This window comes from Zea mays, chromosome 4, assembly GCF_902167145.1.
Source record: "Zea mays cultivar B73 chromosome 4, Zm-B73-REFERENCE-NAM-5.0, whole genome shotgun sequence".
In the NCBI taxonomy this organism is placed as follows: domain Eukaryota; kingdom Viridiplantae; phylum Streptophyta; class Magnoliopsida; order Poales; family Poaceae; genus Zea; species Zea mays.
In genome coordinates, this window is record NC_050099.1 from 207,256,356 (window position 1) to 207,328,285 (window position 71,930).

Here is a 71,930-nt window from a genome sequence, read left to right on the forward strand (position 1 = left end):
AGGCAATGGAAGAAAATAAGGAGCCCATTCCAACCAAAAGGCTCCTAATTGATGACTCCAAGCTTGACAACGAGGAGATGGATCTTTTCATTAAGAGCTTCTAGCAAATTTTCAAGCAAAGGAAACGGAAGGAGTACAAACCCCGCTCCAAGAGGGTTTGCTATCGATGTGGTAAGTCTGGTCATTATATTGCTAAATGTCCATATGCAAGTGATAGTGATAGGGTCGATGATAAGAAAGGGGGGAAAAGATGGAGAAGAAGAAGTACTATAACAAGAAGGGTGGCGAAACGCACATGGGAAGGGAGTGGGACTGTCGGGGAGGAAATCTCCCCGGCCGGGTGGCGGATTGCACCCGCCCTAAATCCTAAAGAGAGGAGGGGCCTAAGCGTTTTGCTTGCTACGAGACTGGTGGATCAACACACGAGAGCACGCGAGGATTTAGAGTGGTTCGGGCCGCCGGAGCGTAATACCCTACTCCACTGTGTGATGTATTGTTTGAGAGCTTGTATGAACTTGAGAGTGTCTGCCTAGAGTTGGGTTTGGGTCTTGTAACGTCGCATGCCTCCCCTTTTACAGCTGAAGGGGGCATGCACAAAGGCACTGAGCCCCGACATGTGGGCCCAGGGACATAGAGAATATAACACTTGGAACTATAAATATTTGCTGCCGGGGCAATCCCCTTGTGTCCTGTCGTCCGAGATCTGTGTATCTTCGGCGTGCAGGGCAAGCTTCTTGTAGAAGGGATAACACAGTGTGCTGCTTGGCACAGGCGCACTGTTTTCCAGCAGACCCAGCAGGCGCGCCGCCTGCTGGATGACCTTGACGCCGCCTGCCAGCGGATGGGACGGGACACATTAAATGCTGAGAGGGCACGTCACCCGTCAGCGCAGTGGCAGGCGGCGCGTCCTCTCCTCAATAAATGCAGGGGCTACACGGCTTTACGTCAGGCTCGACCCGATGGCTTATGTTATGGGCCACAAGTAGCGAGCCTTCGCCTGTGCAGGGAGCGAAGATCAAAGCATGCACACGTGTCAGCACCGGACCCCTGCATACCCTAAGGTCCTCCTTGTTCCGGGATCCTGCCGGGGTTCGGACCTACCCCGGGGCTCCGGACCTGTATGTATACAGGGGCCCGGTGACCTTCTGTGGAGGTCCGGTCTTACTGAGGCATGGTGACTTTCCTCGCCACGTGGCGCCCTTTGGCCTGCCCATCCGGTGGAGCTAGGCGTAGTCCTCCGTGCGGCCAGAAGGCGTCGCATGGATGCGATGCCTTTATGCTATAGGAGAGGGTACCCCTGATTTAGGGTACCGACAGTGGCCCCCGGTCCTACCTCAGGGGAGGATGCGAGCCTGCAGGTGGGACCAGAGTCTGTTTGGTGGTTGGACCGCTGCTTCCGTGCGCCTGTTGCTGCAATTACTGTCGGCCCGCTTATGACCACGCCACTTGCCGTGCCTATCCTTACGGCTGGCTAACCCGTGACCGTCGTACTTAACGGCATTGCTTGGCCATGCGCGGGGCTGCCTCGAGTCGCTGCACTGGTTCTGAAAAATTTGCCTTTTCAGAATCCGTGAGAGTCCCGAGAAGACAAGGCATTCGCGCAGGCGGCGGTGTGGCTTCTTTGCACACGGTAACCGGCGCGCCGATTACATGACGTGTGGGCTTGGGCCCCTGAGTTGGACCGCCAGTTGTGGCGGAACTGAGGGGCCACTCAGTCGTGGGGCGTTTGCATGCTGCTCGCGCGACGGTTCGCCTCTTTGACCGCTGGTTACTGCGAAGGTGAAGGGGCGCTTGATCATGGGGCGGTTGCATGCCCCTTGCGCGGCGGTTCGCCTTCCTGACCACTGGTTGCTCCGGAAATGGAGGGGCGCGTAACCGCGGGGCAGTCGCACGCTCCTCCTTTAGGGTGGTCTTTATGACATGCGGGGCCTGGCCCCCAGCCGTGTCATAAGGTGAGATCCCTGGTGCATGCCGGGGGGAGACTTCACTCGTGACGCTTCAGGGGCGCGAGTAGGGGTGATCTGCCTTTAAAAAGGGGTCGATCCCCTGGGCAGTAGGCATGCCTCGCTCCTCTTGCGACCACCACGCCCTTCCGCCTTTCGGGCCTCCAGATGGGGTGTGCCGGTGGTGGTGTCGCCGATCTTGTCTTCTTCCTGCCGCCATTGGAGGAGTGCAACCCCATGGGGGTTGGCATCCTTTCGCCGCCCTTCGGCTTCAAGGATTTTCATCATGCAGCCCGGCTGCAGCCCCCTGTCGGCGGCCATCCAGGAGGATGACCACCAGCCTTGTGGTGGGGGAAGCAAGTCGGGTTGCGGCCTCTCTCCCACCCTCAGCTTCAAGGATGTTCATCATCCTCGCTGGGGCGGAAGGTGCGTCGAGCCGGGGTTCTGCCTCCCGCGTGGGCCAGCGGCCCGCTTCTTCCTCCAGCATTCGCGGGAGGAGAGGGGTTCACCAGCCACGCAAAGGAGGCGAACTTCAGCTACGCGGGGCCGGCCAGGTGCAGGCGCTGACAGCTGCCGCGTGCCTGGCTCTTGGCCTGGGTGGCCCTGCCGCCGCCTCCGACACTGCCTCCTGCCGTTTGGTCGGGGCGTGGTTGTCTGTCCACCATACGAGCGACGGTCGCGCCGTGCGCGGGTCCGCCACATCCACAGCTTCTCCCGCGCCACCGGCCGTACGGGGGGACCGTCCAAGACGACGTACGCTGCGGGAGTGGCGGCGGCGTTCTTGGATGGTCTTGTCCTCACTCCGTGGGAGGACGGGAGCGAGGACCTCTTGTGCGGAGACGGCCACGGTCGTTGGTGCTGAGGTGGTGGTTGCCGCTGGTGAGGCTGCCCCTTGCAGAGGTGGTTGCCTCCGCTGCCGGGACCATCAGGGCCACCTGCCGCTGAGTCCCTCGGCTCTTTGGCTTTAATGGCCTCACTGCTCCCCCTCCGTAGGAGGACGGGGGTGAGGTCCTATTCGTAGCAGCGCTTGCCTTGAGGCGATCGCTGCTGCTCTCTAGCCGCCCGGGGCGGAGGTCGTTGTCGCTGCTGGTGCAGAGGTGGTTGATGTGGCCGGCGATCCGTTGATGCAGAGGTGGTCACCGCCGCTGGTGAGGCAGCCTGGAGCCAGCTTCCAGCGCGACTCTTGTTGGTGCAGCGTAGTCCATTCCTGCAGAGATGGAGCTAGGTCCCGTTTGTAAGGGAATGTAATAACACTTGCTTGAGAGCAAAATGTAAATACATATGTATGCAGGATTTTAGCCTGGGAAACCAAGTTGTGCGTCCAAACCCCCTAGATGGTGGCTTCAAGTACTAAGACACTTGCCGCAGGGCGGTGGAGTATGCAGGCTCACGACACGGGACTAGGCTGAGCGGCTACATGGCTTCCGGACCCCCCCAGGAGACAAGTGCCTGCTCTTCAAAACCGGACCTCTAGTTTGTTGGACGCATAGGACTATAGTTTTAAATACTAGGACACCCGCCGTGGAGTGGTGGAGTGTGCAGGGTTTTGGGTACGGAACCAGGCTAACCGGCCACACAAGCTCCGGACCACCCTATGGAACGGGCATCCGTTCTTTAGAACCGACCCCCAGGCCTTCCCCTGTTTTTTGTAAAGTAATAGATATTATCTATTAAGCAGTATTTAACACTTATCTGTGTGTTGCCCGATCCTGTTGTTAACTTCCCTTGGTACCTGGCCCCCCGCCTGGGGTGCAGGCTCAATGTGTCGAGGCTGGACACCAGCGCGTATAAAAGAGTTGTCAATGGCCTTCGGGAGGCAGTCTCACTAAGACCTGGATCTATACACAGCTTTAGCTAAAGAGCGTTAGTGATACACCCGCAGACCCCGTCATCTGGCATTTTTCATCGTTTGATACATGCTCAGGATTTGCAGTGTTTTGGCTAGGGGAAGCAAGTTGTGTGTCCGGACCCCTTGGATGGTGGTTTTAGATACTAGGATGCCTGTCACAGAGTGATGGAATATGTAGGCCCACGGTACGGGACCAGGCTGAGCGGCTACATGGTTCCGGACCACCCCAGGAGACAAGCGTCTCTTCTCTAGTTCCGGACCCCAAGTTGTTGGACCCACAGGACTTATAGCTCTAAGTACTAGGGTGCTCATCACGGAGTGGTGGAGTGTGCAGGGTTTTGGGTACGGAACCAGGCTAACCGGCCGCACAGGCTCCGGACCACCCCATGACACGAGCACTCGTTCCTCAGAGCTGGCCCCCAGGCTGTCGGGTCCCCCTGCTTTCGCATAAAGGTCCTAAACTGTAACCCTGGCTGTTCAATCCAGATGTCATTATGCCTGGTGGGATGGGAGCTGGGCAGGTGGGCTAGATAAAACACGATCAGAAACTGCAGGGTGAGACCGTGGAGCAGCAGGAAATTGCTATCATAGAGGCATATTTTGAGAGGGTAGTTTTCCTTCATACCTAATCATGCATGGGTGCGGGCCAACAGGCCGGGTTTATGGGGGCAGACCCTACCGGGTTGGCATACCCGTGTGCACTACCTAGTTACAAAAGGGAAAAACTTCGACCCCTCAGACTTGCTCTATAGATAAAACTTACAGAGATATTTCGACATTGGGGGAGGCATTCCTTCGGTCATAGCTAGACAGGTGCCCTTGGGTCGGGGTACCCCCATTACCATGAAGGGTCCTTCCCAGCTGGGGGAGTGTTATGAAGCCCTGATTTGGTCTGGTACCTTTGTAAGATTAGGGCCCGACCCTGGGTTCCCATCTGCATTTGACGAAGGAGGCCCCGCCTTTGGCTGTGGTCATTCCTGGATGAACCTGTCAGAAAGCTGGACCCGTGGGGAATCCAGATGGGTTTCTGGAGGAAGGCAGGCTTCAGCTCCGTAGGCCGGGGGACATGGGATCCCGCCGGTGGTCCGCCTAGTCGTCGTCGTCGGAGTGGGAGTCTTTTGCGAAGACGTCCTTCAGGTCTCCTTCGGGTGACTGATACTCAAGGTCCTGTTCAGCCACAGCCAACTCGCCATCGTCGACCTTTTCTTTGCCAGGACGGCGGCGAGGTGGGGAGCCGTCTCTGGAAGACTGCTCACGTCGCTCGCTGGCGCATTCGCTAACGCGTTTCGCGAGATCAATGATCTCGCGACACTCCACAGCGTTGTGGCGACTGTTGGGATGTACAAGGCACGGGCTGCCGTTACTCCTTTGTGGCCGTGGGCGTTTGTTGCGGTCGCCTCGGCCTCCGGTCGCGGCTACGACGACCAACGCGGTAGACTGCGGCTTCTCGTAGCCGCGGCCCTTCTTTTTCTTTTTGTCGTCCTGGGGGATGGCACCCGAACCTCCCGTCTGGGTGGTCCCGGTTTGTGGGGCCGAGTGCCATGCTCGGCCTTCAGCAACTCTGGCACACTTGTCCGCTAGGGCGAAGAGCGTGGGGACAGTCTCCACATCATGTGTGGCTAGTTTCTCCAACATTTTCTTATCACGTACCCCCTGTCGGAAGGCCGTGATGATGGAGGCTTCAGAAATACGAGGTATCGTACCTCGCACCTTGGTGAAGCGGGAGATGAACTTCCGGAGGGTCTCCCCTGGCTCCTGCCTCACAGCATGGAGGTGGGCCTCCACACCGTGCTGTTGATAAGTACTGGCGAAGTTCGCCACGAACCGCGCACAGAGCTCCTCCCAGGAGTAGATTGATCTTGGGGCGAGGTTCATGAGCCAAGTCCGGGCTGGTCCAGACAGGGCGACATGAAAATATGTCGCCATTACGGCGGTGTTTCCACCCGCCGCCGTGATGGCAGTGACATATACTTGCAGGAACTCCGATGGGTTCGTTGTTCCATCGTATTTTTCTAGCAGGTGTGGCCAGAACTTGGGCGGCCATGACGCCATGCGAAGATGGTCAGTGAGGGCGGCGCAGCCCACGCCGGTCAAGGGGACACCCGTTTGGGACCGGGCGCCCACTGGTGTCTGCGGTGCCTTCGCAGCAAAATCTTGGTCGAGGTTGCGACCCTCGACGTTCTGTCGGCGCTCATGAGCCCTTTCCAAAGAGACCCGGACGTCTTCTCCCGTACGCCTACGGTTGAGCTCCGCCCGGAGGCCGTCGGTCTGTGCACCCCTTACGGAGGGCGAGCGCACAGACGCTGTCGCCTCGCGGTTGCGCCGGGATGACTGAGGCCTCGACCTGGTCGAAGTAGAATGTGCCATGCCGAGCAGTCGGTCGACGTCGTCGCGCCAATGCTCCATGGCCCCTGGTGATGCCGTAGAGCTAGGGGGTGGCGTAGCAACTCTCTAGCCGTAGACAGCGCCGTAGGCGCTGCCCTCGACGGAGTCCGTGACGCTTGCGCTGGCGTGTGCTGCTGCACGGCGTGCACGGCAGCAGTCCCAGAGTCGGGGCGGTCGAGCACTCGTGGCGCGGAGGATGCAACCTCTTGCCCCATCACGAAATCCTCCAAAGTTTCGGCGCGGTGCTCGATGATCCGCACCATCATGCCGAGCGAGGAAACAAGCAAAAACTTGAAGCCTGGCCCCTACCTGGCGCGCCAAATGTCGGGGAGGAAATCTCCCCGGCCGGGTGGCGGATTGCACCCGCCCTAAATCCTAAAGAGAGGAGGGGCCTAAGCGTTTTGCTTGCTACGAGACTGGTGGATCAACACACGAGAGCACACGAGGATTTAGAGTGGTTTGGGCCACCGGAGCGTAATACCCTATTCCACTGTGTGATGTATTGTTTGGGAGCTTGTATGAACTTGAGAGTGTCTGCCTAGAGTTGGGTCTGGGTCTTGTAACGTCGCATGCCTCCCCTTTTATAGTTGAAGGGGGGCATGCACAAAGGCACTGAGCCCCGACATGTGGGCCTAGGGACATAGAGAATATAACACTTGGAACTATAAATATTTGCTGTCGGGGCAATCCCCTTGTGTCCTGTCATCCGAGATCTATGTATCTTCGGCGTGCAGGGCAAGCTTCTTGTAGAAGGGATAACACAATGCGCTGCTTGGCACGGGCGCACTGTTTGCCAGCAGACCCAGCATGGGCGCCGCCTGCTGGATGACCTTGATGCCGCCTGCCAGCGGATGGGACAGGACACATTACATGCTGAGAGGGCACGTCGCCCGTCAGCGCAGTGGCAGGCGGCGCGTCCTCTCCTCAATAAATGCAAGGGCTACACGGCTTTACGTCAGACTCGGCCCGATGGCTTATGTTATGGGCCACACGCAGCGGGCCTTCGCCTGTGCAGTGAGCGAAGATCAAAGCCTGCACACGTGTCAACACCGGACCCCTACATACCCCAAGGTCCTCCTTGTTCCGGGACCCTGCCGGGGTTCAAACCTACCCCGGGGCTCCGGACCTGTATGTATACAGGGGCCCGGTGACCTTCTGTGGAGGTCCGGTCTTACTGAGGCATGGTGCCTTTCCTTGCCATGTGGCGCCCTTTGGCCTGCCCATCTGGTGGAGCTAGACGCGGTCCTCCGCGCGGCCAGAAGGCGTCGCATGGATGCGATGCCTTTATGCTGTAGGAGAGGGTACCCCTGATTTAGGGTACCGACAGGGACTATGACGATAACTCCACCGACTAGGACGCCACCAACATCGCCATCAACAAGGGTCTCCTCTTCCCCAACATCGGCCACAAGTGTCTCATGGACCAGGAGGGCAAAAAGAAGGAGGTATACTCTAGATACACCCTCAACTATACTACTTCAGATGATGAGGGTAGCTCTAATGAAAAGAGTGATGATGTGTCTTCTCTTTTTGCAAACCTTACCATAGAACAAAAAGAGAAAATCAATGAATTGATAAAATCCATTAACGAGAAGGATGAAGTATTGGAATGCCAAGAAGATCTACATGTTAAGGAGAACAAAATTTTTGTTAAGCTAAAAGATTCTTTTGCTCTTGAAGTTGAAAAATGCGAGAACTTGACTAAAGAGCTAAAATAAGCAATGATTCAATTTCTTGTCTTAAAGCTGAAAATGCTAGTTTAATTGCCAAGATTGAGGAATTGAATGCTCGCCATGTCCCTACATCTACCGTTGAGCATGTTACTATTTGCACTAGATGTTGTAGCATCCCAAAAATTCAAATTCTGAAATATTCTCAAACTCGCTCTAAATTCAAAATGAATTTCAAATTTTGTTTCAAAATGTTTGTTTGCAAGTTGATATCAACAAGTAAAATATAGTGGTCTATATTCTCTCTAAAATCCTCCTCAAAATATCCTACAAATATTTCCCCAGTGATCACCCTCAAACTCTTTCAGAAACACTGCCCAAATATTCCACCGATATATCTCCAAGTATTTTCTTCCTAAGAAATACCTTCAGAATCATTTTTCAAGCCCCCACAAATATTTTCTTCATAACTTTCTTCATGCTCATACGTATATGTATGCCTCCGGTGTCATACGGTGAGCTCTACGAGCTAATTACACTCATATAAGACAAATCCATGCTAATCTCCCACTAATCCTCTCATCCTCCCACTAATCCTATCATCCCTCCCCCTAATCCCCCCCACCATGGCTATAAATAGAGGGGCAAGGGCCTCCTCTCATCCCACCCCAAGCCATTTCATGGCAACTCTCCCCCCCCACACCCACACGCCCACTCCCACTCCCACTCCCACTCCACCTCCCACACAAGCACACACTAGCACAAGGATCGTTCGGTCGTTCTTTGATCGTTCGTCCCCCTGTTCTTAGTTGTTCGTTTGTTCGTCCGATCGTTCGATCGTTCGTCCGATCGTTCATGGTTCGTTCGTCCGATCGTTCGTCCGTTCGTTCGTCCAAATAATCTTTTTCCTGCCGTTATGCTGCCGAAATTCCGATTGTTCGTTCGTCCGATCGTTTGATCGTTCATGGTTCGTTCGTCCGTTCGTCCGATCGTTCGTCCGTTCGTTCGTCCAAATAATCTTTTTCCTGTCGTTATGCTGCCAAAATTCTGATCGTTCGTTTGTCCGATCATTTGATCGTTCGTCCGATCGTTCATGGTTCGTTCGTCCGTTCGTCCGATCGTTCGTTCGTTCGTCCAAATAATCCTTTTCCTGCCGTTATGCTGCCAAAATTCCGATCGTTCGTTCGTTCGATCATTAGATCGTTCATCGTTCGTTCAGAGTTCCTATTCATCGTTCGTTCATACGAACTATTCACCATCACTATTTTACCGTTACTATTTACCGTCACTATTTTACCGTTACTATTTACCGTTACTATTTACCATCACTATTTACCGTCACTATTTACGGTCACTATTTACCATCACTATTTTACCGTTACTATTTACCGTCGCTATTTTACCGTCACTATTTTACCGTCACTATTTTACCGTTACTATTTACCATCACTATTTACCGTTACTATTTACCGTTACTATTCATCGTTACTATTCATCGATCATCCGATCACCCCAAATTTCAACTACTCATCCATCATGCTGTCCAGTCCACCTAAGACCAGCCAGACCCATATTCCAGTTATACAAACTCCGGTGACTGTGATTTTCCTTCCAGTGGGAACTTCCCATCTGGTCACCCATCCTAGGTTTCTCCAAGTTGAGCACGCTTAACTTGAGATTCCTTCGAACCAGGCTTCCAAACTCAGATTCCAATAATTCTCGTTTCTAAATTCTTATCAAACTATTCCCTATCCAACCATGTCATCCCTTAAGCATGGTTCATATTCCAGAAAACTCCCAAAATACTCTCATCCCATATTCTGCCTATAACTCTCCTGTTCATACTAAGTCAGACGATTCATTCGTCACTATTCTCACCAACAGTGAACTTCACTGTGCTACACCACATACACCCAGCTGTAAATACACCCAGCTACCCTCTCCCTCTCCACACACACTCAACACCCTCAGCCAAGGAAAACACCCCACCCACTCAGTTACTCCGCTCTGCCGGCTACACGCATAGCGTCGCTTCGCCTCAAGTCCACCCTCCTGTTATCGGAGCATTCGTGTCATCTCGTGGAGGCCTAATCTGCAAGTCTACGCCAGGCAGTGGAGCCAGAAGCCAGTTCCGCGAGCTCTCCTTCCCCCTTCGCCGAATAAGCACGGCAAGCTCACTGGATCCCTTTGATGCATAAATTACCTATGATTTTTCAACCACAACCCTCAGCCTGTTATTTTATGCATAATATGATTTTGAGACAAGTTATTATGGCCACCCAGCTGCTTGCCGCAATCAATCCTTAATATATTTGTTACAAATGATTTGAGAAAAGGTGTGAGTTTTCAAAAGAAAATGCTTTTCAAAATGTGTATGATGAAGGGTTTTCACCCTTATCACCTTTGAGTAGGGATGATCAGGGACTCCCTGGTTTAGGGGAGGGCCTATGGTGAAGGCTCAGCTGGTTTAGGCGTGAGCAGAAGGATTGTCCCCTCATATAAGGACCGGTTTGTCATCTTTCACTACCTGTACTCATGATAAGTACAACCACTCGAGAATGTGTGGGCAGTCACTCAATCTGAACTCGTACAGTCCAACCCTAGGGTTATGAAGGCTGGGGAGCACCGGGAGGATAAGGAGGGGGAAAGTTTTGTCCGGTTTGGACATGGTGGTGGCCTAACTCCTTCCGGTATAACCGTTAAGTTTAGGACGTGCAAGGGAAGAAAGAGATTCGGATTCGGATCTCACTGATCATGAGATCGCAGAGCCGGACTAGTGGGTAAAGTGTACACCTCTGCGCAGAGTTTGAAAACCTATTCGAATAGTCCGTGTCCACAGGAATGGACGAGTCTGGTATGGTATGGCAATTAATGTTTGGTTTTCAAAAAGGGTGCATTTGAGAAAAGTGGTTTTTAAAAGGTTCGGCGGTTGAGCCGTGAGCTATGGTGGACGGGAAGTCCAGTAGCTGTTTTTGAAAAGGAAAACCAGTGGGAAACTGCTGAGATACCTGGATGGTTTAGTCCAGGGGATTTTGTTATAATACTGAAAAACTTCCTGCTCCTTTTGGAGAGGATGCGCTTTGCAAAAATACAAAATGTTTTTTAAAACAACTCTGCATAAAATATTGTTGTTTTTGCAAAATATCCTGAGCTCCACATATTCCATGCATTATATCTGATTTCCCCATTCCGCGGGTGAAGGTGGGCTGCTGAGTACGTTTGTACTCACCCTTGCTTATTTGTTGTTTTTCAGAAAAAGGAGATCGGGTAAGAGTTACAACTGTTCCCAACCTTGCCTGTGGCTGTTGGACCACTGATTTGCTTCACTGCGTATATCGGACTGCTTCAGCCCCACTCTGATGATATGTCCCGAGTTGTGGACCAACTCTTAAAGTTGTTCGCCACCTTTATAGGTTTGTCGTTTAAGCAGATTTGTAATCATCTGATGTATAAATGTGTTTACTAGCCTCCTGGGACTAGTAATTGTATCACATTTGAGTCCCAGAGGATTGGGGACGCTTCAGATGTAGAGATGTTGATGTTAATGCTATGAATGATCACCTTGCTCTGATTAAATAACAAAATGTCACATAGCTAAGTTGAATGCCAAAATTACCGAGCGTGAGCTTGAAAATGAGAAATTTAAATTTTCTCGTAGTATGCTTTATAATGGGAGACACCCTGGCACTAAGGATGGCATTGTCTTCCAACCTGGAAACCAAAACAACATCAAACTCAATGCCCATGGAAACAAGATTTCCAACTTTATTAAGGGCAAGGCTCACATGGTGCAAGATATAGAAGGTTACATTTTATATCTTGAGAACTATCCTGAGTATAAGATTTAAAAAATTTATGCTAAGAAATCTCATCCTGTTATTCATCATGATTATATCTACAGAAATGAGACTTCTAGTTCTAGGCAAACAACTCATGTTAAAATGCCTAAGAAAAAGATTGTTGATGCATCAAATGAACCTAGTCTTTCATTTAAGACATTTGATGCATTCTTTGTTCTCACTAACAAATCAGGCAAAGTAGTTGCCAAATATGTTGGGGACAAGCACAAGAGTCTAAATACTTGTGTTTGGGTACCTAAAGTGCTTGTTTCTATTGTAAAATGACCCAAGACCGTTTGGGTACCTAAGGACATGACCTAAATTTGTGTTGTAGATTTATGCATTCGGTGAAACATGTTGGATAATCGACAACGGGTACTTTTAAGGCAAAGTAGTAGATAGAGAAGGTGGGGCGAGCGACGACGTGAAGAAGGCGTCGCGGGCTAGATCCCTCGCAAAGATGGGCAGGAGCGCGAAAGCATGGGGCGCTTGTGATGAGGAAGAGCGGCAATGACATAGGAAGGTGCAGCGAAAGACGTAGGATATCATAGAAGCAGAAGCTATTTCAAATAATGATCTTTTTATTGACCAATAGTAAGGGTGATAATAGATCACGATCTAAATGTTACTTCACAGTAAGTTAAGGCCCTAATCATTTTTAGTTTAGAAATAAATAGAAACAGAGCCCAATGAAAATCCAATTCGATCCTTAAAATTTATAGTGTAAAGCCTATTACTGCCTCTAAGGCTATCTCCAGTAGACCGTATAAATAGCTATGTAAAGTACTGTTTTTCAATGTTTGTATAGTAAAGTTTGAAATAACTGAAAGGGAAATGTGCCCTTGGGCCATTTCTAAGTATTTTGGTGATTTAGTGTCCAACACAAGTGCCTAAGTGTAAAAAGGTGGACAATGTACAAATCAAGGATAAAGGTATGTTTCTCAGACTTAGTACATTGTTTTATGGACTAATGTATTGTGTCTAAGTGCTGGAAACAGGAAAAATCCAATTGAAAATGCCTTGGCTCGAGCAGCCAAGATATGCTCAGTCTGGGAGCACCGGACTATCCGGTGGTGCACCGGACAGTGTCCGGTGCGCCAGGCTGGCTCTGGCGAAAAGGCTGCTCTCGGGACTTCGACGGCGGTGTACGGCTATAATTCACCGGACTGTCCGGTGGGCCGTTCACAGGCGAACTCGTCGCTCTCGGGAATTCATCGGCGACGTACGGCTATAATTCACCGGACTGTCCGGTGTGCACCGGACTGTCCGGTGAGCCAACGGTCGGCCGCGCGATCTGCGCGGGACACGTGGCCGAGCCAACGGCTAGAAGGGGGCACCGGACTGTCCGGTGTGCACCGGACATGTCCAGTGCGCCAACGGCTCCCAGGCTGCCAACGGTCGACTGCGCCATTTTTGGAAGGAAATCGGGCACCGGACAGTGTCCGGTGTGCACCGGACTGTCCGGTGCGTCAGTCGACAGAAGGCAAGATCAGCCTTCCTAGAATGCTCTCAACGGCTCCTAGCTGCCTTGGGGCTATAAAAGGGACCCCTAGGCGCATGGAGGAGCTAACCAAGCATTCCTACAACATTCCTAAACACCAAGACCTCGATTCCGCGCATTTGTTTCATTGTGATAGCATATAGAGCTCTAGTGGAGTTGTGAACTCATTGGGTTGTGTTGCGAGCTCTTGTTGTGACTTGTGTGCGTGTTGACACTCTGATTCTTGGGTCTTGTGTGCGTTGCTAATCCTCCCTTGCTCTGTGCTTCTTTGTGAACTTAAAGTGTAAGGGCGAGAGGCTCCAAGTTGTGGAGATTCCTCACAAACGGGATTGAGAAAAGCAAGCAAAACACCGTGGTATTCAAGTGGGTCTTTGGACCGCTTGAGAGGGGTTGATTGCAACCCTCATCCGTTGGGACGCCACAACGTGGAGTAGGCAAGCGTTGGTCTTGGCCGAACCATGGGATAACCACCGTGCCATCTCTGTGATTGATTTCTTGTGGTTATTGTGTTTTGTTGAGACTCCTCTCTAGCCACTTGGCATTTACTGTGCTAATGCTTAACCAAGTTTTTGTGGCTTAAGTTTTCAAGTTTTACAGGATCACCTATTCACCCCCCCTCTAGGTGCTCTCAATTGGTATCATAGCCGCTCTCTTCACAAAGGGACTAACCGCCCGAAGAGATGGATCCTAAGGGGAAGGGTATCGTGATCAACGATAAAGAGAAGGAATCTTTCGTCAACGAGCCGAAGGATGACAAGCCTACCGACTCGGGCTCGGGCCATAGACGGAAAGATGGGAAGAAGAAGAAGACGAGGCGCATCATGGAGATCGTCTACTACGGCGACAGCGATGAGTCTACTTCTTCCCAAAAGGACGACGACCACAACGACTACGAGAGAAGAAAATCGGTTAATTCGAACTTTTCTTTTGACTACTCTCGTATTCCGCAAAGTACAAATACCCATTTGCTCTCCATTCCTCTCGGCAAGCCTCCACACTTTGATGGGGAGGACTACGGATTTTGGAGCCACAAAATGCGTAGTCACCTATTCTCTCTCCATCCTAGTATATGGGAGATTGTAGAGAGTGGAATGCACTTTGATAGTACGGATAGTCCCATGTTCATTAATGAGCAAATTCATAAGAATGCACAAGCTACTACTGTTCTTCTAGCTTCATTGTGCAGGGATGAATACCACAAAGTGAGCGGCTTGGATAACGCCAAGCAGATCTGGGACACCCTCAAGATTTCTCATGAGGGGAACGACGTCACCTTGCTCACCAAGATGGAGTTGGTGGAGGGCGAGCTTGGACGGTTCGCAATGATAAGGGGCGAGGAGCCAACCCAAACATACAACCGGCTCAAGACCCTTATCAACAAAATAAGGAGCTACGAAAGCACGCGATGGACGGACCACGACATCGTCCGACTGATGCTAAGGTCCTTTACCGTTCTTGATCCTCATTTGGTGAATAATATTCGTGAGAATCCCAGGTACACCAAAATGTCGCCCGAAGAAGTCCTTGGAAAATTCGTAAGCGGGCGAATGATGATCAAAGAGGCGAGGTACGTGGACGACGCATTGAATGGTCCAATCAACGAGCCTCAACCCCTTGTTCTCAAGGCAACAAGAAGCAAGGAGGCGCTACCTAGCAAGGTGGCACAAATTGAGGAGGTCGGACTTAATGATGAAGAGATGGCCCTCATCATCAAGAGATTCAAGACGGCGCTTAAGGGTCGCAAGGGACAGCCAAGCAAGACCAAGACAAAGGGGAAGCGCTCATGCTTCAAATGTGGTAAGCTTGGTCATTTTATTGCTAACTGTCCCGATAATGATAGTGACCAGGAAAAAGGAAACAAGAGGGAGAAGAAGAAGAATTACAAGAAGGCCAAGGGCGAGGCACATATCGGAAAGGAGTGGGATTCGGATTGCTCCTCCTCCGACTCTGACAATGAAGGACTCGTCGCCACTGCCTTCAACAAGTCATCCCTCTTCCCCAACGAGCATCACACATGCCTCATGGCGAAGGAGAAGAAGGTATGTACTCGAGACAGTATTACTTATGATTCTTCAAGTGATGATGATTCTAGCGATGAGGAAATAGATTACTCTAGCTTGTTCAAGGGATTGGATAGAAATAAAATTGATAAAATCAATGAATTGATTGATGCCTTGAATGATAAGAATAGGCTTTTAGAAAAACAAGAGGACTTGTTGTATGAAGAACATGACAAATTTGTAGAAGCACAAAACTCTCATGCCTTAGAAGTTAAGAGAAATGAAATGCTTTCTTGTGAATTATCTTCTTGCCATGAGACGATTTCTAGCTTAAGGAGCATTAATGATGATTTGAATGCTAAGTTAGAAATAGCTAGTAAATCAACAACTTGTGTAGAAAATGTTGTTATTTGCAATAGATGTAAAGATTTTAATATTGATGCTTGTAATGAACACATAGCTTCTATTGCAAAGTTAAATAATGAAATGGCTAGCCTTAATGCCCAACTTAAGGCTAGCAAAAGTGATTTTGATAAACTGAAATTTGCTAGGGATGCCTACACGGTTGGTAGACACCCCTCAATTAAGGATGGGCTTGGCTTCAAGAGGGAAGCCAAGAACTTAACAAGCCATAAGGCTCCCATCTCCGCCAAGGAGAAAGGGAAGGCCCCTATGGCAAGTAGTACTAAAAAGAACCATGCTTTTATGTACAATGATAGAAGACAGTCTCATAGGAGTTGTAATGCTTTTGATTCACATGCCTATGATTCTTATGCTATGTATGCTTCCAGTTCTTCCTATATGCATGGTAGAGATATGCCTAGGAAAAATATTCATCATGTGCCTAGAAAGAATATTATTCATGTTCCTAGAAAAGTTATGAATGGTCCCTCTGCAATTTATCATGCTTTACATGCTTCCTTTGCTATTTGTAGAAAGGATAGGAAGATAGTTGCTAGGAAATTAGGGGCAAAATGCAAGGGTGATAAAACTTGCATTTGGGTCCCTAAGGCAATTGTAACTAACCTTGTAGGACCCAACAAGAGTTGGGTACCTAAGACCCAAGCCTAAATTTGCCTTGCAGGTTTATGCATCCGGGGGTTCAAGCTGAATTATCGACAACGGATGCACAAACCATATGACGGGGGAAAAGAAGATGTTCACCTCCTACGTCAAGAATAAGGATTCCTAAGATTCAATCATTTTCGGTGATGGGAACCAAGGCAAGGTGAAAGGTTTAGGCAAGATTGCAATATCTAATGAGCACTCTATCTCTAATGTGTTTTTAGTTGAGTCTCTTGGATATAATTTACTATCTGTCAGTCAATTATGTAATATGGGATATAATTGTCTATTTACAAATGTAGATGTGTCTGTCTTTAGAAGATGTGATGGTTCACTAGCTTTTAAGGGTGTACTAGACGGCAAACTTTATTTAGTTGATTTTGCAAAAGAAGAGGTCGGTCTAGATGCATGCTTAATGGCTAAGACTTGCATGGGCTGGTTGTGGCATCGCCGCTTAGCACATGTGGGGATGAAGAACCTCCACAAGCTTCTAAAGGGAGAACACGTGATAGGTCTAACCAATGTACATTTCGAAAAAGATAGACCTTGTGCAGCTTGTCAAGCAGGTAAACAAGTGGGAGGAGCACATCACAGCAAGAATGTGATGACCACTTCAAGACCTCTGGAGCTGATGCATATGGACCTCTTTGGACCCGTCGCCTATCTGAGCATAGGAGGAAGTAAGTATGGTCTAGTTATTGTTGATGACTTTTCCCGCTTCACTTGGGTGTTCTTTTTGCAGGATAAGTCTGAAACCCAAGGGACCCTCAAGCGCTTCCTCAGGAGAGCTCAAAATGAGTTTGAGCTCAAGGTGAAGAAGATAAGGAGCGACAACGGGTCCGAATTCAAGAATCTTCAAGTGGAGGAGTTCTTTAAGGAGGAGGGGATCAAGCACGAGTTCTCCGCTCCCTACACACCTCAACAAAATGGTGTGGTAGAGAGGAAGAACATGACGCTCATCGATATGGCGAGGACTATGCTTGGAGAGTTCAAGACCCCCGAGCGTTTTTGGTCGGAAGCCGTGAACACAGCTTGCCACGCCATCAACAGGGTCTACCTTCACCGTCTCCTCAAGAAGACCTCATATGAGCTGCTGACTGGTAACAAACCCAATGTTTCTTATTTTCGTGTATTTGGGAGCAAGTGTTATATTCTTGTGAAGAAAGGTAGAACCTCTAAATTTGCTCCCAAAGCTGTAGAAGGGTTTTTATTAGGTTACGATTCAAATACAAAGGCGTATAGGGTCTTCAACAAATCATCGGGTTTGGTTGAAGTCTCTAGCGACGTTGTATTTGATGAGACTAATGGCTCTCCAAGAGAGCAAGTTGTTGATCTTGATGATGTAGATGAAGAAGACGTTCCAACGGCCGCGATACGCACCATGGCGATTGGAGATGTACGGCCTCAGGAACAATTGGAGCAAGATCAACCGTCTTCCTCAACTATGGTGCATCCCCCAACCCAAGATGACGAACAGGTACCTCAAGTGGAGGCGCATGATCAAGGGGGAGCACAGGATGTTCAAGTTGAAGAGGAAGAAGCATCTCAGGCACCTCCAACCCAAGTTCGAGCAACGATCCAAAGGGATCATCCCGTCGACCAAATATTGGGTGATATTAGCAAGGGAGTAACTACTCGTTCAAGATTAGTTAATTTCTGTGAGCATTACTCCTTTGTCCCTTCTATTGAGCCTTTCAGGGTAGAAGAGGCCTTGCTAGATCCGGACTGGGTGTTGGCCATGTAGGAGGAACTCAACAACTTCAAGCGCAATGAAGTTTGGACACTGGTGCCTCGTCCCAAGCAAAATGTTGTGGGAACCAAGTGGGTGTTCCGCAACAAACAGGACGAGCACGGGGTGGTGACGAGGAACAAGGCTCGACTTGTGGCAAAAGGTTATGCCCAAGTCGCAGGTTTGGACTTTGAGGAGACTTTTGCTCCTGTGGCTAGGCTAGAATCAATTCGTATCTTGCTAGCATATGCCGCTCACCATTCTTTCAGGTTGTACCAAATGGATGTGAAGAGCGCTTTCCTCAACGGACCGATCAAGGAGGAAGTGTACGTGGAGCAACCCCCTGGCTTCGAGGATGAACGGTACCCCAACCACGTGTGTAAGCTCTCTAAGGCGCTCTATGGACTTAAGCAAGCCCCAAGAGCATGGTATGAATGCCTTAGAGACTTCTTAATCGCTAATGCTTTCAAGGTTGGGAAAGCCGATCCAACGCTTTTTACTAAGACTTGCGATGGTGATCTTTTTGTGTGCCAAATTTATGTCGATGACATAATATTTGGTTCTACTAACCAAAAGTCTTGTGAAGAGTTTAGCAGGGTGATGACGCAGAAATTCGAGATGTCGATGATGGGCGAGTTGAACTACTTCCTTGGGTTCCAAGTGAAGCAACTCAAGGACGGCACTTTCATCTCCCAAACAAAGTACACGCAAGACTTGCTAAAGCGGTTTGGGATGAAGGACGCCAAGCCCGCAAAGACGCCGATGGGAACTGACGGACACACCGATCTCAATAAAGGAGGTAAGTCCGTTGATCAAAAAGCATACCGGTCCATGATAGGTTCTTTGCTTTATTTATGTGCTAGTAGACCGGATATTATGCTTAGCGTATGCATGTGTGCTAGATTTCAATCCGATCCTAAGGAGTGTCACTTAGTGGCTGTGAAGCGAATTCTTCGATATTTAGTCGCTACGCCTTGCTTCGGGATCTGGTATCCAAAGGGGTCTAACTTTGACTTGATTGGGTACTCAGATTCCGACTATGCTGGATGTAAGGTCGATAGGAAGAGTACATCGGGGACGTGCCAATTCTTAGGAAGGTGCCTGGTGTCGTGGAACTCTAAGAAACAAACTTCCGTTGCCCTATCCACCGCTGAGGCCGAGTACGTTGCCGCAGGACAGTGTTGTGCGCAACTACTTTGGATGAGGCAAACCCTCCGGGACTTTGGCTACAATCTGAGCAAAGTCCCACTCCTATGTGACAATGAGAGTGCTATCCGAATAGTGGAAAATCCTGTTGAGCACAGCCGCACAAAGCACATTGACATCCGGCATCACTTTTTGAGAGACCACCAGCAAAAGGGAGATATCGAAGTGTTTCATGTTAGCACCGAGAACCAGCTAGCCGATATCTTCACTAAGCCTTTAGATGAAAAGACCTTTTGCAGGCTGCGTAGTGAGCTAAATGTCCTAGATTCGCGGAACTTGGATTGAATTGTAGCATACATGTGTTTATGCCTTTGATCATGTTCATTCTGCATTTTGTTGCTTATTGTGGTGCTCAAGTTGTACAAACACTCCCTGGACCTCACAAGTCCTTTTGCAAGTGATGCACATATTTAGGGGGAGCTGTGCTACAACTTGACCCTTTGAGACTAACCATGTACTTGAGTTTGGTTGTTTTAGTCTTAAAGGAGGATTGAAAGGGAAAGGTGGACTTGGACCATGCAAGACTTCCACTGCACTCCGATGAAAAGAGTAACTTTTCCAAGTTCATCTTTATACTCTTATTGCCTATTTGCTCTTAGTCGAAGATTTTGGTGAGGCAATAGGGTTAAAGGGCCAAGATTGATCCCGTTTTGGTGCTTGATGCCAAAGGGGGAGAAAATAAAGGCCAAAGCAATAGATGGATCAGCTACCACTTGAGAAATTTTGAAAATAGTAGATTAGAGCTTTTGGTTTGTCAAAACTCTTTTATTGTCTCTTATGTCAAAAGTTGGCCTCTTGTGGGGAGAAGTGTTGATTATGGAAAAAGGGGGAGTTTTTGAAAACCTTGATCAAATTTCGTTGGAATACCTCTCTTTTTGTCTCTACAAGTGGATTTGACTTAGAGATAGGAATTTGAGTTTGATTTGCAAAAACAAACCAAGTGGTGGCATAGAATGATCCATATATGTCAAAATTGAATCAAAACAATTTTGAGTTCTTATTTGAATTGATTTTGTACTTGTTCTACTAGCTTTATGTTGTGTTGGCATAAATCACCAAAAAGGGGGAGATTGAAAGGGAAATGTGCCCTTGGGCCATTTCTAAGTATTTTGGTGATTTAGTGTCCAACACAAGTGCCTAAGTGTAAAAAGGTGGACAATGTACAAATCAAGGATAAAGGTATGTTTCTCAGACTTAGTACATTGTTTTATGGACTAATGTATTGTGTCTAAGTGCTGGAAACAGGAAAAATCCAATTGAAAATGCCTTGGCTCGAGCAGCCAAGATATGCTCAGTCTGGGAGCACCGGACTGTCCGGTGGTGCACCGGACAGTGTCCGGTGCGCCAGGCTGGTTCTGGCGAAAAGGCTGCTCTCGGGACTTCGACGGCGGTGTACGGCTATAATTCACCGGACTGTCCGGTGGTGCACCGGACTGTCTGGTGGGTCGTTCACAGGCGAACTCGTCGCTCTCGGGAATTCATCGGCGACGTACGGCTATAATTCACCGGACTGTCCGGTGTGCACCGGACTGTCCGGTGAGCCAACGGTCGGCCGCGCGATCTGCGCGGGACACGTGGCCGAGCCAACCGCTAGAAGGGGGCACCGGACTGTCCGGTGTGCACCGGACATGTCCAGTGCGCCAACGGCTCCCAGGCTACCAACGGTCGACTGCGCCATTTTTGGAAGGAAATCGGGCACCGGACAGTGTCCGGTGTGCACCGGACTGTCTGGTGCGCCAGTCGACAGAAGGCAAGATCAGCCTTCCTAGAATGCTCTCAACGGCTCCTAGCTGCCTTGGGGCTATAAAAGGGACCCCTAGGCGCATGGAGGAGCTAACCAAGCATTCCTACAACATTCCTAAGCACCAAGACCTCGATTCCGCGCATTTGTTTCATTGTGATAGCATATAGAGCTCTAGTGGAGTTGTGAACTCATTGGGTTGTGTTGCGAGCTCTTGTTGCGACTTGTGTGCGTGTTGACACTCTGATTCTTGGGTCTTGTGTGCGTTGCTAATCCTCCCTTGCTCTGTGCTTCTTTGTGAACTTAAAGTGTAAGGGCGAGAGGCTCCAAGTTGTAGAGATTCCTCGCAAACGGGATTGAGAAAAGCAAGCAAAACACAGTGGTATTCAAGTGGGTCTTTGGACCGCTTGAGAGGGGTTGATTGCAACCCTCGTCCGTTGGGACGCCACAACGTGGAGTAGGCAAGCGTTGGTCTTGGCCGAACCACGGGATAACCACCGTGTCATCTCTGTGATTGATTTCTTGTGGTTATTGTGTTTTGTTGAGACTCCTCTCTAGCCACTTGGCATTTACTGTGCTAACGCTTAACCAAGTTTTTGTGGCTTACGTTTTCAAGTTTTACAGGATCACCTATTTACCCCCTCTAGGTGCTCTCAATAACCAGAAGAAACACATTTGTCTACGGCCTGGCCGGACATATCTAGAGATGGCCAAACGGGTTGCCCGGCCCGGCCCGCCAGGCACGGTTAGAAAACCGAGACGGTCCGTCTAAGCACGCGGGCTCAATTTCCTGTCCGAGCCCGGCTCGCAACGGGCCTAAACGGGTCGGGCCGACCCGTTTAGCACGAAAAAAACAGGCCGAAAAGCGGGTTATGCGGGCCGGTAAGCACGTTTTAGTGTAAAAAAAGCGGGCGTAAAGGTAAACGGGTCGTGCCGTGCTAACCCACCGTGCTTAGTTTACTGTCCGAGCCCGGCCTGCTTGTTCGTACCGGGCCAGCCCAGGCCCACATAGAACTGGGCCGTGCCGGGCTCGGACCGAGCGCAAAGAGCGGGCTTCGTGCCGGACTCACGGTCCTCATGCTTATTGACCATCTATAGACATATCTAACAATAAACATTATTATCTTAAAATTTATCTAAACTTGAGAGGATTAGACTCCTTCCAAAGAGTTAGACCGAGCGGTATCAAACATTGTGGCCACTGATGGACGACGCTGCTGCAGTGGGGCCCTCATACAGCTCCGTCCTCTGCATCTTCTCCGCCAAGGTCTCCATCCCCATGTACAAGAGCAGGAGCCATACGTAGGACAGGTACTCCCCGCCCGTTCCCAAGCCTTTGGCGTGCAGGTAGCCTTTGCACCTGCTGGCCGAGAAGCAGAGCATCTCCACCCACACGCCCTGGATCACGGCCCACATCTTCTCCTCGCTGCCCCTGTGCGAGTCCATGAGATCCTCGGCTACGCACCAAGCCCGGCGAACGACGCCGACGCCTGCTGAGCCCAGGACGCCGCCGCCGTCGTCCCTCTTGAGCAGCTGGACGACCTTGTGCGCGAGGCCTCTCTTTCCCCGTGCCCGCGGCGCGCCAGGACGGTCCTCCCCGAGCAGGCCCACGAGCTCGCCGCAGGTGTCCCTGAACAGGCTGCGTCGGGCACCGGGCATCAGCATCTCCGGCTTGACGAAGAGGAGGTACGCCATGTAGTTGGACATCTCCCTGCAACGGCGGGCGGTGGCGCTGGAGGGGGACGGGTCCTCCTGGAGGAGGTGGAAGCAGAAGTCGGTGGCGAGGTGCCAGACGAGGACGCTCTCGTCGAACGGCCTCGACACGCTCATCAGTACCATGGATGGCACGCTGCTGTTGTTGAGAGTCCACTGTCCCCGGTAGTCGTTGAACGCCCGGAACGAGTCCGCGCCGGCTATGTGACCCTCCATCCACCCTCCGGCGACGTGGCCGTGGACAAGGCCGGTGATCTCCCTGGACGAAGCGCCCTTGCACGGGTCCATGGTCCATAGCTGGTCGACCAGGTCCCTGCAGCCGAGCCAGCCTACCACCTCCATGAGCCACGAGTGCTTCCTTCTGCGTGCCACGTACCCCATGAGGTTGTACTGCGCGACCTGGTCCGGCCACGTCCGGTGCCCGGTGAACAGCCGCTGTACCCTGCCGAACGTATGGTGGATCACGGTGGGCAAGACGTACTCCATCACAAACGCAGACCACAGCAGCGCGTACGTGACGGTGACGTCGGCCTTGACCTGGTCGGCGGCGCCGCCGCCGTAGTGGAACACCGCGATCGCACCGAGCAGCGTGGCCGCGGCTACCGTCCGGAGCCCTCGAGCCGAGGTGAGCACCTTCCAGCGGTTCAAGGCGGCGTTGTTCGTGAAGACGAAATGCGAGATGTCGTGCAGCTTCAGCGATTCCTTGGTGTAGAGCTGGTGGAACGTCGCGGAGAGGCTGGATTTCACCAGGCGATGGGCTTCGTCCGCTGGGCTGCGCGCCAGGTGTTTCAGGCAGCTCAGCCGGCCGGAGTAAGGGGGCGCCAGGTCCACGCATAGGTTGTAGGGCTTCCAAACTTCCCCTGCTTTACAAGTGTCGTCGTCGCCGTCATCCTCCTGCAGTCCTGCTCCTCTGCCATGGCCGCGGGACTCGAAATACCGTGTCGCAGCTCCCACGTACCCCTGAAGCGAATTCATCTCACTCTCGCCGCCCTTCTCTTCCGAGCCCGATGAAGAGTCGACGAGGCTGTTGACGCTGACTCTCTTGAGGTCCCAGGGCTTGAACACGCATTTGGTGATCCCGCAGAAGAACAGAAGAAGTGCTGGTGTGAAGATTCTCCCGTAAGCCTCCATCTCTTCGTTATGGGCCTGGATGGCATTTACCTTGTCAAGGGTGGCTTGGTTAACTGCTTGGTGAGCAGTAGTCACCAGGGATTTCGGCCACGCCTTGACGAACACATAGATCGCAGCGGCGACCTGTCAAAGCACGGCACCAGACCAGAGTGAGCATTTGCAGCACTTTAAAAGCGATAGTGGAATGGAACCTCCTCCTCTAATGTTCTCTACTCTAGTCTCTAGCTAAGCATCGAAACTGCTAAGGTTAACAAGTGCGACAATAATCTGGTTTGGGTGATGATTACATTAATGTTTATGGCCCAGTTCAACAAGACCAGGAGGCAATGGCAGAGTTAGGGATGGTAACGGATCATGTTCCAAATGTTTATTCACAATAAATTAAGGTTCTTAAATAATTTTTAGTTCAAAAATAAATATAAATAGAGTCTGATCATAACTTAATTCGATCCTTAAATTTTATAGCGTAAAATTTAGAGCTCATTATCACCCTAGATAAAGTTTTGTTTTTCTGATTAGGACTACAAGACAAGTGCATGCAGTGGCAGTGCACATAGAGTGGTTCTTTCTAGCTTATTGGTGTTAGAGTGGTGGACATACTAACCAATTCAATTCAAAAGCTATCCAAAAATACAAACGTGGAAATAAGAAATAAGAGGTGGGGTTATAAATAGTATTTATCAGGATTCGAATTCGTGACATCTAACCAATTCAATTCAAAAGCTAAAAGTAAACTTTTAGGAGACTGCATTGCTGAGCTTACCTGAGACACCGCTGTTACGACATGCCGCCGCCATAGCTCGTTGTCTTCGATGTTGTAGGCCGTGATGCTGTCCTGGCCGCCCAGGTGCACCAGCAGGATTGGCGCCCACAGCAGCTCCACGCCGGGGCGGCCGGTGTCGGTGTCGCACCGGTGGGAGTTGAAGAGGGTGGCGAGGGCGTAGATGGCCACGGCGTCGCTGCCCAGGTAGGCCAGCCAGATGGAGAGCCTGAGCAGACCTGGGATCCGATGCTGTCGAAGCGGGGCGAAGACGAAGAGGAACCACTGGATGGCGAGGCTCGCGACGACGAGGATGCTCAGCTGGTGTTCTTGCCACAGCTCCAGGGCCGCCGCGAAGCCCGTACTAGTGGAATCACCCATCTATCTGCTCTCAAAAAAAAAAAAGAGAGAGAGCTCTCAAGGGCTAGCTGTAGCTGATGAACATGTGTGGGGATCGTTGTCGTTGCTCCATTTAAATAAAATACTCCGAGTCTGTCTATAAACGCTTATTTGCATGCATGTGCTATGTATCCAGTCCACTGGCACCACTGATTGCACGTGGGCCTGCTTACGTTCGGCACCACACCCCAAGTGGCCCGTACATACTCCCGAGCGCTCGCTGTTTTTCCTCCTTTCAAGGCGGCTTCCAACGGCGCCCCTTTCTCCTCCCTATTGCGCCACCGGACCGATGTCCAAGCTCCCGCCCTATTGCTCCACTTGAAGTTGTGAGCTATTGTCTCCGTCGATCCATGCCCTTCCTAGCTGGCTACTCGCTTTTGTTCTTTGTGCAACTTGCTTTTCCTGCTGACCCTAGCGTAGACTTGGACCCGACTGCAGAACTGCAAAAGCAAAATTCTACTTTTGCATGTTCCGATTTATTATGCCAACACTATAAAAATTTAGAAGAAAGACCTCACATTGAACGAGAAAAATCTAAATTTATCAGATTAGTTAATATATATATAGTATATCTATTAAGAGCTCTAGACTCTCAATTACTATAGGAAGCCCTAGTCAACCTTTGGTCCAGCCACACCAATTCTATACAACCGAACCCCGCACGGCCCACGAATCCACCATCCACCTCCACCCTATATCCCCATCCCCATCAGCAACGCAAAAACCTAAACCGCTATGGTCCATCCACATCCACAGTCGCCATCGCCCCCACCTCTCACCGTCGTCTTCGTGCACCACTCGGCCTCCACTGCCGGTCGCGCCTCCCAGCCACCTCGTGCCGCTCTGCCACCCCGCGCATCCTCCACCGCCCCTATGGCTGCCACGGGCGAGCGCTGCCCGAGCAGTCGACCGCCCTTTCCGTGCCGCCCCGCCTCCCCGCTAGGCCTCCACTGCCCACTGCTCCGGCGCCTACAGTGGAAGGCAAGGAGAAGGACATCGGGCGGCGGTAGCTGGATCTGGCAAGCACAAGGCCGCGCCCCCGGCGGCGCCTGGATCTGCGTTGCTTGCAACCCCCCCCCCCCCCCCCCCCCCCCCCCCCCCCCCCACACACACACACACAACAGATCTGCTACAGGGACAATCTGATGGTCGGCGCATCGCCTAGAGGCCGGTGGTGGCGAGTCACGCCTCCTCAGCCCTCATCCTCACGTCGTCGCCACCGCAGATCCGCCCAACGGCCCCTGACCCGACAGTAATGCGCTGGCATCACTTTTATCTTTGCTAACTTATCTATTTTTTAAAAAAACCAGCCTTTGGTGAGGATTGTTATACGTTGTTCCGCGATTTGCAGTTCAAGAAGGGAGTGAGAAAAAATAAGTTGGTTTAATAATGGGTGTTGATTAATTATAAACTAATCATCAATTTTAGCTGGTGAGGGGCAAATTTAACGTTCTTGGTGCTTACCTGTTGGTTTATTTGAACAGATGACGATTATCTTATTGCTAGCACCGATGGGGTGGGGACAAAGCTGAAGCTTGCTTTCGAAACTGGTATTCATGATACAATCGACATTGACCTGGTAAGATTAACCACAACGTTGTTTTCCTTATCTCTGTCGAAAATTGTCTGAATGGATTTAGGTTATTGTGACAGGTGGCAATGAGCGTCAATGACATTGTAACTCTAGGTGCAAAACCATTGTTCTTCCTAGATTACTATGCAACGAGCAAGCTTGATGTTGATCTTGCAGAGAAGGTAGTCCCACTTTATTTTCTCACTTAAACAAAATAATTTTTGCCCTACTCATACTTATTTAGCTAGTCATCTGCTCAATTTTCCCATAAGTACTATGTAAATTTTGTAGGTTATCAAGGGGATTAGGGATGGCTGCGAACAATCAGATTGTGCTCTCCTAGGAGGGGAGGTAAGATGTTTTTGGAATTGAATTACTAGGACTCGACAATTCAACCATGCAGTATTACCCTTGTAAGTTTAGTAGTTGCATATGAATGGATCAAATGTCTTAAACTGCCATACTGTCCACCATTGTTGCATTGTTTATCTGCCAGAATCCCTTTACTAAGAAGCAGGGATTTTAATGTTTATGTTTGAAGCGTACTACTTGATTGATAATATCAGTATAACAAAATTCTGTTTTTTTTCTTTTTATGCCTTTAATTCCATACAGATGCAAATGAATCTTCCTGAATCATTACATGTGCATTACTTTTATGAAAATCCAAAAACACTTAAACTGATTATTGAACAATTGATCATTACAGACAGCAGAAATGCCTGGTTTCTATGCAGAGGGTGAATATGATCTAAGTGGTTTTGCTGTGGGTGTTGTGAAGAAGGATAAAATCATTGATGGAAAAACATTGTTAAGGGAGATGTGCTTATAGGTCTTCCTTCCAGTGGTGTTCATTCTAACGGGTTCTCTCTTGTTAGAAGGTATTGTAATATATCATTTGATTGATGAATTTATTTATTTTTTATCTCTTCCTATTTGTTGAACATCATTGTATCTGGTTAATGATGGTTGAAAACCTTCAATTTTAAGGAGTACTGAGAAAAGTGGACTTTCTTTGGATGATTAGCTCCCAAGAAATGATGGCATAACAACTACAGTTGGTGAAGCTCTAATGGCACCAACCTTCATCTATGTTAAGCAGGTTAGGTTTGTTTATGTGTTTCTATGCCTCATATTTCCTTCATAATTTTACAGAAATTTTAATTTATTGTTTTGTGAAATAAAAACAGGTGCTTGAGATTATTAGCAAAGGTGGTGTGAAAGGACTAGCCCACATCACTGGTGGTGGCTTTACTAGCAATATCCCAAGAGTATTCCCCTCTGGATGCGGGGCAAAAAATTTACTGGGTCATGGGAAATACCTCCAATCTTCAGTTGGCTTCAACAGGCAAGAACAAATGATCTTCAAACTTCGCCTTTGATTTTCAGTAGCAACTATTCTGAGAAACATCAGGTATGTATGCCAAACTTTAGTGTCCATCAATTCGTTTCTGACAGTTGATACAAACTTATATTTTAGATTGATGGCTCTTGATTGCTGTTTCTCAGGCACTGCATTGGCGTACTGGTCATAAAAATGATTGCCTCCAGATAATAAGTTCTGCTGCTTCAAATTCAGTTCTGCCAGCTGTAGGAATAGGTGATTATCTTTTTTTATATGGCTGACAATGATAGTATACTCAGTATCAAAGAATATAGTTTTTGAATTGTGTTTTCTGCTAGGTATGACATCTATTATTTTTTTGTTTGTTATATATGTTTTTTCTCCACAAACATTCTTTAGATTTGATAGCCTTTTTAACATCTAGATTCTAAGAATGTGCTTAGTCTGTATTACATGCACAAATAGTTCAAGAAAAAATAGCAAAAAGGAGATAAATGTCCCAGAAGAAAATAGATGAATTAACAGGGCTATTAGAACCTTTTGTCAATAAGTTTTGGTCCCTGTATTCAATGTAATAACGACTTACATTATTTTAGCCTCACAATTTTCTTTAATGGTCTAGCTTTGTAATTGATAACATATTTTTTTTGGTTGAACTGTCATAAATTTATGATAGTATCCATATATAGTATGTCAAAACTTAACAGTTCCTACACTTTTCGTTGGCAGGGTTTGTCCGCTGGTTTGCTAAGGCAAGCAACGTACATAGACTGCTCGTCTTGGATCCTTTAGGTTTGTATAGTGTGTTGCTTTATGATCAACTGACCATTCATTACCTCCGCCTGATGGCCCTTATTAACAACAGTAAGAACTAACTAAGAATGTGCGCTAAGATTTTTCTTGCTATCTGAAGTGGTAAATTTGTTAATCATAATTATTTGTTGAATGGGTATGGGGGTTTTGTAGGTGTTGGATGGTGTTGTGGGATGAGATCCTTTAGATTATGTTGTGTAAGAAATTTGATTTGATTTTGATTGAGAACCGATACCTGCGAATGGGTGATATGCAACTTTGTTGGTTAACAAACACTTGTTATATATGATTTATGTTGCTGGCATCATCTATCCACAAGCAATTGAAGCTTGTGTTCTAGCTGGAATAGTCTTCTTCGTTGCTCATAATGCATTATATAACATATTGTAATGGTTTGCATTATCATGGTATTAGATATTTTCTTTTATCTTCTGTCTGAAATGCTAGCAACATAATGGTTTATTATATACTTGAGCAGCTACTATGCACTTTCATTTCCTCTATGTATTTCCTGGTGTGGCATTTGGTACTTACTTTGCAATTTATACCAGAAATGGAATTGAGGGTATCCATGGAGATGCATGTAGCTGAACTCAGTCAAGTTTATATCCATTGTGTGTGTGCACGCTTATTTGGCATCGTGTTCTTCCTTTTCATGGGGTAAACAGGAAAACATTGGGCTTTAAAATTTTTGAATGGCTCGATTGTGGTACTAGAAATGTATAATAATTGTTCTAAAGAAATGTTAGAGGATAAAGAAGTAAGTTACTAAAGTTTTGGACTGTATTCTTTCATTTTCATCTCACTTATGCTATTTCTTTCAGGAATCATAAAAGCATATAGAGGAACTATGTATAGGCTACAAAGAAGCATAAGAAGCATTTTTATAGCAGAAGCCAAGTGTTCTGATGATTTTGTTTTTTCAATTGTGTTTTCTGTTATTGGTTCAGTATGCACATATATTGACATGATTTATGGCATGGCATCTGCCATCTTTGTTATATTTATGACATCGTTCTTGATTGATGTGTGCGACATGAATGATAGATCTTTTTAACATCCTGAGCATCATTGTGTCACTCATTATCGTATTTTGTATATCATTTATGGGTTCACGGATATGAAATGTCAGGTTTCTTATTTTTGAGATCTGAACCATGTGTTGCCTTTTGGTTGTTACATAATAAATGGTCCTGTCGATGTGTTTTACGTTCAAAAACTTCTATGCGACATGCACGAAAACTAACGCTAAAACATGTGCGATTTAAACTCTGTAATTCGTTACGAAAACGATCAACGATTTATGCTAAAATTCACACCCATTTACGCTATTTTGGATCACATTTTACGCAAAAATCCGCCCGAGCCATAACCCGCGCGCGATTTTTACGGCGTAATTTTTGGGCCACATTCGTCGTTATGAAACAAATTTACGATTACGCTAAAATTTGTACACATTTACGTTGTTTTGGTTCATATTTTACGCAAAAATTCTTCCGAGCCAGAACCCACGCACGATCGGACGCGCGCGATTTTTACGTCGTAATTTATGGGTCTCATTCCTCGTTACGAAACAGATCTATGATTTACGCTAAAATTCATACCCATTTACGCTGTTTCGGTTCACGTTTTACGCAAAAAAATCGGCCGATCCAGAACCCGCGCTCGATCGGAAGCGCGCGATTTTTACGTCGTAATGTTTGGTCCCATTCGTCGTTATGAAATGGATCTACGATTTACGCTAAAATTCGTAGTAATTTACGCTGGTTTGGTTCACGATTTACGCTGAAGTCTGTCTGAGCCAGAACCGTGCACGCCTACCTGCGCGTAGGTATACTTGGTTGGGGCTTCCTGTACTAATGGAAGCCCTGGGCTTCCATTAGTTCGCCCCTATATATATATACTATTACATTGTATATAGAACTAAATTTGAACCTAACCGAAGAGTCTATACCAAATACGATGAATAAGATATAGATAATTTTAACTATTTTTCTAATATTAAAACTCAACTTTTTTAAAGAATGTTATCATTCAAGTGGTGGATCTAGGGGTGGCCATTTTAAAGTCGAAGATCGAACCCGAACTGAACTGAACCAGAATAGACTGGATTGTTGGTGTATTCAGCTTTTAGGCTTCAGTTTCTACCTATGCTATATTTCAATGTACGTGTGTAGGATCTAGGACAACGACTAGAGGGGGGGTTGAATAGACTGTTTTAACTAAAATCAAAGACACTAGACAAATTTAATCAATACGACAAGAGATATAAATTCCCTAGCTATGCCAAGTAAGCAAACTATGATGAACAATTATGGCAGTGCTAGAAATGAGAGACAATACACAAATTAATAACTATTTGCAAAGTAATAAGTAAAGAGTGAAGAAAATGACACCGAGTTTTATCCCGTGGTATCGATAATTTGTCGATCACCCCTAATCCACGTTGTGGTGGACTTCAAGCTCTCACTTGCTCCTTTATCAAGACGCAGCTTGATCTTTGAGCCAAATGGAAAAGAAATCACTAAATGCCTCGATTCTACTAGCTTGCCTTTGTCGCCCCAGCGAGGTAGGCATGAACCCCTAACAATAAACACCGCGGATCATCCACAATCTTCACCAAGAGCTGGACGGGGACAACACTCGAGCCGTCTAGGAGGTGGCTACCTTCAAGAGTAACAAGTCGGTGACGCTTGCTCGGTGTACCACCTAGTACCTCAAGAACCACCAATGGATGCAAATGCACTAGGGGCTCTCAATCTCTCACTAGAATGCAATCTTAAGCAAAGAGTGTGAGAGAATGAGTTAGAAGATCACAAATGAGCTCAATGTATGCTAGCAATGATCAAGAGAGTCCTCACGCACGAGCTCCACTTCTATTTATAGCCCACCTCACAATTCTACCTGTTATATGCTTGAAGCACACTTTCTGCGCATACGTGGACGACCCGCGCCCTACGGCCAGACAGTCCGCCGTACAAGTAACGACTATATTCCTGGTTTGAAACGTTGTCAGAAAAAGTCAAGTCCAGACGGTCCGACAATCACGTCCGACGGTCCGAGACATGGAAACTTAAAATATCATAGCACTAACCAAGTTGATTTACACTAGCGGACGATCTGCCCTTCAGTGCCGAACGGTCCGCGCCAGGGAGTTAGTACTGTTTGGGCTAAAACCCCGGACAGCCTATAGTTCAAATGCCCAAAACACACAGTCCCTACCTAAATCTAATTTGGCACCTGTGGACGATCCATCGACCCCGACCGGACAGTCCGCACAACCACACAGAAACTTGTGCAAACTCAGGTTCTCTCTAGTCAGGACTGCGGACAGTCTAGCCCCAAGGCTCAGGCGGTCCACAGTACAAACATACCGGACCCGTCCAAAGTGGACACACTTTTGACCCCTCTGGATGGATCGCGGACGGTCTGACGTCCTGGCCCGGAAGGTCCGCCGATCCCAATACTTAGCCACTTTTCAAATGCGCTTTTGCAAACATTTTAACTCTCAAAATCGAAAGCGATGTTAGTCCTCATGCATATGCAACTACTAGATGCTCTATGAGGCACTGAGTTTTACACAGACCAAAGTCATTGACCCCTCTTTATAGTATGACTATCTAGCCTACTAATCCGGTCAATTCCTTCTCTAAACTCCTGGTGACCAGCAAAAACAAAACCTATGTTATACCTTTGCCTTCACCTGATCCACAACCAATGCTTATAAGTCTCCAAGACTTTCTGTTCTTTGTGGTCCAACCTGCATTCTTATTTCTCCAAGAATTGTTAGTCCACAAATGGTTGTCATTAATTACCAAAACATCACTAAGGGGCTAGATGATTTACAATCTTACCCTTTTTGGTAATTGATGAGAACACTACATATTTCATACAGAGTAGTTTTAGTTTTTTCAAATCTTCCTCACACACTAGGTATAAGAAAGATTTGAAGTGAGTTTCAAGTGACTTATCCTGATTTGAAATTCCATATGAAGTATAGATAAGTCAGGATAGAAACTCAGGGTGTAGGAATAACTCCCCCTACATGTGTGATTTCTCACACATAATAGATCAGAGTTTTGGCGGAGATCTTCCTACAATCATGGTTATTGAGGTATACAAGAATAATATGATATGTAATATGCACAACAAATTTAATCACTCCTTGATCAACCATTCACAAGATAGTTCGAATGCAAACATTTGTCCACAAGCAATACAAGACATAGTTCCACAAATGCATGGAACATATAGTTTAGATAATAAACATGCACATGCAAAGTCTAAATGTCCACATGAACTCCCTTGACTATAATATCCCCATCTTCATGTCTCCCCCTTTGACATCAATTGCCAGAAAGGAGAGGCCTCACTGGGTACCTGGCGGAGGACGCATATACATGTTGTAGTAACAACAATATCATATAAGAGGTGTTTGTAACAAGCTCAACAAATGAGAATGAGAGGGGAGAGGAAAACCAAACCCGAGGGCACAAGCACAAACCTCACACCAAAGGAGCTCCTTCAATCGATTTGATTTGAGAGCTAGATTGGGTGAGAGGGAAAGAGGGAGTGCCTTTGTCTCAAGTTATGTGATCAGTAAGTGTGTGGGCGACTAGCAGCTATGAGGAGAGAGATGTGAGGGGTATTTATAGACTCTCCTAAAAAAGAGTCGTTGGTGTCGATTTTTCTGTGAAGGACCAGTTGAACCGCTGCCCTGGCTGACAGTCAGTCTGCTGAACAGACTGGTCAAAAAGACCTGACACTGGTTGAACTGGCACTAGGGGCGGTGTCAGCTGACATACAGTCTGCCAGTCAGACTAGCAGACTGCAGGTCAGACTACGCAGATGTCCCAGTGACCGGTTGAACTGCCCCTGGGGACCACTTCAACCGGTTTTGACTAGAAAGTTTAGAAGAGAAACACCAGTTCAACTGATCCGGAGGCAAGTTCAACTGGTTTTGGTCAGAGAGTTTCATGGTTGAAGTTGAAGTTCAACTCAGCTTAAAAAGCTCAACTAAGCTGAAGAAGTTCAGCTCAGCTGAAAAAGCTCAACTTAGCTGAAAATGCTCAACTGAGCTGAAGAAGTTCAGCTCAGCTAAAAAAGCTCAACTCAGCTGAAGAAGTTCACCTCAGCTGAAGAAGCTCAACTCAGCTGAAGAAGTTCAGCTCAGCTAAAAAAGCTCAACTCAGCTGAAGAAGTTCACCTCAGCTGAAGAAGCTCAACTCAGCTGAAAAAGCTCAACTCAGCTGAAAAAGTTCAACTCAGCTGATAAAGCTCAACTGTTTTTCAACAAGAACACTTTCCGTTTCTCAATCCTAACAACAGTTGAACACAGTGTCCAAAGAATTTTGGTTTTCGAAATAGCTTTTGAATTTAGAGGCTTGAGTTATAGCAAACATCGTTACCTGTGCAAAAACTACTAAGAGAGAAATAGATCGTGCGACTCAATATATATATATATATATATATATATATATATATATATATATATATATATATATATATATATATATATATATATATGTATGAAATTTTACACGTTCGTCGCATGGAGTCTTTTTAAAGCATCATTGATGTGATTGCTTTGTCCTTGAAACTTCCCTTTTCAATTCTTAACTAACTCTTTTTAGTTTCTATGGATACTGAGTATACACTAGGAGCAAACTTGTTAGTATCGTTATTTGTTTTGTCATTAAATCACCAAAACCCTCGGTTAGGGTTGATTGTACTTTCAGTTAATATAAGACTGTCTCAAACTATTCCTCTCTCTATATACATCTGCTCCTATCTATATTTTTTTTATTATATTTTACTATATCCCTAAAAGATACTGCACTGTATATAGGCCATCTCCAACCATTCTCGCCAACTCCATATACAGTGTAACTCGATCTTTTAACATTTATTTATTATTTTTAAAATTTAAAAAAAACATATAACATTTGTGCTACCATATAATATAAATTATTGTCATGTTACGGAGTTTAAACACGAGTAATAATTGGATGGTCCTCACAATGGAGTCTAAACTTGTAGATATTGGCATCCGATCGACAAAGCGACAAAATCGTTGTTTCCAGCGAGGGGAGCTCCTTGCGGATCACGACGGCGTTACGGCGCTTCAGCGAAGGTGCTATATATATGCATGTTGGGGAGAGGTTTGGTGAACAAATTTTTTTTTTGGTTGACAGATTTACCCGGCTCGCCTAATAATTGAGAACATGTGAGTTTTGCTTTTGCAGTTCTTCAGTCGGGTCAAGTCTACGGCAGTCAAGCGGGGTCAGCAAGAAAAGCAAGTTGCACAAAGAACAAAAGCAAAGTACTAGGCAGCTAGCTAGGAAGGAAGGACATGGATAGAGATAGAGAGCAACTCTGCTCGGCCCGCCAGATCGGACTGAGCAGGTCTCGGGGCAGGAGAAAGTAAACATATGGCCATAAAGGAAGTGCTTCATACTGTCTAAGATACGTATACGAAGAAGAAGAAGAAGCTGCAAGCGCTCGGCATGCATCTAGCACGTACTACTTACGTAGTATGTGTATTTTATACTGTATGGAATATTTTTTTTGCTAGGAGTAGGACCAACCAACTTGCGCCACTTGGATGCAGCACCAAGCCAAGCCACTTGGACTGACAACGTACGGTCGGCGCGGTGAATGTAGTCAAGTAGTACTACTACTTGCTTTTTCTGTGCTTCTGTGAGAAATTAAAAGAGGAAGGGGAGAGACATGACACAAGAGAACGTACGGATGAATAGCTAGCTCACTGCCGTACTATATTTTTTAGTAGAGCAACGATAAATAAATAAAGGACGGGAGCGCGTGCACGTTCATCATCAGCTACACTACAGCTAGGCTTTGAGAGGAGCTGAGAGAGGATGAGCGAGTCTGAGTCGTCCAACACGGCGGGCTTCGCCGCGGCCCTGGAGCTGTGGCAAGAAAACCAGCTGCGCATCCTCGTCCTGATTAGCCTCGCCACCCAGTGCTTCCTCTTCGTCTTCGCGCCGCTCCGTCAGCACCGGATCCCAGGTCCGCTGAGGCTCTCCATCTGGCTGGCCTACCTGGGCAGCGACGCCGTGGCCATCTACGCCCTCGCCACCCTCTTCAACTCCCACCGGTGCGACACCGGCACCGGCACCGGCACCGCCCGCGCCGGCGTGGAGCTGCTGTGGGCGCCCATCATGCTGGTGCACCTGGGTGGCCAGGACAGCATCCCGGCCTACAACATCGAAGACAACGAGCTGTGGCGGCGGCATGTCGTGACAGCGGTGTCTCAGGTAATATTAGTAAACCTCAGCAGCACTCACTCACCAGCAGTAATGCACATCTGGTCAGCAATAATGGCGCGTGGTCTGACACTGACGACAGGTCGCCGCTGCTATCTATGTCTTCGTCAAGTCGTGGCCAAAATCCATGGCGGCGACTGCTGCCCATCTAGTGGTTGACCAAGACACTCGTAACCGGATAAATGCCTTCATGGCCCATAAAAGTGAGATGGCGGCTTACGGGAGAATCTTGGGACCAGCGCTTCTTCTCTTCTTCTCTGGGATCACCAAATGCGTGTGCAAGCCCTGGGACCTCAAGAGGGTCAGCGTCAACAGCCTCGTGGACTCCTCCTCATCGGGCTCCTCGGAAGAGAAGGGCGATGCCGGTGAGAGTGAGATGATGGATTCGCTTCAGGAGTACGTGGGAGCTGCAGCACAGTATTTCGAGTCCGTCGGCCATGAGGAGGAGGAGGAGGACGACGACGCCGCCTGTAAAGCAGACGAAGTTTGGAAGCCCTACAACCTGTGCGTGGACCTGGCGCCCCCCTACTCCGGCCGGCTGAGCTGCCTGAAACACCTGGCGCGCAGCCCAGCGGACGAAGCCCATCGCCTGGTGAAATCCAGCCTCTCCGCGACGTTCCACCAGCTCTACACCAAGGAATCCCTGAAGCTGCACGACATGTCGCACATTGTACTTACAGACAACCGCGCCTTGAACCGCTTGAAGCTGGTCACCTCGGCTCGAGGGCTCCGGACGGTAGCCGCGGCCACACTGCTTGGGGCGATCGCGGCGTTCTACGGAGAAGGCGACGTTGACCAGGACCCGACGGACGTCACCATCACGTACGCCCTGCTGTGGTCTGCTTTCGTGATGGAGTGCGTCTTGCCCACCGTGATCCACCACACGTTCGCCTGGATAGAGCGGCTGTTCACCGGGCACCGGACGTGGCCGGACCAGGTCGCGCAGTACAGCCTCATGGGGTACGTGGCACGCGGCCGGAGCCACTCGTGGCTCATGAAGGCGGTGGCCTGCCTCGGCTGCGGGGACCTGGTCGACCAGCTCTGGACCATGAAGCCGCGCATGGGTGCTTCGTCCAGGGAGATCACCGGCCTGGTCCACGCCCACGTCGCCGGAGCGTGGATGCAGGGCCACATAGCCGGCGCGGACTCGTTCCGGGCGTTCAACGACTACCGAGGCCAGTGGACTCTCGGCAACTGCAGGGAGATCGGGGTCGGCGTATCATCATCCATGGTGGTACTCATGAGCAGCGTGTCGAGGCCGTTCGACGAGAGCGTCCTCGTCTGGCACCTCGCCACCGACTTCTGCTTCCACTTACTCCAGGTCCAGGGAGACCCGTCCCGCGCCAACGCCACCGCCCGCCGCTGCATCGAGATGTCCAACTACATGGCCTACCTTCTCTTCGTCAAGCCGGAGATGCTGATGCCCGGTGCCCGGCGCAAGCTGTTCAGGGACGCGTGCCGCGAGCTCGTGGGCCTGCTCGAGGAGGATCGTCCTGACGCGCCGCGGGCACGGGGCAAGAGAGACCTCGCACACAAGGTCGTCCAGCTGCTCAAGAGGGACGGAGACGACGTCCTGGGCTCAGCGGGCGTCGGCGTCGTTCGCCGGGCTTGGTGCGTAGCCGAGAAACTCGTGGATTCGCACAGTGGCGACGAGGAGAAGATGTGGACCGTGATACAGGGCGTGTGGGTGGAGATGCTCTGCTTCTCGGCCAGCAGGTGCAAAGGCTACCTGCACGCCAAAGGCTTGGGAACGGGCGGGGAGTACCTGTCCTACGTATGGCTCCTGCTCCTCTACATGGGGATGGAGACCTTGGCGGAGAAGATGCAGAGGACGGAGCTGTACGAGGGCTCCACTGCAGCAGCGTTATCCATCAGTGGCCAGAATGTTTGATACCGCTCGGTCTAACTACTCTTTGGAAGGATCGGAGTCTAATCCTCTCAAGTTTAGATAAATTTTAAGATAATAATGTTTATTGTTAGATGTGTATCCAGATCCGTCAAGCCACGGACAAGCGTGCTTCTCCTTTTCGCAATTTCTCCTATTGGTAATGTTTGTTTGGACTGGTCGTATTTAGATGTCTTCTCCTATAATCTCTTTCTAGATTGTAATAACTTTTTTCTATATTTATGCTTAATGGTCGATGGAAGAATATCGTTGTGTTGTGTGAAATAGTTTTTGCTTTCCGTTGTAATATTAGAGAGATAAGTGACATGCTTCCTTCATATTTAAATAAATTAAATATTCTAATTCCGAATAAAACAAGCATATAACTTAGACAAATGCCATATATAATTATTGCAGCAATGAACAGTAGCAATTCTAGAACATGTAAACATGTAAAATAGCATCTCAGGTCCATTTTATAATTAAACATGACTTGCAGATGAAGAAGGCAGATTAAACAAATAAACATGATTGTTTATCTTAAAGTATTGCTCTCAAAATAGCGGGTTGCTGTAATAAACAGCCCTCCAACGCTAATAGGTGATCAGAGATCCTCGACTAACGTGACAGTCATATCTTACCAAATCAGGGTTTTAGATCAGATGTAATAAGCCTAATAATCAAATATAAATAATGATAGAAAGGAGCTGTGTACTAAATAAATTAACAGAATTTAACATAGGTAAACAGCCTCAACAAAGAGATTTAATTAGGCACAAATAATATCAATGCTGAAAATGATAATACACTAAAACCCAGACTGTCACGTTGTCTCACTACACCGCTATCATCATCGAGCACACAAATCCGCCCATAACAGTGCAATCACACCCAAGTATTTAATACTAGCAGATTGCACAAAATTAAACAGTAAATAAAGTGAGACAATGAATAACTCACAACACGTAGATTGTCTATGTGGGAAGACCAGCTCAGCGAACACAAGGTTCTGTCCCAGAAAACCAATTCCGCCGCCCACGTCCGGGCCTGCACGGCGGGAGGTTGACGGAGATACTAGAGCCGCTGCCGGAGCCGAGGGAGACGTCCACGGCACCAACCCGAGAAGAGGAACACCGCGCAGCAGGAAGCCCAAGCACCAGGCCATGGTGGACAGAGACCAGAGAATCAACGAGCAGCACCAAGGCACGGCATCAACAACACCACACCACCACCACCGAGAACAACAGACATCCGACGATACGGACGAGACCAGGACACCCGGAATCAAGTAGATCGAAGGATTTCTCGCCGGAACAGTGGATAGGATGGAACCGTAGAGCCCTCTGTTTCTGCGTTTCCCTTTTTAAGAGAGTACAGGGGAAGGGAATCCACTTAAGGAGCCAAACGAGAGACTGTTACCGAGAAGAGGGGAGCGATCTGCAGTCGTGGAACGAGGAAGCCGGAGAGGATGGAGCAGCGGTTGCCGCCGCCGCCCAGCCGTTTTCTCGGCCTTTTGCCCGCCCCCTCCTACGGTCTCACGTGAAGGCATCGAAATGCCCAGGCAATGCCTCTCTGCCGGCTGGGCCGCTCGGCCACCAGGCCTTGTAGTGGCCCAGTTGGCTGGCCACATATTTTGTTCATTTCTTTTTAAGGAAAATAAAGGGAAAATCCCCTCAAATGAACAGCAAGGATATCACGACACCGGGATCGTCTCTTCCGCTGCACCTTCTTGATCGCCGGCGCCCTCTGCCGTCACTCTCCTGCCTGGCACGCCCACCTGCGCCCTCTTCCGCTGCACCTTCTTGATCGCCACCTTCTTGTATTTTTCTTTATAATTTTAGTTACATTTAACATAATTTGACTCTATAAAAAGTTAAAATCCTTATGATGGTTGCCCTTGCTACTCTCTTCTGCAGTCTACATGATAGATACATAATTCGCCTGATTGGATGATTGCCCACGGGCGTGCAGGCTCACGCGAGCCCGGCCAGCCTCATTCGGCCATTGCGCGTATGTGTACCTCCGATGCTCCATGGGTCCCATTATTTACAAACTTTAATCTATATTGTTATATGTGTGCATTGTTCTTGAGCAACTTTAGAATTTAGATCTAGAGGAGTATTATTTTCTGATTACAAAGAACCAAATGTTACAATGGAAAAAAACTAGATACATCGTTGTTGTCGTCACCAGCTCCGACAGCTGATACAGGTGAACTTGGGACGGTCGGGTCGATGGCTTGTGCTTGCGTAGGCAAGACAGATCCTCGGTCGCCGGCGCCGGTGGGCGACGCTGGTACAGCCGATCTTGGGACGGTCGTTGTGCCAGTGCTAGCCCCAGCCTCGTGTCTTCCTTGGTCCACCATGTCCGTCCTCTGCATCTTCTCCGCCAATGTCTCCATGCCCATGTAAGACAAGAGGAGCCACACGTAGGACAGGTACTGCCCGCCGCTCCCCATGCTCTTGGCGTGCAGGTAGCCCCTGCACCCTGCCGGCAGAGAAGCAAAGCATCTCCACCCACACGCCCTGGACCACCCTCCAAACCTTTTCCATGTCTTCCCCAACCTGTAAACCAATGAGCACCTGGGTGACAGCCCAAGCGTCATGAGCCACACCTGATCCTGAATTCCCCGTCTCCCTTAGCCTACGGATTATACTACTACTACTAGCAGGCTCGTTCGGTGGAATGATGCCCTCCAGTTCCTCGTAGGCGTCTTTGAACAGGCTGCGCCTAGCACCGGCGATCAACATCTCTGGGTTGACGAACAGTAGGTACGCCATGTAGTTGGACATGGCCATGCTCCGGCAGGCAGCTTGACGTTGCTGAGTAGAAGAAGGCGTGGCGAGGTGGAAGCAAAACAAGTCGGTGGCGAGGTGCCATAGGAGAAGACTCTCATCGAATGGCCTGTTTAGGCTCCAGCCAAGGGCGTCGAGCAAACCCTCACGGTCGAGAGTCCACTGGCCCCGGCTGTCGTTGAACCTGTGGTAGGAGGCGATGCCATGTATCTGCCACCACCCAGCCGTGACGTGGTTGGCCACGAGTTGGGTGATGCCACTGGACGACTTGTACGGCTCCATACACCAGAGCTGGTCGATCAAGTCCTTGACGAACGTAGGCAGCTTCCTCAGGATCCAGTGCTTCCTATTGCGGGCCATGGCGGCAACCAGAAAACAAACTTAGCGGCTCTGAATGTATTGGTCGAAGGAACTTATTTCGCCGCTCTCTACTGAACCAGAAGAGCCCGCAAGACTACTGAAGCTAACCTTCTTCAAGTCCCATGGCTTCAGTAAGCATTTGCCAGATCCAAAATGGAACAGCGAAATCGCTGCTTGCAATATGAAGCCATCTCCGGACCAGGATTTGCAAAACACATACACAGCAACAGTGACCTGCCAATACCAGCGAAGAGGAAGACATTTTGTGGATTCAACAAAAGACAGGTAGCTAGTTGAGTTGAGACAGGTGCAGCACCAACCTGAGAGACTGCTGTTAGGACGACATGCCTTGTCCACAGCTCATTGTCTTCGATGTTGTAGGCTGTGATGCCGTCTTGGCCACCAAGATGTTGTAGCACCTGCAGGCTGTAGCTGCTGCGATGCGTGGATACCCACTCCTGACGGTTCTGGCGATTGAAGAGCACGGCCAACGCGTATATCGCCACAGCGTCGCTGCCTAGATAGGCCAGCCAGATTGTCAACCTGAACCAGGCAGGGATACTGCGTTTACGCAAGCCGGCTGCGAAAAAGAGGAAGATCTGGATGAAGAGACAGCACAAGGACGCGCAGCTGCCACTCCTCCCACCATTGCACTGCCGCTGTGAAACCCATGCTCTCAGTCTCAGCTACCACCCATGCTATATCTACGTACCCAGGCCTTCCTGCGCTTAAATACTACGAGCCTCTCAGCTACTACTATAGTTAACTGCTTGCTTTGCTCAGGTACGTACGCACTTTCTCTACTCGATCGTGATGTGTTCATACGTTGATAATTGACAAGCCTTTGTTGCATTACCACAGACTATATATACGGATCAGTAATTCACTATTATTATATATACATCCATCTGCCGGCCGGATTGCATCAGGCACCTTCATCGCATATTCCTTTAATTGTCGCATCGAAGCTGTTGGCCGCTAAGTCCCTACGTTGTTGCTTTAGGCCGACGTTACTGAAATGCCCAGGAAAATGCAACATGATTACTTGGACCAGTAACAAGCTTCTCAGATGTGATTCTCAGTCGTCTAGCTAGATTCTAGATTCTAGGGTAGCAACGAAAGTGGTGCAAATTAAATCCAGAACAGTATTAAAAACAAAACGAGATTAAGGCAAAGACTTCTTTGGAGTGCGACATTCGGCAAAGACTTCTTTCCAAATGTCTGATAAAAAAACACTCAACAAAGGGCCGAGCACTTGGCAAAGAGCTGAATTTCACTCGACAAAGTGTCATCTGCACACACTCAGCATAGAAGGCTTTTGCCGAGTGCCTTCTCTTGTCACTCGGTAAAGCGGTTGATGGTAACTGAAGACCATTAACTATACCGAGTGTTCGAGGAAGGCACTCGGCAAAGGCGTGTCTTTGCCAAGTGTCATCTGCAAACAATCGGCATAGAAAGCTTTTGTTGAGTGCCTTCTCTTGTCACTCGACAAATTTTATTTGTATTTTCTCCCCAACTTTTTTCTACTGTGTTCCTATAGTCTTTGGATCTACATATAAAATTTTGTCATATTTCTTAAAGTGTTTGTTATATCTATAAGATTTAGTACATTTAATTGAATTTCTTCGTATCATTCAAATCTGGACTGCAAGTCACTCGAATAATGGAAAACAATGAATGCAAAAATGATATCCATGCTCATACAAGAATATGTTAGTCCAAAACAATGTGTTGAACTTTTAATCACCAAAACAAAATAGAAATGGCCAAGGGGCACATTTCCCTTTTAGTCGTCGTAAGGGGTTCTTTAACTACGAGTGTCCTGCGGGTTGATTTCTCAAATCCGCAAGGGCTCTTAAGCAATATGTGCCCAGTAGCTTATACGCGGATCGCGGCAAAGCCATTAGATCAACGATCAACGACCCAGGACAACCACACGAACTGGTACGAATCTCAACTGCTCGATGCGAATCTAACGACTATCGCTCAACACTATCCTTACCACAATGACTGACGACGACAGAGCAAACCCGCTCACTGGTGGCGCAACACGTCGGCGAAGGAATACTTGTGCTACGGTGCTCGGTTGTGACAACGACCGCGGCTATTCCAATGGAGATCAATACAAACATCATGGGCAGGATATTACCCGTAGCAAACACTAGTAGAAAAAGGCTTAACACCTACGGGACGATATATTTTTACAGACGGATCCAGTTATCCACCGACTGTGCTATTTCTAGTGACGGTTTCTTAAGAAAACCGCCACTAGAAATCGTATTTCTATTGACGGTTCCTTAAGAAAACCGCCAGTAGAAATCCATGATTTGTAGTGGCGGTTTTCTTAAGGAACCGCCAGTAGAAATACGATTTCTAGTGGCAGTTTTCTTAAAAAACCGCCACTAGAAATCATTTTTATCCTTAATTTTTTGAGTTTTTCAAACGACCTCGTATGACAAAGCCATCAAAATAAAAGTTGTAGATCTCTAAAAGTTATGAAACTTTGTAGTTGACAACTTTTTTATTTGAACTTATTTTGGTTCTCAAAAATTGAATCTAAGTATGTCAAATTTAAAATTCAAATTTTTCAAACTACCTCGGATGAAAAAAGTGTCAAAATAAAAGTTATAGAACTTCAAAAGTTATTTATCTTTGTAGTTGACAACTTTTTTATTTGAATTCGTTTAGGGTCTCAAATAAGCAATTTACACTCAAATGGTTGTAATATGTGGAGAAAACAACTACAAACTAGACACAAGGTATGTCATAGACGGAGTGGTATTGGAGGGTACGCGCGAGGGTGAGGTCTATGGTTCGATTACTAACAACCGCGTAGCGCGCGAAAAATGCCGCGACTTGCGACGGAGACGGACGGGTGGTCCTAATACAAATAATTTTTTTTTACTATTTTTAAATTTTGTTTTATGTTTCCTCGAAACGATTTTCACTGGCGATTTTATTACGTCGACCGCTAGTGAAAATCGATTTTCACTGGCGGTCTTCAGTTACCCGCCTGTAAAAATGATGATTTTTACTGGCCCGTAGCACTGGTGGTTACGATAAACGCCACTAAAAATAGGTTTACTACCGCCAGTATAGATCTTCTCTGTACTAGTGAAAGGTGACGACAGAGCGAAACACGAAGTAGTGCGGATCGGCCGTCGTCCACGAACTTCGGCGAGGAATTCCCACGCTTCGCCTGCTCCGACGCTCCTCGATCTGTCCTCAGCTTCGAAAACACGCGACGTGGCCCGAAGAACCTTCCCAATCCCTTAGCATAGGCTAAGCGTCAATATGCTCCTACGACGCGGTCCATTACTCTCTCTCTCTCTCTCTCTCTCTCTCTCTCTGTGCGAGACGCGGTCCATTATTCTCTCTGCTCTCTCTCTCTCTATCTCTCTCTCTCTCCGTGCGAGCTCTCGGGTGTTCGTTGGCATGGCTAGCAAAGACGAGATGAGGAGGCAGGGCGGCCAGAACTTAAAGGTGAAGAGGGGAATCCTAGCGAATGAGTTTGTTACGATCTCATTCAAGTTTGTTACGAACACACGAGTTGGTTACAGGGAAAGAGATGCATCTGACGAGATGGCCCCACAGCTTAGAGACTCAACATGGTGAGTGCGAGCGCGAATGAGACGCTATGGAACGAGCCCCACAGGTCAGCGACGCGGTGAGAGTGACTGGGTTTAGATATGGCCAAACGGACCGCCCGGCCTGGTCCGGCCCAGGCCTGGTGAAGCACGGCCCGTTAGGCACAGTTAGGAAATCGGATCGAGCCTTCTAAGCCCGCGGTGATGGGTTGGCTGGAAAAGCGGGAGATGGGTCGCATGGTGCTTTTGGCCCAAGGTGGCCTCTTTTTTCTTTTCTGTTTCTATTCTATTTCTAGATTTCATTTCCATTTTAAATTTCCAAACCAATTTTAAATAGAGTTTAAAATCCCAGCTTTAATTTAGATGCACAATCAATGAAATACTAGCATGAATACAAAGTATTTTTATATTAATTATTTTATCCATTTATTTGGGCAAATGTGTTAAATATGCAATGCACAGACATTATTTATCTTAATAGAATACTATTTTGAATGTGGAGTCAAATTAAAAATCAATTCAAAAATGAATATTCATTACTTAATTATTTTAGGAGAAGGTAATGTATACTCTTTTGTCAAGAGTTACTTTAAGTCAAATATTTTTAAAGAGTGTTTCTAAGTTCATGAAGGGAATAATCCACTCTGACAAATAAATTGGAAGATCTTTCTAATATTTCTTTTCAAAGTTTTAATTTTTTTGTTTAAAAGTTCAAAACTATATTTGAATACTGAGAACTTTAAAAAACAAGGCAACACAGATGAGTTAACTCTTTCTTTACCCTTTAATTAAATTTTCTCAGAGAGATTAATTAAAGAGAGAAGCACGTAGAATGAGATAAATAACTCGTTTCCAACATATTGCCCTCCTTCATCTTTTTTCATTGCAAGTGATTACAATAATACCTTTAGCTTTATAAAGAAGAGCACGATGGCAGGGTAATACAACTTTGGAGATAGAGCAATTCAGTTCCAACGTGTTTGGATTGCAGGTTTGGTCGCTCCTGGAGCCATCCGAATATGTATCCAATCCTCTGTTGATGTTTAGTTTGCATCACAGAAGGATGTCGTCCGTCAATCATCTATTTTGTTCGTAAGCCAATATGCGAGATCAATCCATTCCGTATGAAATCTCTAGACGGACTGTTCATCTTCCACGGGAAAAGTGTCCCTTATACATGGTGTTGTACCTCTATTCATAGTGGTAGAGTACAACTTCGTATAAAATTATATTCATACCCTTAGTTCATGTACCTATAAAACATATCAACTATAAATTTTTGTAGGAGTAGCATTGCATTTTCCTTCACAGGCGTGTTGGTCAGCCTTCTAGATCCTTCTCGTGCACTTTTGCTCATGTGTTAGTACCGCGGAATCGAAGCTCTCTTCTTTGTACTATCCGCATGTTGATCTCATGGAACCGAAGCTTTGTAGCTTCGCCTTTTATTCATGCATTGCTTCAGACAGAGGCCAGTTTTGCTATTGTTTTGGAGCACATGAAACACACTTGGGCCTTTGTTGGGACTTGGGAACCATGGGATACTTTTTATGTGGACGCTGCACGTAATCCAAGAAAATTCAGCAAAACATTGATAATTGAGATTCTATCATGCTGCACATTCTCCAAGGTAGAAAAAACCGAAGCGTTTGTTATTATTAGATAAAATCTATCTCATCATGCGAATTTCTAGCCAAATTATTGATGACACAATGTTTTGAGAAACTTCGGCAACGAGTGACTCCAGTTACAATCTAGAAATAGAAGCCTCAACAAAAATTACGAAAGGAGAAATTACCAAAGGAGAAACACGCGTGACGTATCTAACAATAAACATTATTATCTTAAATTTATCTAGACTTGAGAGGTTTTGATTCTTTGCAAAGAGTTATACCAAGCGGTATCAAACATTATTGGCCACTGATGGACGACGCTGCTGCAGTGGGGCCCTCATACAGCTCCGTCCTCTGCATCTTCTCCGCCAAGGTCTCCATCCCCATGTACAAGAGCAGAAGCCATACGTAGGACAGGTACTCCCTGTTAGGATTTATGGGCTTGGCCCAATTAAGAAATTCAAATAAATCCCAGAAAATCTCAAAAGCCCATACAAGAGGATGACTAGAAGATAGGTGGAACCATTAGCACCATATTGCTAGCTCTAGTGGAGTAGAGCTAGCTTAAATATGGAAGCCACACTCACTCACCAAGTCATAGATGAGAGGAGAGAGTGTGGAGAGCCACATGCGCGCTCGCTCGCCTGGCCGGGGCGGGGCGGGGCGCACGACATGCGCGTGAATGGTCCGCCGAAATCCGGCCCCTCGCCTTGCGGGGGCGCGACTACCTTTTGCCGTTCCATTTTTTGGTTTCTTGGCTGTTACGCTTATCCTAACCGATCGCTATAAAATCTCAACTGATTGCAAGATTTTCGTGGGCGGATAAGCACGGGTGTCGCGGACTCGGCCCTATAAAAGGAGCCCGGCAGCCAGCCTCCAAATCATCCCAGTTCGCTTTCGCCTCTCTTCATATCTGAGCCGCCTTTTAGTTTCCCTTCGTCCCGACCGCAGAGGTGCATCTGCGATCAGGAGAGCAGGTCTCCGGAACCCTTCGTCTTCTAGATCCTGCACCGGGAGAGGGCGAATAAGGTTTTTGGGAAGCGTCTTCACGCGACTGCTCGTGATCTGCTGACCTCGTCGACCCTGCTGATTTCGCTACTTCGACATCGTCGACCCTGCTGATTCCGGCGTGTGTCATCTATCAGTAAGTCTAAGCAGTACGCATCATCTGATTTGGCTTGTTATTTCAGTTCTTCTGATTTGGTCATGATTTATATTCGGAATTTAAACTGGAATTTGTCTAATTTTTCAACAATCCAAAAACCTTATTGTAGACAATTTTCTAGTTTTTCTATGGCTGCTTTTGCCGATGCGCTCAAGCCAGAAAAGTTCAATGGTATGCACTTTAAGAGATGGCAAGTCAAGACCACGCTCTGGCTTACTGCTATGAATGTCTTCCATGTTAGTAAAGGCAGACCTGAGGGTCCACTAACTCCTGAACAGGAGAAAGAGTACGACCATGCCAATACTATGTTCACGGGAGCCGTTCTTAGCGCCCTTGTTGACCGTTTGGTTGATGCGAATATGCAGTACACAGATGGGAAAGAGTTGTGGGATGCACTTACTACTAAGTATGGTGCATCAGATGCTGGCAGTGACCTGTATATCATGGGGAGCTTTCATGATTATAAGATGGTTGATAATCGCTCTATTGTAGAGCAAGCTCATGAAATACAGTGTATAGCCAAGGAGCTCGACCACCTTAAGATAGTCCTTCCTGACCGATTTGTGGCTGGGTGCATTATCGCAAAGTTGCCTTCTACGTGGAGGAACTTCGCCACATCTCTGAAACATAAAAGACAGGAGATATCAGTTGAAAATCTGATAGCGTCTCTAGATGTTGAGGAGAAAGCTCGGGCTAAGGACACGGGATCTAAAGGAGGCGAGGGCCACTCCAGCGCCAACATGGTTCAGAAGAACCACAACAAGGGCAAAGGAAAGCCAAAATCTAACAAGCCCAACAAAACTACCAACTTCAAGAAGAAGAAGAACAAGACTGAATTGACATGTTTCGCATGTGGCGAGGCGGGTCATTTTGCCAAGGATTGTCCTGATCGAGCGGATCGCCGTGGCAAAAAGGGCAATGTCAACACAGTGGTCGCTAGCAATGAGGAAGACAAAGGGTATGGTAATTTACCTTTTATCTTCTCAGTATTTCAATCACCTAGCTAGTGGCTTGATACTGGTGCTAATGTTCATGTGTGTTCTGACATTAACTTGTTCTCTTCTTATCAGGGCGCCCGGGATTCTTCCGTGCTAATGGGGAATGGGTCACATGCTTCTGTTCATGGCACTGGCACGGTGGATCTGAAGTTTACTTCGGGAAAGATCGTGCAGCTGAAGAACGTGCATCATGTCCCTTCTATACACACAAGAATCTCGTTAGCGGAACCCTTCTATGTAGAGATGGGTTCAATGTAGTTTTGGAGTCCAATAAATTAGTTGTGTCCAAGTCTGGACAATTTATTGGTAAAGGCTATGATTGCGGAGGCTTGTTCTGCTTTTCTTTGTTAGATTTCAATAATAAGTCTGTGAACCATATTTGTGCTAATGTTGATGATCTTGCGAGTATTTGGCATTCTCGTTTGTGTCATATTAATTTTGGCTCTATGTCTCGGCTTGCAACCATGAGTTTAATTCCGAATATCACCATAGTCAAAGGTTCTAAGTGCCATAGTTGTGTGCAGTCGAAGCAACCTCGAAAGCCTCATAAGGCTGCTGAGGAGAGACACCTGGCACCGCTAGAACTCATACATTCTGATCTTTGTGAGATGAATGTGTGTTGACAAAAGGTGGTAAGAGATACTTCATGACATTGATTGATGATGCGTCTAGATTTTGCTATGTATACTTGCTAAAAACTAAAGATGAGGCTTTAGACTACTTTAAAATCTATAAGGCTGAGGTTGAAAACCAACTAGAGAGAAAGATCAAACGTCTTAGATCAGATCGTGGTGGCGAGTTCTTTCCCAAAGTCTTTGATGATTTCTGTGCAGAACATGGCATTATTCATGAGAGGACTCCTCCCTATTCACCCGAGTCAAACGGGATTGCTGAAAGGAAAAACCGTACGTTGACTGACCTGGTGAATGCCATGTTAGACACTTGTGGTTTATCTAAGGCATGGTGGGGGGAGGCAGTCCTGACTTCATGTCATGTTCTGAATAGAATTCCTATGGGCAAAGAAGAGAAAACCCCTTATGAGAAGTGGGTTGGGAGAAAACCATCACTTTCATACTTGCGCACTTGGGGGTGCATGGCGAAAGTCAATGTACCAATTAATAAAAAGCGCAAGCTTGGTCCAAGGACAGTGGATTGTGTCTTTCTTGGATATGCTTCGTGTAGCATAGCATATAGATTTTTAGTAGTTAAATCTGAAGTTCCTGATGTGTATGTTGATACTATTATGGAATCACGTGATGCTACTTTCTTTGAACATATATTTCCAATGAAAGACATTCATAGCAATTCTAGATACTCTTCTGAGATAACTCCTGAACATAGTACACCTATTGAGAGTTTTGAACAGCCACATGAAATTGTCCTAGAGGAGGATGACAATGATGCTCCTAAAAGGAGCAAGAGACAAAGGGTTGAAAAATCCTTTGGTAATGATTTCATTGTGTACCTTGTGGACGATACTCCTACTACCATTGCAGAAGCATTTGCATCTCCAGATGCAGATGATTGGAAAGAAGCAGTTCATAATGAGATGGACTCCATTCTTTCAAATGGTACGTGGGAAGTCACTGATCGACCCTATGGATGCAAACCTGTGGGTTGTAAGTGGGTGTTTAAAAAGAAGCTCAAGCCCGATGGTACAATTGAAAAGTACAAGGCTAGGCTTGTGGCTAAAGGCTATACTCAGAAAGAAGGAGAAGACTTCTTTGATACTTACTCACCTGTTGCTAGAATGACCACTATTCGAGTACTACTTTCTTTGGCTGCCTCATATGGTCTCCTTGTTCATCAGATGGATGTAAAGACAGCTTTTCTTAATGGAGAGCTGGACGAGGAAATCTATATGGAACAGCCTGATGGATTTGTAGTAAAGGGTCAAGAAAGCAAGGTGTGCAAGTTATTGAAATCTTTGTATGGTCTGAAGCAAGCACCAAAGCAGTGGCATTAGAAGTTTGACACGACTCTAACGTCTGCAGGCTTTGCCATTAATGAGGCAGACAGGTGTGTATATTATCGCTGTGGTGGGGGCGAAGGAGTTATATTGTGCTTATATGTTGATGATATATTGATATTTGGCACAAACATTGATGTGATCAATGAAGTCAAGTCTTTTCTATCAAAGAGTTTTGATATGAAAGATCTGGGAGAAGCTGATGTGATTCTAAACATCAAGCTGATTAAGGCAGATGGTGGGATTACTCTCTCGCAATCTCACTATGTTGAAAAGGTTTTGAAGCGATTTGGCTTCTCTGAGTGCAAACCTTCTCCAACACCTTATGATCCCAGTGTGACACTGCGAAAGAACAAGAGAATTGGTTTAGACCAATTGAGATACTCTCAGATTGTCGGTTCACTCATGTATCTTGCTGGTGCAACAAGGCCCGATATCTCGTTTGCTGTGAGCAAATTGAGCAGGTTCATGTCAAACCCCGGGACTGATCATTGGCATGCACTTGAGCGGGTTATGCGCTACCTGCAAGGTACAATGAGTTATGGAATTCACTATTCTGGTCAGCATGCAGTACTTGAAGGATATAGTGATTCGAACTGGATATCTGATGCAGACGAGCTTTATGCCACCAGTGGTTATGTCTTTACTATTGGTGGAGGTGCGGTATCATGGAGGTCATGCAAGCAGACCATTTTGACGAGGTCAACCATGGAAGCCGAGCTAGCTGCACTTGACACAGCAACCGTTGAGGCAGAATGGTTGCGTGAACTCTTGATGGACTTGCCGGTGGTTGAGAAACCAATACCAGCTATCCTTATGAACTGTGACAATCAGACAGTGATTGCTAAAGTGACGAGTTCTAAGGATAATGGAAAGTCATCAAGACATGTCAAAAGACGATTGAAGTCTGTCAGAAAGTTGAGAAACTCCGGAGTTATAAGTGTGACTTATATTTCAACAGATAAAAATCTGGCAGATCCTTTTACCAAGGGACTACCACGTAATGTGATAGAAATCGCATCGAGAGAGATGGGTATGAGACCCGAATAAAGTTGCCATGGTGGGAACCCAGTCTATGTGATTGGAGATCCCGTGAATTAGGTCCTGGGAAGAACAAGCCATTGGTGAACTGAGGAGAGTAACCTTTGACCCTCTCTAAGTAAAGATGCAATACTCTCAAATGCTGTAAGGCAGGTTGGCTTTATGCCTTAATGTGTTCTGTTGGCTTGTACTAGCGAAGATGTTGTCCTGCAAAACATTCTTTGAAAGAACACACCTATATGAGTTAGACTGTCTAACGTCGCAGTCTATGAGATTTGGGTGATCTCTAGTAAACTCATGAAGAGACCTTGGAGTACGACGTATATGCTCCACCCGAGAAGGGGACTACTGGTAGCCAAGTACTGGTCATGACTTCAAGTGAAACCCATTCACGCAAAACTTGCAATTCAAAGCATAGTCCATTGTCCAAGTTGTGGGTTGGTGTAGCTTGGAGTTCTAGGCGAAAGTTCAACTTAACAGTCTCTGCTGAAAAACTAGTATATTAAACAGTAGTGAACAGTGGCGAAAACTGCAGATGGGCATTTGAGATCTGGTGGGGGATTGTTAGGATTTATGGGCTTGGCCCAATTAAGAAATTCAAATAAATCCCAGAAAATCTCAAAAGCCCATACAAGAGGATGGCTAGAGGATAGGTGGAACCATTAGCATCATATTGCTAGCTCTAGTGGAGTAGAGCTAGCTTAAATATGGAAGCCACACTCACTCACCAAGTCATGGATGAGAGGAGAGAGTGTGGAGAGCCACACGCGCGCGCGCGCTCGCTCGCCTCGCCTGGCCTGGCCGGGCCGGGCCGAAGGGCGCGGGCGCACGACATGCGCGTGAATGGTCCGCCGAAATCCGGCCCCGCGCCTTGCGGGGGCGCGGCTACCTTTTGCCGTTCGATTTTTTGGTTTCTTGGCTGTTACGCTTATCCTAACTGATCGCTATAAAATCTCAACTGATTGCGAGATTTTCGTGGGCGGATAAGCAGGGGGGTCGCGGACTCGGCCCTATAAAAGGAGCCCGGCAGCCAGCCTTCAAATCATCCCAGTTCGCTTTCGCCTCTCTTTATATCTGAGCCGCATTTTAGTTTCCCTTCGTCCCGACCGCAGAGGTGCATCTGCGATCAGGAGAGCAGGTCTCCGGAACCCTTCGTCTTCTAGATCCTGCACCGGGAGAGGGCGAATAAGGTTTTTGGGAACGTCTTCACGCGACTGCTCGTGATCTGCTGACCTCGTCGACCCTGCTGATTTCGCTACTTCGACATCGTCGACCCTGCTGATTCCGGCGCGTGTCATCTATCAGTAAGTCTAATCAGTACGCATCATCTGATTTGGCTTGTTATTTCAGTTCTTCTGATTTGGTAATGATTTATATTCGGAATTTAAACTGGAATTTGTCTAATTTTTCAACACTCCCCGCCCGTTCCCAAGCTTTTGGCGTGCAGGTAGCCTTTGCACCTGCTGGCCGTGAAGCAGAGCATCTCCACCCACACACCCTGTATCACGGTCCATATCTTCTCCTCGTTGCCACTGTGCGAATTCATGAGATCCTTGGCTACGCAACAAGCCAGGCGAACGACACCGACGCCTCCAGAGCCCAGGACACCGTCGTCGTCCTTGTTGAGCAGGTTTAGGAGCTTGTGCGTGAGGCCCCGTACTGAAGCCAGGACGTCGTCGTCGTCCCTCTTGAGCTGCTGGACGACCCGGCGCGCGAGGCCTCTCATACCCCGTCCCCGCGGCGCGTCAGGACGGTCCTCCTGGAGCAGGCCCACGAGCTCGCGGCACGCGTCCTTGAACAGGTTGCGTCGGGCACCGGGCATCAGCATTTCCGGCTTGACGAAGAGGAGGTACGCCATGTAGTTGGACACCTCAATGCAGCGGCGGGCGGTGGCGTTGACGCGGGACGGGTCTCCGTGGAGGAAGTGGAAGCAGAAGTCGGTGGCGAGGTGCCAGACGAGGACGCTCTCGTCGAACGGCCTCGACACGCTCATCAGTACTACTGTGGATGGCAGGCTGCTGCTGTTGTTGAGAGTCCACTGGCCCCGGTAGTCGTTGAACGCCCGGAACGAGTCCGCGTCGGCTATGTGATCCTCCATCCATGCTCTGGCGACGTGGGCGTGGACCAGGCCGGTGATCTCCCTGGCCGACGAAGCACCCTTGCACGGCTCCATGGTCCAGAGATGGTCGACCATGTCCCTGCAGCGCAGACAGGCTGCCAGCTTCATGAGCCACGAGTGCTTCCTGCTGCGCGCCGCGTACCCCATGAGGTTGTACTGCGCGACCTGGTCCGGCCATGTCCGGAGCCAAGTAAACAGTCGCTTTATCCTGGGAGATGCGTGGCGGATCACGGTGGGCAACAAGCCGCTCTCCATCACAATAGCAGACCATAGGAGGGCATGCGTGATGGTGACATCGGCCGGGACCTGGTCAGCGCCGCCGCCGTAGTGGAACGCCGCGATCGCCCCAAGCAGGGTGCTCACGGGTAACGTCGTCCGAAGGCTTCGAGCTGCCGTGCCGAGCACCTTCCAGCCGCGCAATTCAGTGATTCCTTGGTGTAGAGCTGGTGGAACGTCGCGGAGAGGCTGGATTTCACCAGGCGATGGGCTTCGTCCGCTGGGCTGCGCGCCAGGTGTTTCAGGCAGCTCAGCCGGCCGGAGTAAGGGGGCGCCAGGTCCACGCATAGGTTGTAGGGCTTCCAAACTTCCCCTGCTTTACAAGTGTCGTCGTCGCCGTCATCCTCCATCTTTTAGCTTCCACATTTATATTAAGCATTTAAGTTTCAATCTTGTATTTATACTTAGATTGTTTAGGATTGAAACTTAGACATTGCGGCAGAGATAGCAACACTTAGACAAAACCTAGTTTGCACATTCTAGATTGTTTATTTGCATAGGTTTTGCTCTAGGAAGTTATTGTGGCCTAGTTTAGAGAAAGTTTTAAAAGTCCTAATTCACCCCCCCTCTTAGGCGTCACCTGTCTCCTTCAGGGTTGACACTGGTGCTAACATTCATGTGTGTGATGATATTTCTTTGTTTTCTTTTTATCAGTGTAAAGGGGCTGGAGCCTTGCTGATGGAGAACGGATCACATGCGCGTGTTTTTGGTGTTTGTACAGTCATTCTAAAGTTTACTTCGAGAAAGACGGTGCTATTAAAGAACATGCAGCATGTCCCCTCCATCAAAAGAATCTTGTTAGTGGCTCGTTGCTATGTCGAGATGGCTATAAACTTGTGTTCGAGTCCAATAAATGTATACGGTCAAAGTATAGGACATTTGTTGGAAAAGGCTATGACACTGGAGGCTTATTTTGCTTATATTTGCATGATGTGTGTAATAAGTATGTGAAAAATGTGATTTCAAACGAGTCGTATATTTGGCATTCATGACTTTGTCACATCAATTATGGTTGTGTGTCGCGGTTAGAAAATTTAAATTTAATCCCAAAATTTGATTTAGTCAAAGGTTCTAAGTGCCAGGTGTGCGTTCAATCTAAGCAACCTCACAAGCTCATAAGGCTGCGGAGGCGAGGAACTTGGCACCACTAGACTTAATAGATTCTAATTTATGTGAGTTGAACGGAATATTGACTAAAGGAGGCAAGCGATATTTTATTACTTTTATCGATGACTCTACTAGATTTTGTTTTGTGTATCTCTTAAAATCAAAAGACAAAGCTTTGCATTATTTTAAGACCTACAAAGCTGAAGTTGAAAATCAACTCGAGAGGAAAATTAAACGGTTAAGATCTGGTCGTGGTGGAGAATATTTTTCAGGTGATTTTTATGATTTTTGTGTGGAACATGGTATTATTCATGAGAGGACACTGCCATACTCACCACAATCCAATGGGGTTGCTGAGAGAAAGAACTGTACTCTAACTGATTTGGTTAACGCCATGTTAGAGACTTCGGGACTATCTAAGGAATGGTGGGGTGAGGCGATCTTGATGGCGTGTCATGTCCTGAATAAAGTTCCCACAAATAAAAAAAGTCACACTATTCGAGGAATGGGAAAAGAGGAAATTAAATATCTCCTATTTGCGCACCTGGGGTTGTTTGGCTGAAGTGAATGTGCTAATTAACAAGAAGCGCAAATTAGGACCAAAAATTGTTGATTGTGTTTTCCTTGGATATGCTTTCCACAGCATTGGATATAGGTTCTTAATTATGAACTCTGGAGTACCAGACATGTTAGTTGGTACTATTATGGAGTCCAGAGATGCTACGCTTTTTTAGGACGAATTTCCCTTGAAAGCTACACATGATATGTTTAATGATGAACCATCGATAGCCCATGAGCATTTTATTTCGGTAGAACATACTGAGAAATCCCATATACATAATCCTGTGGAAGATGAAATGTATCAACTCGAAAGAGTAAGAGACCAAGGATTGCAAAGTCCTTTGGTGATGATTACATTGTATATCTTGTGGATGACACACTAAGTGTCATTGAAGAGGCATATTCCTCTCCTGATGCTGACTTTTGGAAGGAAGCAATAAGGAGTGAGATGGATTCTATTATGTCTAATGCAACTTGGGAGGTCGTTGAGCGTCCTTATGGGTGTAAGCCCATTAGGAGTAAATGGGTGCTCAAGAAAAAGCTTAGGTCTGATGGTACTATTGAAAGGTACAAGGCGAGGCTTGTAATTAAAGGTTATTCACAAAAGGAAGGTGAGGTTTTCTTTGATACTTATTCACCTGTGGCCCGATTGACCATAATTTGTGTGCTACTTTCTCTAGCTGTCTCTCATGGTCTTCTCATCTATCAAATGGATGTTAAGACAACATTCCTAAATGAAGAGCTAGATGAGGAAATCTACATGGAGCAGCTAGCTGGGTTTGTAGCAAACGGTCCAGAAGGCATGGTGTGTAAATTATTGAAATCTTTATATGCCCTAAAACAAGCACCTAAGCAACGGCATGAAAAGTTCAATAGAACTTTTACATCTGTCGGCTTTGTTGTAAACGAAGCAGACAAATGTGTATATTATCGGTATGGTGGGGGCGAGGGAGTAATTTTATGCCTGTATGTTGATGACATTCTAATCTTGGGGACGAGTCTTGATGTGATTAAAGAGACAAAAGACTTTTTGTCCAATAATTTTGAAATGAAAGATTTGGGAGAAGCTGATGTTATTCTTAACCTTAAGCTACTGAGAGAAGGCGATGGTGGGGTCACACTTATGCAATCCCATTATGTGGAAAAGGTTTTGAGTCGCTTTGGTTATAGCGAATGTGAACCTGCTCCAACACCTTATGATCCTAGTAAGCTTTTGAAGAAAAATCAAAGGATGTCTAGGGATCAATTTAGATATTCCTAAATAATTGGTTCACTCATGTACTTAGCTAGCGCTACGAGGCCTGACATCACGTTTGCTATGAGAAAACTTAACCAGTTTGTTTCAAATCCGAGATATGATCACTGGCATGCTCTTGAGAGAGTTCTGCGCTATCTAAAAGGTACTATGAGTTTAGTAATCCATTATACCGGGTATCCAACAGTACTGGAGGGTTATTGTGATGCAAATTGGATATCTGATGCTAATGAGATATATGCCACAAGTGGATATGTGTTTTCACTTGGAGGTGGCGCTGTTTCATGGAAGTCTTGCAAGCAGACTATCTTAACGAGGTCGACCATGGAAGCAGAACTCACAGCATTAGATACCGCTTCAGTTGAGGCTAAGTGGCTTCGTGAACTCCTTATGGATTTACCGGTGGTTGAAAACTTGTGCCGGCTATTTCTATGAACTATGATAATCAGACTGTGATAATCAAGATAAACAGTTCTAAGGATAATATGAAGTCGACAATGCACATAAAGAGGCGTTAATATCTGTCAGGAAATTGAGAAACTCCGTCATTGGACTATGTCCATAAGTCTAAAAATCTGACAGATCAATTTACTAAGGGGCTATCACGTAGTGTGATAGATAGTGCATCGAGTGAGATGGGCCTGAGACCCGCCTAAAGTTTATCATAGTGGTAACCTGTTCTATGTGATCGTAGATCCCGTGAATTAGAATGGTGAAACAAGCTAGTGGTAGACTGAGAGAAAAAACCCTTAATAAGGTTCATTTCAGATGCACATCTTTCCTTACTGTAAAGTAGGTTGGTGTTTACACCTTAATATGTTCCAAGTGGCTTTATGAAGCAAAGATGTTGTCCTACAGAACATCTTTAGAGGAACATACCTATATGTTTTAACTGCTAGCCACAGTTTATGATATCTGGGTGGTCTCTAGATACCCATGAAAGGCTATGGAGTTTGACTTATATGCTCCAACCAGAGGGGATGCACTCAGCAATCTAGTACTGGTAAAGAGTTTAGATGAAACGTATTCCATGCAAAACTGCCAATTCAAGGCCTAGTCCATTGTGCAGTTGTGGTCAAGTGTAGTCTAGATTATAGGTGGGTGTTCAACTTAACAGTCTCCATCGAAACACCAGTATATCAAACGTTTTAGATTATGAGAGCATTTTAGTGTGACTTAGCATTTGGTGGGGATTGTTGAATTAATGTGGGTCTGGCCCAAATTAATATTCAGTAATAGTTAATGCTAAAGGCCCACTTTAATGCTACGGTGTACTATTACTTTAATATCATACCAAAAGTTCAAGGGATAATTCAATCAACTGAAATAGGTGGACCATTGGTGCATCTATTGAGAAGGTGAGAAAAGGATGAAGGACTGCCACGCGCGCGCGCCGGCCGGGCTGGGCCATGGCCGAGGCCGAGGCCATGGTAGATCGGACCTTGGTCCGAATATTACTTCCTAACAGTTGCGTATTTTGCGTGGAGTGATGACCGTCCATTACTGTCGTCTTATTGTCCGTTTCCTATGTTATGGCTAGTAACGGACGGGCTGTAATGACTGTCAGCTAGTAACAGACATCACTGATGGCGTCAGTTTCTGGCTGACTGTAACGGTAGCTCTGATGGCGGCCATTACTGTCCGTTCGCCTCACTCTGCGCGTGTATATATACGGAGGAGGTGAGGCTGCTTCTGGTTACAGCACAGTGAACAGTCTTCTCAGACGCGTTGCACACAGTCATTTATGCCCCACCTTCTGCGAGCACAGAGTGTGGGAGAGCAGACCTCCAAAATCACCGTCCGAAGAGCTACACTTGCACGGGTGTGCGGACGATCAGGTTTTTGGGAGCGTACTCGCGACCGATCGCTTCGTCCGCTCGACCAACGCTGATCAGGTTCCTCGTCACCCGCGTTGTCCATCATTGTTCGAGGGACTGCACTGCGTACATCTGCCTGCATCGATTGTGTACGACTACATCGAACATACACACGAGATGTCTCGTGTGAATGGGGTCACTTATGCCTTGGGCTGTCCTTTGACGGGTGGATTCACAGGAGCTTACTATGAAAGCTTCGCTTCTTTTGACGCAAGTGGTCGCAGATTTCTTTTCCGGGAGCATGGGTGGTAGTCTAGTCTAAAAATTGATAGCCACTAGTTTGTACTCGGTTATATATTATGTCGATAGTGTTGGTTGTGTGTTCTCACCGAACAGAGGCCGGAAGATGTGTTTTCAAGAACTTCCAACTCGTTGTACGAACTTGAAATTAATATATCTTCCATTTCCAAAAAAACTAGCGTCCAAAATCTGGTTTGGGTGATCATCAATGTTTATGGCCCAGTTCAACATGAACAGGGGTAGTGCTAGGAATTGGGCCGGGCCGGGCCAGTCCGGCCCAAGCCCATCGTACTTCATGCTAAACGGGTTCGGGCCAGAAAAAATCAAAAAACTTTTGGGTCGTGCCGTGCTAGCTGGAAGTGCAAAAACAGTGGCCTAGCCTGACCCTAAACCACGTCGTACCTTCGTTGGGCCGTGCCAGACGAAGCCCGGCCCGTATATTTGACCGAATAATATCGAAATTTTACAACCACATAAAGTCCATTGTTGGGGGCTTGTTCTCAAATGCTATGAATTAAGAACAAGGCAACATAAAATGTTAAATATTAATGCCCTTCGTCCACTGAAGCATTATCTCCCCAAGGATTTAATGAACTTCGGACGAAGACCATGAGTAGAATATCACGAAGGTCACACCTTCGTGATTAGACTTACAAAATAATACGAAGTAATATTAAACATGAAACATTAAAGATAAACATATCAGAAATAGATAACATCATTCATATATTTTATTATATGAATCTAAAATGTCAGAACATAATGTTTAGGTACATCTATACCTTTGCCTTGACAGATAATAATTCCTGAGCAATGCGTTTGCGATTACAAGAATGTGTGAACAGTAAAGGAATACTGTTCACTATTTATAGACATAGGACACAGTCTGTAAGGAATTACAATCATGCCCCTTATAAAAGTTTACAACAATGACTCAGACCCTTATGGGCTAAAAGGTCATTCTATCTTTAAGTCGGTTCGATCCTTCGTCTTCGGACATGCTATAACACCGAAGCTTCATGAGTGGTAGCTTCGGTCATCATGTATAAGCAACTTTAGCCGAAGTTATTTCTTCCTGCAGGACCTTCGGCGACGAAGCATGGTCCCAACGGTAGCCCCTTCGCGGTGCTAGATCGTTTTTTGTAACGAGCTTGATCCGTGAAAAAGTCTCTTAGGCTTCGGGAAGCCGAAGGTCCGAAAAACACCTTCCCTGAGCTCATTGCCGAGAAACGATACAGTTTCCGAGCGCGGAGCGGTCCCACCATGCATGTTCACCTTCTTGGTTTTTGCGGCCCACCGTGCAGTGGGTGCGAGCGACTGTTTCTCCGGTGAAAAAATCCTGACGATTCACCTTCTTACCTGCAGCACTATATAAACAGACAGGTAGGTGTGAAGTTACCACAGCATTCATTGCTATTGCACTGTTTTGCTGCCAAAAATTTAACCATAGCCGAAGCTTGATTTTTGCATTCAAACGAAGCTCCAGTTTGGATTGTGCTTTGTTACGAGAAGAGCTTCGGAAAAAGGTTATTGACTTCCAAAGAACTTTTCAAGAAAATTTAAAATCAAATGGCCAGAATACGCTCCACTGCTAGGGTTGAGCGTGATGGAGACGAGACCGAAGCTGTTGAAACTGTTCCGATTTCTGAAGCAATGAGGCGCTCTGAGCTGGTTCCATCAGAGGACACACCTGTTGCCGAAGCAACGCAAGCTGATGTTGAAGAAGCTGGTTCCGAAGATGAGTACAGCTGTGGGATGCCAAGCAAACTTAGTCATTTGGACTTTGGAAAGTCCACCATCTCTGAAGCCGATCTTCCAAAAATGGTGAAGTTGGGCTACTTTAGTGAAGCAAAAAAGGAGCTAGTTCGTTTTGGCGGAGAGGAAACTACTCCAAAGCCGGAAAAGAATGAGATGGTTGTGTTCAAAAGCTTCTTTAAAGCAGGATTAAGATTTCCTTTGAATGGGATGATTGCTGATGTGTTGAAGAAGTTTGGGGTTTACCTTCATCAGCTGACCCCTAACGCTATTGTTAGATTAAGTGTTTATATTTGGGCCCTTCGTAGCCAGGGAGTGGAACCGTTCGGTGAAGGTTTCTGCCGAGTCCATGAACTACACTATCAGACTAAAGCCAGAGGAGATGGTCTTCATGAGAATTTTGGATGTTACAACTTTGCCGGATGGAAATCTGAGTGGTTTTATGTTAAAGTTGATAAAGATGAAGATAAATTGGTCCAGAGTCCACTAGAGCTAACCTTCGGAGAAACGAGGCCCCGATGCAACATGATAAGGGGGAGCCCGAGCCAAATTGCTTTGGCTGAATTTCGGGTGAGTTCAGATCATATTGGCACTAGAGACTTGGTGCAGGAATTTCTGGCTTTTAAAGTGTTCCCAACAATGAGGGATTGGGAGATGCCGAAGCTGGAGGGAGAAAAGAAAAAAGGAGAACTTGTTCGATTGCCGTATTACTACAAGTTTAAGAAACACTTTAAAAAGCCCTGCCAGGAGTGGTTGGACACAATCGAGATTATGTGCAACGATATCCTCGGAAATTATTCTAAGTAAGAAGATCAGTTGATGACTGCAGCCTTCGGCACTCGTCCGAAGCGAAGATTAAATCGGGTGCTAGATGCCTTGAATTTTGACTATCCTGATTACGAGCAACTGGGCGGAGACACCGAAGGCCCGAAGAGAAAAAGAATTGCCAGCGCCATTGACAAAGAAAGCACCAAATTGGCTAAAAAGGAAAAAGAAATTTCTAAAAAACTGAGCCCTGAGCCGAAGGTAGCTGCGCCAAGGAAAAGAAAAGTTGTATCTCCAAAACCTGCATCTCCAAAACCAAGGACATCGGTCCGAGAGGAGGAAGCTCCTGCAACACCTTCTGTTGTCGAAGTGGAAGATCTTCTGAAGGTAATGACTGAACCTTTGCCTGTCAAGCTAAGTCCGCTGGCGCCAGAACTGACGAAGTTTTTTAGAAGGACAAAGAAGCTTCGGCAGCAGAAAGTCCTGCAAAGCCAAAAAAACGAAGAATTATCCAAGTGGCAGATGTCATTCACCAGACACCGCCACCGATATCGGTGTCAAAAATTGTCATTGCCGAAACCACCGGAGCCGAAGCTACCGGAGCCGAAACCACTGGAGCTGAAACCGCCGGAGCCGAAGCCACCGGAGCCGAAACCACTGGAGCTGAAACCGCCAGAGCCGAAGCCACCGGAGCCGAAGCCACCGGAGCCGAAGCCGGGACCACCGAAGATCCTAACTTGGAAACCACGCTTGATGATATTGACAATATACTTCTGAAAATGGCTGAAGAAGAAGCTGCTGTGGTTGCGGTGAACACGGCAACTGAAAAAGGAAAAGAGCAGATTGAAGACATTTTGGAATAAGAAAATTTTAATTTTCAAGATTTACTTGGACAAGAGTTAACAGACGCTGAAAAAGAGGAGCTGAAGAAGTATGCTATATTCTGCGGATACAAACCAGGGTCTCTGCTATTTGGTGGGGTCAACGAAGCGAAGCTAAGATGCCTTCGGAATCGAACCGAGGCCAGGGTTGTTAGGACCTTCTCCAAAAGCGTTGGCCTGCCGAAGATAGAAGCGGACCTTTGCAGGTACCAGCGACAACATATCGCCGGTAGCTTACTAAAAGTCGCCTAGAGGGGGGTGAATAGGGCGAAACTGAAATTCTCAAAATAATCACAACTACAAGCCGGGTTAGCGTTAGAAATATAATCGAGTCCGCGAGAGAAGGTGCAAAACAAATCGCAAGCAAATAAGGAGTATGACACGTGGATTTGTTTTACCGAGGTTCGGTTCTTGCAAACCTATTCCCCGTTGAGGTGGTCACAAAGACCGGGTCTCTTTCAACCCTTTCCCTCTCTCAAACGGTCCCTCGGACCGAGTGAGCTTCTCTTCTCAAATCAAACCGGGAACAAAACTTCCCCACAAGGACCACCACACAATTGGTGTCTCTTGCCTTGGTCACAATTGAGTATTGATCACAAGAAAGAATGAGAAAGAAAACAAGCGATCCAAGCGCAAGAGCTCAAAGAAACACAACAAATCACTCTCACTAGTCACTAAGGCTTTTGTGGAATTTGGGAGAGGATTTGATCACTTGGGTGTGTCTTGTATTGAATGCCTAGCTCTTGTAAGTGGTTGGAAGTGTGAAAACTTGGATGTGAATGTGAGGTGGTTGGGGTATTTATAGCCCCAACCACCAAACTAGCTGTTTGGTGGGGCTGTCTGTCGCATGGTGCACCGGACAGTCCGGTGCACACCGGACAGTGTCCGGTGCGCCAGCCACGTCACTAGGCCGATGGGTTCCGACCGTTGGAGCTCTGACTTCTGGGCCCGCCTTGATGTCCGGTGGCGCACCGGACATGCACTGTAGAGTGTCCGGTGCGCCTCTTCGCGTGTGCCTGATTTCTGCGCGCTCTGGCGCGCATTTAATGCCTCTGCAGGTGACCGTTGGCGCGAAGTAGTCGTTGCCCCGCTGGCTCACCGGACAGTCCGGTGCACACCGGACATGTCCAGTGAATTATAGCGGAGCGAATTCCCGAAGCTGGCGAGTTCCTGAGACGCCCCTCCTTGGAGCACCGGACACTGTCCGGTGTACACCGGACAGTCTGGTGAATTATAGCGAAGGGCCTTTGGATTTTCCCGAAGGTGAAGAGTTCAGCGTGAAGTCCCCTGGTGCACCGGACACTGTCCGGTGGTGCACCGGACACTGTCCGGTGCGCCAGACCAGGGCACACTTCGGTTATCCCTTTGCTCTTTTGTTGAATCCAATTCTCGGTCTTTTTATTGGCTAAGTGTGAACCTTTGGCACCTGTATAACTTATACACTAGAGCAAACTAGTTAGTCCAATTATTTGTGTTGGGCAATTCAACCACCAAAATCATTTAGGAAATAGGTGTAAGCATAATTCCCTTTCAATCTCCCCCTTTTTGGTGATTGATGCCAACACAAACCAAAGCAAATATAGAAGTGCATAATTGAACTAGTTCGCATAATGTAAGTGCAAAGGTTGCTTGGAATTGAGCCAATATAAATACTCATAAGATATGCATGGATTGTTTCTTCATTTTTAACATTTTGGACCACGCTTTGCACCACATGTTTTGTTTTTGCAAATTCTTTTGTAAATCCGTTTCAAAGTTCTTTTGCAAATAGTCAAAGGTAAATGAATAAGATTTTGCGAAGCATTTTCAAGATTTGAAATTTTCTCCCCTTGTTTCAAATGCTTTTCCTTTGACTAAACAAAACTCCCCCTAAATGAAATTCTCCTCTTAGTGTTCAAGAGGGTTTTGATATATCAATTTTGAAATACTACTTTTCTCCCCCTTTTGAACACAATAAGATACAAATTTGAAATTTATCAATTGAGAATCATACCAATTGAAAAACTCTTTTAAAATTAGGTGGTGGTGCGGTCCTTTTGCTTTGGGCTATTACTTTCTCCCCCTTTAGCATGAATCGCCAAAAACGGAGTCATTAGAGCCCTTAGAATTATTTTCTCCCCCTTTGGTCATAAATAAGTGAGTGAAGATTATACCAAAGACGGAGTCCTTTTCTCCCCCAAAGATGGAGAGTTGCTCGGAGTGATGGCGAAGGATGAGGTACGAAGTGGAAGCCTTTGTCTTCGTCGAAGACTCCAATTCCCTTTCAATACACCTATGACTTGGTTTGAAATAGACTTGAAAACACATTAGTCATAGCATATGAAAGAGATATGATCAAAGGTATATAAATGAGCTATGTGTGCAAATCAACAAAAGAAGTTCCTAGAATCAAGAATATTTAGCTCATGCCTAAGTTTGTTAAAAGTTTGTTCATCAAGAGGCTTGGTAAAGATATCGGCTAATTGGCCTTTAGTATTAATGTAAGAAATCTCGATATCTCCCTTTTGTTGGTGATCCCTTAAAAAGTGATACCGAATGGCTATGTGTTTAGTGCGGCTATGCTCAACGGGATTATCCGCCATGCGGATTGCACTCTCATTATCACATAGAAGAGGAACTTTGGTTGATTTGTAGCCATAGTCCCTAAGGGTTTGCCTCATCCAAAGTAGTTGCGCGCAACAATGGCCTGCGGCAATGTACTCGGCTTCGGCGGTAGAAAGAGCTACAGAATTTTGCTTCTTTGAAGCCCAAGACACCAAGGATCTTCCCAAGAACTGGCAAGTCCCCGATGTGCTCTTTCTATTGATTTTACACCCCGCCCAATCAGCATCCGAATAACCAATTAAATCAAATGTGGATCCCCTAGGATACCAAAGCCCAAACTTAGGAGTATAAGCCAAATATCTCAAGATTCGTTTTACGGCCGTAAGGTGAGCTTCCTTAGGGTCGGCTTGGAATCTTGCACACATGCATACAGAAAGCATAATATCCGGTCGAGATGCACATAGATATAGCAAAGAGCCTATCATCGACCGGTATACCTTTTGATCGATGGATTTACCTCCTTCGTCGAGGTCGAGATGCCCATTGGTTCCCATGGGTGTCTTGATGGGTTTGGCATCCTTCATCCCAAACTTGCTTAGAATGTCTTGAGTATACTTCGTTTGGCTAAGGAAGGTGCCCTCTTGGAGTTGCTTTACTTGAAATCCCAAGAAATACTTCAACTCCCCCATCATAGACATCTCGAATTTTTGTGTCATGATCCTACTAAACTCTTCACATGTAGATTCGTTAGTAGACCCAAATATAATATCATCAACATAAATTTGGCATACAAACAAATCATTTTCAAGTGTTTTGGTAAAGAGTGTAGGATCGGCCTTTCCGACTTTGAATCCATTAGTGATAAGGAAATCTCTAAGGCATTCATACCATGCTCTCGGGGCTTGCTTGAGCCCATAAAGCGCCTTAGAGAGCTTATAGACATGGTTAGGATACTCACTGTCTTCAAAGCCGGGAGGTTGCTCAACATAGACCTCTTCCTTGATTGGTCCATTGAGGAAGGCACTTTTCACGTCCATTTGATAAAGCTTAAAGCCATGGTAAGTAGCATAGGCCAATAATATACGAATTGACTCAAGCCTAGCTACGGGTGCATAGGTTTCACCGAAATCCAAACCTTCGACTTGGGAGTAACCTTTGGCCACAAGTCGTGCTTTGTTCCTTGTCACCACACCATGCTCGTCTTGCTTGTTGCGGAACACCCATTTGGTTCCTACAACATTTTGGTTAGGACGTGGAACTAAGTGTCATACCTCATTCCTAGTGAAGTTGTTGAGCTCCTCTTGCATCGCCAACACCCAATCCGAATCTTGTAGTGCTTCCTCTACCCTGTGTGGCTCAATAGTGGAAACAAAAGAGTAATGCTCACAAAAATGTGCAACACGAGATCTAGTAGTTACCCCCTTATGAATGTCGCCGAGGATGGTGTCGACGGGGTGATCTCGTTGGATTGCTTGGTGGACTCTTGGGTGTGGCGACCTTGGTTCATCATCCTCCTTGTCTTGATCATTTGCATCTCCCCCTTGATCATGGCCGTCATCTTGAGGTGGCTCATCTCTTTGATCTTCTACTTCATCAACTTGAGTCTCGTCCTTATTTTGAGTTGGTGGAGATGCTTGCGTGGAGGAAGATGGTTGATCTTGTGCATTTGGAGGCTCTTCGGTTTCCTTAGGACAGACATCCCCAATGGACATGTTCCTTAGCGCGATGCATGGAGCCTCTTCAATACCTATCTCATCAAGATCAACTTGCTCTACTTGAGAGCCGTTAGTCTCATCAAACACAACGTCACAAGAAACTTCAACTTGTCCGGAGGACTTGTTAAAGACTCTATATGCCCTTGTGTTTGAATCATATCCTAGTAAAAAGCCTTCTACAGTCTTAGGAGCAAATTTAGATTTTCTACCTCTTTTAACAAGAATAAAGCATTTGCTACCGAAGACTCTAAAATATGAAATATTGGGCTTTTTACCGGTAAGAAGTTCGTATGATGTCTTCTTGAGGATTCAGTGTAGATACAACCGGTTGATGGCGTAGCAGGCGGTGTTGACCGCCTCGGCCCAGAACCAATCCGAAGTCTTGTACTCATCAAGCATGGTTCTTGCCATGTCCAATAGAGTTCTATTCTTCCTCTCCACTACACCATTTTGTTGTGGCGTGTAGGGAGAAGAGAACTCATGCTTGATCCCCTCCTCCTCAAGGAAGCCTTCAATTTGTGAGTTCTTGAACTCTGTCCCGTTGTCGCTTTTAATCTTTTTGATCCTTAAGTCGAACTCATTTTGAGTCCATCTCAAGAATCCCTTTAAGGTCTCTTGGGTATGAGATTTTTCCTGCAAAAAGAACACCCAAGTGAAGCGAGAATAATCATCCACAATAACTAGACAGTACTTACTCCCGTTGATGCTTATGTAAGCAATCGGGTCGAATAGATCCATGTGTAGGAGCTCCAGTGGCCTGTCAGTCGTCATTATGTTCTTGTGTGGATGATGAACACCAATTTGCTTTCCTGCTTGGCATGCGCTACAAATCCTGTCTTTCTCAAAATGAACATTTGTTAATCCTAAAATGTGCTCTCCCTTTAGAAGCTTATGAAGATTATTCATCCCAACATGGGCTAGTCGGCGGTGCCAGAGCCAACCCATGTTAGTCTTAGCAATTAAGCAAGTGTCGAGTTCAGCTCTATCAAAATCTACCAAGTATAGCTGACCCTCTAACACTCCCTTAAATGCTATTGAATCATCACTTCTTCTAAAGACAGTGACACCTACATCAGTAAATAGACAGTTGTAGCCCATTTGACATAATTGCGAAACGGAAAGCAAATTGTAATCTAGAGAATCTACAAGAAAAACATTGGAAATGGAATGGTCAGGGGATATAGCAATTTTACCCAAACCTTGATTTCCATCCCCGAATGTAATAGCTCGTTGGGGATCTTGGTTTTTCTCATAGGAGGAGAACATTTTCTTCTCCCCTGTCATGTGGTTTGTGCACCCGCTGTCGATTATCCAACTTGAGCCCCCGGATGCATAAACCTACAAAACAATTTTAGTTCTTGACTTTAGGTACCCAAACTGTTTTGGGTCCTTTGGCATTAGAAACAAGAACTTTGGGCACCCAAACACAAGTCTTTGATCCCTTGTGTTTGCCCCCAACAAACTTGGCAACTACTTTGCCGGATTTGTTAGTCAAAACATAAGATGCATCAAAAATTTTAAATGAAATGCTATGATCATTTGATGCACTAGGAGTTTTCTTTTTAGGCAACTTAGCACGGGTTGGTTGCCTAGAGCTAGATGTCTCACCCTTATACATAAATGCATGATTAGGGCCAGAGTGAGACTTCCTAGAATGAATTCTCCTAATTTTGCTCTCGGGATAACCGGCAGGGTACAAAATGTAACCCTCGTTATCCTGAGGCATGGGAGCCTTGCCCTTAACAAAATTAGACAATTTCTTAGGAGGGGCATTAAGTTTGACATTGTCTCCCCTTTGGAAGCCGATGCCATCTTTAATGCCAGGGCGTCTCCCATTATAGAGCATACTTTTAGCAAATTTAAACTTTTCATTCTCTAAGTTATGCTCGGCAATTTTAGCATCTAATTTTGCTATATGATCATTTTGTTGTTTAATTAAAGCCATGTGATCATGAATAGCATCAATATCAACATCTCTACATCTAGCACAAATAGACACATGCTCAATGGTAGACGTAGAGGGTTTGCAAGATTTTAATTCAACAACCTTAGCATGTAATATATCGTTTTCACTTCTAAGGTTGGAAATGGTAACATTGCAAACATCAAAATCTTTAGCCTTAGCAAGCAATTTTTTATTTTCATTTCTAAGGCTAGCAAGAGTAATGTTTAATTCTTCAATCTTAGCAAGCAAATTATCATTATCATTTCTAAGATTGGGAATTAAAACATCACAATCATTTGAATCAACCTTAGCTAACAAATTAGCATTCTTATTCCTAAGGTTGTCTATAGTCTCATGGCAAGTGCTTAGCTCACTAGATAGTTTTTGACATTTTTCTACTTCTAGAGCATAAGCATTTTTAACCTTAACATGTTTCTTGTTTTCCTTAATTAGGAAGTCCTCTTGGGAATCCAAAAGGTCATCTTTTTCATGAATAGCACTAATTAATTCATTTAATTTTTCCTTTTGTTCCATGTTAAGGTTGGCAAAAAGGGTATGCAAATTATCCTCCTCATCACTAGCATTATCATCACTAGAAGACTCATATTTAGTGGAGGATTTAGATTTAACCTTCTTTCTTTTGCCGTCCTTTGCCATGAGGCACTTGTGGCCGACGTTTGGGAAGAGGAGTCCCTTGGTGACGGCGATGTTGGCGGTGTCCTCGTCGGAGGAGGACTAGGTGGAGCTCTCGTCGGAGTCCCACTCCCGGCAAACATGGGCATCGCCGCCCTTCTTCTTGTAGTACCTCTTCTTTTCTCTTCTCTTTCCCTTCTTGTCGTCGCCCCTGTCACTGTCACTAGATATAGGACATTTTGCAATGAAATGACCGGGCTTACCACATTTGTAGCACACTTTCTTGGAGCGGGGTTTGTAGTCCTTCCCCCTCCTTTGTTTGAAGATTTGGCGGAAGCTCTTGATGACGAGCGCCATTTCCTCATTGTCGAGCTTTGAGGCGTCGATTGGTTGTCTACTCGGTGTAGACTCCTCCTTCTTCTCCTCTGTCGCCTTAAATGCGACCGGTTGTGCCGCGGATGTGGAGGGATCATCTAGCTCGTTGATTTTCTTCGAGCCCTTGATCATGTATTCAAAGCTCACAAAATTCCCGATTACTTCCTCGGGAGTCATTAGTGTATATCTAGGATTACCACGAATTAATTGTACTTGAGTAGGGTTAAGGAAAATAAGAGATCTTAGAATAACCTTAACCACTTCGTGGTCATCCCACTTTTTGCTCCCGAGGTTGCGCACTTGATTCACCAAGGTTTTGAGCCGGTTGTACATATCTTGTGGCTCCTCCCCTTGGCGAAGACGAAAGCGACCGAGCTCCCCCTCGATCGTTTCCCGCTTGGTGATCTTGGTGAGTTCATCACCCTCGTGCGCGGTCTTGAGTAGGTCCCAAATCTCCTTCGCACTCTGATAGTCGCCTAGAGGGGGGGTGAATAGGGCGAAACTGAAATTTATAAATACAAACACAACTACAAGCCGGGTTAGCGTTAGAAATATAAACGAGTCCGCGAGAGAGGGCGCAAAACAAATCCCAAGCGAATAAGCAAGTGAGACACGGAGATTTGTTTTACCGAGGTTCGGTTCTTGCAAACCTACTCCCCGTTGAGGAGGCCACAAAGGCCGGGTCTCTTTCAACCCTTCCCTCTCTCAAACGGTCCCTCGGACCGAGTGAGCTTTCCTTCTTCTCAATCAACCGGGAACAAAACTTCCCCGCAAGGGCCACCACACAATCGGTGCCTCTTGCCTTGGTTACAATTGAGTGTTGATCACGAGAGCAAAAGAGAAAGAAAGAATGCGATCCAAGCGCAAGAGCTCAAAAGAACACGGCAAATCACTCTCTCTAGCCACTAGGGTTTTGTGTGGAATTGGAGAGGATTTGATCTCTTTGAATGTGTCTAGAATTGAATGCCTAGAGCTCTTGTAGTAGTTGAGAAGTGGAAAACTTGGATTGCCATGAATGTGGGGTGGTTGGGGTATTTATAGCCCCAACCACCAAAAGTGACCGTTGGCTGGAGGCGTCTGCTCGATGGCGCACCGGACAGTCCGGTGCACACCGGACAGTCCGGTGCCCCTGCCACGTCATCACTGCCGTTGGATTCTAGCCGTTGGAGCTTCTGACTTGTGGGCCCGCCTGGGTGTCCGGTGCACACCGGACATGAACTGTTTGATGTCCGGTGCACCGGCATGGGCGATTCTGACTTCTGCGCGCGCTGCGCGCGCATTTAATACACCGCAGGGAGCCGTTGGCGCCGCAGGGAGCCGTTGGCGCCGCAGGGAGCCGTTGCTCCGCTGGCACACCGGACAGTCCGGTGTACACCGGACAGTCCGGTGAATTATAGCGGAGCGGCTGCCGCGCGAACCCGAGGCTGGCGAGTTCAGGAGGCCGAGCTTCCTTGGAGCACCGGACATGTCCGGTGCACACCGGACAGTCCGGTGAATTATAGCGCGCCGGCTTCCGAGATTTCCCGAGGGCGAAGAGTTTGAGTCTGAGTCCCCTGGTGCACCGGACAGGTACTGTGCACTGTCCGGTGGCACACCGGACAGTCCGGTGTGCCAGACCAAGGGTGCCCTCGGTTGCCCCTTTGCTCCTTTATTGAATCCAACACTTGATCTTTTTATTGGCTAGATGTGAACCTTTTGCACCTGTATAACTTATACACTAGAGCAAACTAGTCAGTCCAATATTTGTGTTGGGCAATTCAACCACCAAAATTATTTAGGAACTAGGTGTAAGCCTAATTCCCTTTCAATCTCCCCCTTTTTGGTGATTGATGCCAACACAAACCAAAGCAAATGTAGAAGTGCATAATTGAACTAGTTTGCATAATGTAAGTGAAAAGGTTACTTGGAATTGAGCCAATATAACTACTTACAAGATATGCAAGGAATGTTTCTTTCTTATATAACATTTTGGACCACGTTTGCACCACATGTTTTGTTTTTGCAAATTCTTTTTGTAAATCCATTTCAAAGATCTTTTGCAAATAGTCAAAGGTACATGAATAAGAGTTTGCAAAGCATTTTCAAGATTTGAAATTGTCTCCCCCTATTTTAAATGCTTTTCCTTTGACTAAACAAAACTCTCCCTAAAAGAGATCCACCTCTTAGTGTTCAAGAGGGTTTTGATATACCATTTCTGAAATACTACTTTCTCCCCCTTTTGAACACAATAGGATACCAAATGATAAAGACTTTTGGAAAGCACTAAGTTTTTGAATTTGGTGGTGGTGGTGCGGTCCTTTTGCTTTGGGCTCATTTCTCCCCCTTTTTGGCATGAATCGCCAAAAACGGAATCATTAGAGCCCTCTAAGTGCTATCTTCCCCTTTGGTCATAAAATAAATGAGTTAAGATTATACCAAAAAGCGAAGCTTTTGAGCTTTTACTCTCTTCCCCAGGGATGAAGTTCTTTTCTTTGATGCTCATTTCTCCCCCAAAGAAGAGAGAGTTGCTCGGAGTGTTGGCGAA

The 71,930-nt window shown here is 46.8% G+C and overlaps 2 protein-coding genes and 3 pseudogenes across 2 annotated transcripts; 2 read left to right on the forward strand and 3 right to left on the reverse strand.

Moving 5' to 3' along the window:
• Window positions 1–21,986: 21,986 nt before the first annotated feature.
• On the reverse strand, window positions 21,987–25,278 carry LOC103654518 (OSJNBb0045P24.5-like protein). The gene is made up of 2 exons (XM_008681348.3): window positions 24,536–25,278; window positions 21,987–23,895 (listed from the first exon to the last, which is right to left on the reverse strand). The coding sequence occupies exons 1-2, from the start codon at window positions 24,911–24,913 to the stop codon at window positions 22,114–22,116; spliced, it is 2,160 nt and encodes a 719-aa protein (XP_008679570.1). The 5' UTR covers window positions 24,914–25,278; the 3' UTR covers window positions 21,987–22,113.
• A 388-nt stretch (window positions 25,279–25,666) lies between these two features.
• LOC103655868 (uncharacterized) lies at window positions 25,667–29,760 on the forward strand (annotated as a pseudogene).
• A 5,758-nt stretch (window positions 29,761–35,518) lies between these two features.
• Window positions 35,519–38,024, forward strand: LOC100383195 (OSJNBb0045P24.5-like protein). The gene is made up of 2 exons (NM_001318961.1): window positions 35,519–35,939; window positions 36,031–38,024. The coding sequence occupies exons 1-2, from the start codon at window positions 35,541–35,543 to the stop codon at window positions 37,837–37,839; spliced, it is 2,208 nt and encodes a 735-aa protein (NP_001305890.1). The 5' UTR covers window positions 35,519–35,540; the 3' UTR covers window positions 37,840–38,024.
• Window positions 39,933–41,821, reverse strand: LOC109945922 (uncharacterized; annotated as a pseudogene).
• Window positions 52,767–54,112, reverse strand: LOC103655869 (uncharacterized; annotated as a pseudogene).
• Between the last annotated feature and the right edge of the window lie 17,818 nt (window positions 54,113–71,930).

Bases quoted from the DNA above. Each gene is read 5' to 3' on its own strand.
- LOC103654518 (XM_008681348.3), bottom strand. From the start codon at position 24,913: ATGGGTGATTCCACTAGTACGGGCTTCGCGGCGGCCCTGGAGCTGTGG. The intron at 23,896-24,535 runs GTAAGCTCAGCA...GTGCTTTGACAG, and splicing joins TCGTAACAGCGGTGTCTCAG to GTCGCCGCTGCGATCTATGT.
- LOC100383195 (NM_001318961.1), top strand. From the start codon at position 35,541: ATGAGCGAGTCTGAGTCGTCCAACACGGCGGGCTTCGCCGCGGCCCTG. The intron at 35,940-36,030 runs GTAATATTAGTA...CACTGACGACAG, and splicing joins TCGTGACAGCGGTGTCTCAG to GTCGCCGCTGCTATCTATGT.